This window comes from Setaria viridis, chromosome 4, assembly GCF_005286985.2.
Source record: "Setaria viridis chromosome 4, Setaria_viridis_v4.0, whole genome shotgun sequence".
Taxonomy (NCBI): domain Eukaryota; kingdom Viridiplantae; phylum Streptophyta; class Magnoliopsida; order Poales; family Poaceae; genus Setaria; species Setaria viridis.
This window is the reverse complement of record NC_048266.2, coordinates 7176800-7248416: the sequence shown is the minus strand read 5'-3', so window position 1 is coordinate 7248416 and position 71617 is coordinate 7176800. Positions and strand designations below refer to the sequence as shown.

General features: G+C 46.6%; 3 protein-coding genes across 4 annotated transcripts; 2 read left to right on the top strand and 1 right to left on the bottom strand.

Moving 5' to 3' along the window:
* The first annotated feature begins 21386 nt into the window (after positions 1–21386).
* Positions 21387–24617, top strand: LOC140222548 (disease resistance protein Pik-2-like). The gene has a single exon (XM_072293398.1). It carries the CDS (start codon positions 21387–21389, stop codon positions 24615–24617), a length of 3231 nt encoding a protein of 1076 aa, XP_072149499.1.
* Positions 24618–28059: 3442 nt separating this feature from the next.
* On the bottom strand, positions 28060–30695 carry LOC117854147 (serine/threonine-protein kinase RIPK). Its single transcript, XM_034736446.2, has 4 exons — positions 30100–30695; positions 29851–29986; positions 29619–29755; positions 28060–28980 (listed from the first exon to the last, which is right to left on the bottom strand). Exons 1-4 carry the CDS (start codon positions 30499–30501, stop codon positions 28309–28311), a joined length of 1347 nt encoding a protein of 448 aa, XP_034592337.1. The 5' UTR covers positions 30502–30695; the 3' UTR covers positions 28060–28308.
* A 29562-nt stretch (positions 30696–60257) lies between these two features.
* LOC117852824 (fatty-acid-binding protein 2) lies at positions 60258–66360 on the top strand. Of its 2 annotated transcripts, none has more exons than XM_034735102.2 (11): positions 60258–60653; positions 61313–61922; positions 62073–62283; positions 62706–62781; positions 62888–62990; positions 63649–63717; positions 63808–63844; positions 63939–64013; positions 64400–64451; positions 64537–64581; positions 65913–66360. In XM_034735102.2, exons 2-11 carry the CDS (start codon positions 61402–61404, stop codon positions 66008–66010), a joined length of 1287 nt encoding a protein of 428 aa, XP_034590993.1. In that variant the 5' UTR covers positions 60258–60653; positions 61313–61401; the 3' UTR covers positions 66011–66360. The 2 variants fall into 2 exon arrangements, with proteins under 2 accessions (XP_034590993.1, XP_034590992.1); XM_034735101.2 differs by having other exon boundaries at positions 60259–60648.
* Positions 66361–71617: the final 5257 nt, after the last annotated feature.

The window sequence follows — 71617 nt, the reverse complement described above, 5'->3', positions numbered from 1 at the left end:
TGCAAATAGTCTCACATGTGTTCCTTCCTGATCATAAGGCATCACAATTTTACCAAATTCATTGCTCTAATTTTTCAACTTAGAGAAAATTTTCTTGGACACAGGATCAAATCCATTCGTATGGAATTATTTAGTTTCATAACTAAATAACTAAGTCCCTATGTTCATACCAATTATGGCTTAATTGAGTCTCTTATCGAGATAACTCATTTGTATGACCATCCAAATAAAATTGAATTTATCAACATCAAGTTGGTAATATGCGGACTTACACACCGTGAGGGATACGAGTACCCACGGGTCCCCACCGACCAGGATATTGGTCGGCCTGACAAGTGAGCCCCGCCTGCCCGTGGCGTGCGGGGCAAAGCATGAAGACGCATGGAGTACAAGCTCGGAGGTCGGGCGAACGAATTCTGCCCAGATATTGCGGGATACACGTTGTAGTCCGACTCATATTGCTTTCCATGTAACAACCAACTAGGATTAGATCCTATCCGATTGTGACCCTAGGTCGTCAACCTATATAAGGCGGCCAAGGACGCCCCTGAGGGGGACCTCAACTCAACCCAATAGATGTGAACTCTTCGCACCTGCGATCAGCAATACAATCTACCAGAACACAAGACGTAGGGTATTACTCTCCGGAGGCCTGAACCTATCTAAACCTTGCGTCTCTGTGTTACCATTCGAGTTCTGGGTCTTGCGATCTCCCCCACCTACAAATCTACCACCTGGGTAACCCTCTGGTGGACTGTCGGTCACAAAATTCGACAGTTGGCACATCAGGTAGGGGTGATCGTTATATCCTACCTAACAAGCTTGATGGCATCCTGCCCCGGCGTTATCTTCCCCTAGAGCATGAAGAACTTCCTCGCCAATCCGATTCAGCTCTACTTTGGGAGCATGTCGGTGGACTCCGACTCCGCCGTCTCCATCGCCGACTCGGTGTCTGCCGCCAGCTCAGCATCTGCCAGACTTGCATCGACGGAGCAAGGTCTTCACCTGAGGATCATCACGCCGCTTGCCCAGCAGATCACTAATCTCTCTCTCTCTCTCTCTCTCTCTCTCTCTCTCTCAGAGAGGATCCCGCGCATCCTCGCGGCAACCCGTCCACCCGCACCCTTCGATCTAATCGCGGGGCTAGATTGCATCAGCAACACCATTGATGAGTGCATCAAGCTCTCCGAGGTGGCACTATGCCCCGGAAGGTTGGTGTAGGGCTCTCCCCGTGCCCCTTTTGGCATCAAAAACTCGGCTACTGTGTTTTCTAAAAAACTCATGCAGTCTTTCCAGATCCAATCTGACGACCCACCCGAACACACCCAGTTTCTGGACAGCGGCAAGTTCCAGGTCCCTCACTTCGCCCTAACCCCAAACCCTTACGGCGAGGGCGACGACGGAAGCTCTACGTCACTAGATCGGGAATTCTTTGTTGTCTGTGCCGATGAACCTTAAATGCTATGTACTCTTTTTACATTTTGCATTGAATAAATAAAACCTCAGAGGTTCTTTGCGTACCTACTACCTTCTTGCTTTCTTACCTAAGCCCTTACTCATGCTCAGGGGTTGTCCAATCTAATCGACAGACCACACCCTCGCTGTTATGCTCGGGGGCTTCCCCCATTACGTGCTGACCTCCGAGTCTCACCCCTTCTCCTACCCATCTCACGACAAATACGACTAACTCGTGTGTGGACGGCATCCTAGCAATAAAAAACCAGACAACTTGACGTCTGCCCCCTCTACAAGCTCGAGATCTCTCAGCACAGTGCTGGCCAAGTAAGGCTGGGCGCTTAGCGGCTACAGGCCTAATCTACATGATGTCCTATTGTATACACCAAAGGAGGGATGGATGCTTTCCATTTGCACAAGTTAATTTCCTAGCTTACTTGTCTCACAATACAGATTGATACACATCATAAATTTTCCATTATAGGTCCAACTCCTTGACTACCTCCTCCGTGGCATGTTGATACTAGTCGGCCAACTCCGGAAGGCTATCAGGATCGAAGCCCTTGGCAAGCCCCGGTCCGACGCGCTCCACGGCTAGGCGAGGGAAATGCGTCTTGAGAAGCGCAATGAAATTCTTTGCGCATTCCACGGCAATTTCCTTCATTAGCGCCTTCAGCCGACTAGGAGCACTTCTCAAATGGTCCAGCAGTGGCGTCGGCTTGGCAGGATTGGCCTCCAGATGTGTCCTTACTCGATTCTCTTCATCAACATCCGCTGATCACAACAACCAAGATGGTGCCATACTACAATGATGACAACGATCATTCCACCTCGGCATGAATCAAGCTAAGTCTTATTTTCAATTAAATATTTTACGGCTTCTGTATATCTCCACACGCCTTGGTTCTCCTATGTCTCTGTGACTTTCACCGACCACTCTGGTCATACCCTTACTGCTCATACAGCTTGGTCCAACCACTAAATGCGCAGTCAAGGCTGCGCCCTACAAGTGCCCCGTGCACGCTTTCGCTTTTTCACATAGTTTCGACTGCTTTGCGGATTGTTCGTCTGTCTTAACGGTTGCTAAAGTACTCGAGTAGCAAAGGCTTTAATCCGTGAAACCTTGACTCATCTTGTGATGCCCCGTCTACAAGCTCGAGATCCGCTCTCAGTAGACTGCTAGCTAAGCAAGGCTAGGTGATTAAACGTAACAAGGTAACTACGTGAGAAAATTACATAGCCCACAAGAGCAGGATGCGCAAGAATTTATTTCTACGCCGAATAAAACTCCGAGTTATTCAATTACTAAATGCTCTACATTATGCTACATAATCTTTGCATTCTCCTTTTATAGCTCCGAAACTACTCGGTGTGCCTCCCGTTGCCCGGCCGACCTCTCTGGCTCGGGATGGGAGGCGATTTGGTGTACTTCCACGACTCGGTCGGCTCCTAGGCTCAGGGGCTAGGTGACTTACTTTGGTCGGCATGCCAACTTGGCTCCACAAGTCCTCGCACTCGGGGGCTGGGCACCGCATTCAGATTGGCGTGGTTCCGCCAGTCCTTGCGCTTGGGGGCTGGGCACCTTACTTTGGTCAGCATGCCTCCTTTGTGTGGCAGAACCGTCCAAATTAACTTGGCTAAAGCACACTTAAGTTGCTTAACACGCGATCATGTACTTTAAACAAGTCAACTTGGTCGTCTGTCGGATTTCATCCGATAAACCACTTAACTCAGGATCGAGAAAGCAAGACTCGCACGAAGGCGAGTAGTTACAGAGATTACAACAGTCCATCCCAATTAAACAAGTGCATCGAATTATTACAACATCAAGTTCAAAATTCAAACAAGGTTTGCAGAGTTTTCAAATAACAGAAATAAATAAGCGGAAGCTAGACGTCGTTGCATGATATCATGAAGAAGCCGATCATGACGTCAATGATCCCTGTCCTCGCCGTCCGAGGAAGGACCCCACTCAACCGTCCAACCAGGAGGAAGTTGGGTAGGCCAAGCGCCACTTGCAGCAAGCTCAGGGGTATCAACATCACCTGAAAAGATGTGCCACAACAAGGCTAAGCGACTACGCTCAACAAGACTTAACCGACCGGTGGTACTAATCCACCAACACCTAGACATGCAAGCTTTTTGGCTCTGGGGTTTGTTTTTGCCAAAAGCGACTAGTGTAGGTCCTTACTTTCAATATTTTAGCCACAAGTTCTACTGTTGTTTTACCATTCTAAGTTAGCAACTATACTAAACCAAGCATAATTTCCAAGCCATTAATACGAGTAACAATATTAGATCATCATCATCATCTTTCATTCTTACTTAGTGTAGCATAGCGATCAAGTAGTCTCAAACTATGAGAGGTAGACGAATCAATTCGAATTTCTTAACCATGCATGGCAAACCTAATCCCACGACATATGCGCACTGCGAAGGGTTGCTTCATTTGTCAGCTGTCCGCATCAATTCCTAGACCCGTGTCAGGCCCACTTCCCTCGATACAAGGCTCCATAGACCCGGCCTCTGCTGTTCTATGACCGCACTTGTCACCACATGCGGCCGCAAGGCAACTCCGTTCCAGAGATAGTGGGGCGATCCGCTTATGTCCCGGTTCAATTAGGTACTAAGCTTCCCCATCCCATACTATGAGATTAGTACTTTCAAACACTTGATCACGAACACTATCACATCTCGACCTTAGTCCAATTTCATGTAGACAGACGGGGCAATCCACCGACCACCAAAAATAGTTAACAGAGCCCTGCCCCGTCCATCATCCTTATAGTTGTAACAAAAGGAAAGAAATCAACTCCTATAACTCGCAAGTGACAGGCAATCGCTCGACTTTTACCGAGTCCTATTAAGCATTGCAACTACTCGGCTTATCATACTAGTGTTCAAATCAAAGGGTACTAAGTCATGTATCTATGGTTTCAATCAATTCCTAGAGACGTAAATGCGCAACCAAAGTAATCAATCATATTGCATGTATTTAAAAATAGGAATTCATGCTCCAGGGCTTGCCTTCACACTGGGAGTTAGCGAACTGGTCCTCGACTTGCTTCGGTATGGGCTCGGCTCCGCTTGATGCAGATCAGCTACGGCTCCTTCTTCTGGCGTTGGGTGAAGCTCGTACGTTCCGTCAGCAAGGTTCAACTCTACACGAAATGCAAATGCATCAAGTTCAAACTTCCATGCTTTCTCATAAAGGATGCAAAACATGAATTAGCACTGAAGTGTAAATTAAGTTATGACCACATTCACCTAAACAAGGTTCTAAACCTTCTTTATCTGCATAAGGTAAGGTGTGTTGTAGTATAAAACCTGGGGTTGATTTGATGGTGATTGTGTACATATATACAACTTAACTTTTTTAAACTTTAGGTCAGAAAGTTATCCTATTTCTGAATGTTTTTTTGTACCTCTTCCGAAAAAGACCATTACCCTCACTTAAGGTTTCTTTCGTCCATTTAATTAGGTCCATCTTACAACTTTTATTTCAGTCTTCAAACAGTGAGGTATGACATTTTTAATTTAATAGTACATTAGACATAATATCATTAGGTTACTGTACAAAATTTGGGGTGCATTGGATCAGTACATAAATAATTAAAATTATTTCATCATCCCAAGGTGACAGGTACTTAATCATTTTTAACTCGAGTTATTCAGAGAGTTTGTTGCTGAAATTTTAACAGAGTGTTACAAAGAAGCAACATAGCCTTTGGTGAATTTTTCAGAATTTTTAACGAAGGGCATCTACATACCATAACTGCTTCTTAGTTATCTTCCTATAAAAAAGTAGGTGGGTTCCATAAACCTTCAGACAGGGTTTCAAATTTTTCTTGTGAACTAGGCTTCACCACTGATTTACTCAATGTGGTTTCACATTTTTCTCACCTCTGGATGAATTATTGTGCAAAGAGATAAAGAGCAACCTTAGATTTCAATTATAAAACTAAAACAGTGATTTAGACATCTAAGCTAGGCTCCAAATTATTTTTATAAGCTTCCATTCTCTAAACAAACACTTGAGAGTTGGATTCATAATTTTAGCATTTTTTGTAATTTACTATGATTTAAATAGCTTAAACATGGATTAAAACATATAACATTAATTCTAGCAGAGACATGTGCCATAAGTATTTTTATCAGAAACTATACTTCATACTGAGTCTAGCAAAATTGATTTGACATTTTTCTGATTTTTGTACAATTTATGGCGTATTTTCAAAGTTTGGATTATTTTCTGCCGAAAACAAAAGAAAAACGCGGTAAACTTGCGATCTAGCCCTTATGTCTATAGGTTAAACGCGCAGGGGTCCCTGACTTTAGCACTAAGGTCCCTGAAAGAATGAAAAATATACAAGTGTGTCCTTGGCGGCGCACACGGCGGCGGTCCAGCCAAATTCCAGCGATGCGCCAGCCAATCCAGGGCAAGAGGTTGTGGGGAAGGCGCGGGAGCTCACTGGGAGTCGATTGGTGGCGGTTGGGGGTGCGGAGGACGCTCGGTGGGGGTGGAATGGCGCAAGGGCGGGAAGCTTCGAGCGGCGGTGAAGTCCGGCGGCGTGCCGGCATCGTTGGCGCTTAGGGACCCCAACAAGCGGCTCAGGAAGCTTCGCGTGGGCACGACGGAGCTAGTGATGGTGGCGGTAAGGAGCGGGAAGCTGCAGAGGTGCGGGCTCCATGGAGAGGTGGCTCGACGGCGAGCGCGAAGCAGAGCAGGCGGAGTGCGGCGAGGTTGGGCAAGCGGGGAAGGGGGCACAGGCGGCGCAGGGCGTCCATTTATAGGGCCGGGGCGGAGTAGGCGAGCGAGGTGGGGCCGGGATTGGCAGCTGGAGACCGGAGGGGAGCCGGGGCGCTGATGCGGCCATTAACGGCGGCGGCGCCATTGGCGCAGAGGAGAGAGGGTGGCACAGCAGGAGAGAACACTGTAGGCGAGGCGGACAGGCGCGGTCGAAGCGAAGCGAGCATGCACGGCAATAACGGCTTTGCCGGGACACGTCACTGGCGAGGCGGAAAGGAGCTGTCACGGCCGGGGCGGCGGTTGGCGGAGGCGGCGGTGTCGAGCAGGGCATCCGCGGGGGCGTGCGCTCGAGCAGGGCAGCAGGCCGGGCGTGCAATCGGGCGAGGCGGAGCTGCCGGGAGTAGGGTGGGGGACCGCGATGCTTCACTGGCGGTGGGGCGCGCGAGGTGTCATCCTGCCGGGACCGAAGACCAGGCAGAGGCGCTGCGCCGGTGAGCGGGTACCACGCGGCGAGCGACGGGCGGAGCACGACACACGCACTTTGGGTGCGAGGGATCTGCGGGATCCGGCAATGGGGCTGTCTTCGAGCGCGAGTTTCTCCAGATTTTTTATCCGCATGACATTAACTCCCTTTACAAAAGTTGTAGTCCTCAGATCCAAATTTAACTTTTGTAATTGAACCGAGTTCAAAATCGCAGTAGATTTGAAGATACAAAGCTTCAAAGTTTGAGGGAATGCTGATTTCGAGACTTAGAGGAAATTCAGCAGTTTGGCTGTTTTTAAGATTTTTGGCTAACTTGAGCTCCAGTTTCGAAAACCTTCTGAGGTGAATTTGACCAGGGTCCAAAAGATGAAGTTGTTGTATGAGCTTAGCTCTCCAACTCTTATAAAGGGTTTTGTTGGCATTCTGTTCAAGTTTTGTGAGATAAGCTTATGCCAAGATGCATGGTTGAACTAATTTCCAGACAGTCTAGATTGCAGGTCGACGGCTGGGTTGACCAATCTGGCCGACTTTGACCTGGGTTTTTGAAAGCCTTCTGTGTAGATTTCGACCTTACTCCCTAGTCAAAGTTGTTAAGGGATCAAAGCTTTAAAACTTTTGTATAGATCTCAGCTTGAGCTCATATTGAAGAATTTTAGATAAAGAACTCCAAAGTTGGGACTTTATCTGTTTTTTTCAAATTGGCACAGATTCAAATTTTGATTTTTTGAAGGTATTCTACTCAGATTCAAATAAAACACCAAAAATAAAAGTTGTTAGGGAAGTTGAGTTCTACAACTCTTAGTTGGACAGATTTTTAAGTTGTTAAGCAAAAATTTGAGTTATGGTTTAAACAGTTGTTTAGCTTGTGAGGGTAAAAGTGTCTTTTTACCTATCTTCACAACTGCCAATTGTTCTTCTTTATGCTCTAATGAATTTACTTAGATTAAACATGGTTTAATTAGGCTAGGTTGTTACAGCTAGCTCCGCCAATCCTCGCGCTCGGGGCAGGGCGCTGTATTCAGGTAAACGTGCTTCCTTGGCTCCGCTAGTCCTCGCGCTCGGGGGCTGGGCATCGTGTTTAGGTCGGTGTGTCTCCTTGGCCCCACAAGCCCTCACGCTCGGGGGCTGGGCATATATTTCAGGTCAGCATACCTCCTTGGACCGATCTTAAATGCTATACCAACTATATGAATTACAAGATTCTAGACCCTTGGACCGATTACTTTAATTGCTTCAAGGCTCAGGGGCTAATCCATAGGGAGTGCGTCTTGCTACGCACTCCATGTGCTTCTCTTCGACCTGCAAGATGCCCGACATCCTGAAGCTCGGCAATTGCTTACATCACGCGCATTTGGTCAACACTTGCTCAAAATACAATTCTTTCTTCTTCTTTTTGAGCACTGTGCAGCCTCTCTGTCATCATGACAGAACTGTACCATCAGTTGGATACATTGAAGGCCTCGCTACACATCTGTCAAGTTCCTATTCGACTCCACATTGCTCGGGGGCTTGAGGGATATAGGTACCCATGGGTTCCCACCGACCAGGATACTGGTCGACCTGACAAGTAGGCCCTGCCCGCCCATGGTGTGTGGGGCAAGGTATGAAGACGCGTGGAGTACAAGCTCGGGGGCTGGGCGAACGGATTCTGCTCGGATATTGCGAGATACACGTTGTAGTCCGACTCAAATTACTTTCCATGTAACAACCGACTAGGATTAGATCCTATCTGATTGTAACCCTAGGTCGTAAGCCTATATAAGGTGGCCAGGGACGCCCCCGAGGGGGACCTCAACTCAACCCAACAGACATTAACTCTTCACACCTGCGATTAGCAATACAATCCACCAGAACACAGGACGTAGGGTATTACTCTCCGGAGGCCCGAACCTGTCTAAACCTTGTGTCTCTGTGTTACCATTTGAGTTCTTGGTCTTGCGATCTCCCCCACCTACAAATCTACCACCTGGGTAACCCCCTGGTGGACTACCGGTCACTAAATCTAACACACCGTATAATCTAAATTTATAAAACTACAATCATACGGCTCCCTCCGTTGCAGTTAGTATGTGGAAACATGGTCACAACCAAAATATTTCCCATCTGCGTGTCAGCTTTGTTTTCCACATACCAATATCAGCACCTCAAGATACATCATGGGCATTAGGGGCCCACACAAAAGGTATTATTATCTGTCATTTATATAATACCTTAGGTCTCTTATGGGGATTTATACACAGCACGTATGTTCATTATAGTTTGAGGATAATTCCAGGCATTAGGGGGAGATTAATACCACACATAGAATGCCACGAATCCAAAATGAATGTTACACATTTTCAGTCCTTACATCCACGTAAATAACAAAGAATATCTGAACAACCAGTTCAAAATATCTTATATTTGTAACACATTACAAATAGCCTACCAACTGCATTTGCTTATAAAAGTTTCATCTTATCCAATCCCTACCATTAGTGTGCTAGAAAGAGTGATGATCTAACAAAATCACTCAACTCCCAAATTAAAATAAGAGGGGCAAGTATGGTCATAAGGGATATAGCTTATTACAAGCATCCGCGGAAATAGGGGGAGACATCCTCCAAGATAGTAAATGCAAATCAACATCATTCATGTTGTTAGACACTTTATGGATATTGAAAATCCAAAGCCTATGAATGTTCAGCATTCAAAAGCTCAGTACATGTCCACATAAATTCATGCACTGGGTCTAACACCCTAACTCTATCATCATGGGAAATGAGATATGAGTTCTAAAGAGTTAATTTTTCACATGCTATCTTGGTTCCATTGAATCAATTATACACAGACTACAAATTGTCAACATATGATCCTCAAAAATTGCTATCCACCTTAAACTGGATCCAAACCAAAAGTCTTAGGCAGAGTGTATCAACACTCCAATTGGATCAAAGAAAAGGTGGCAATTATCGAGAATTTCTCTCGTTCACTGGTGAGAGGTATTTACCACAGTAATATCTTCTCACAAATGCTTTCTTTATGAAAGCAAGGTGGTGAAATACTGAGAGATTGTAGCAATGGTTTCACGTAGAGACCGAGCAATATGCCCTCATGGTATATGTGAAAATTATGTTCCCATATTTAATCACTAGCAGATCAAATAACTTGATATATTTGGATATACAAGTCGTCTTCAACTAACTTCACATTCTAAATCTAAATAGAAATCGCAACATATATTGTGTATTACTCAAGTCACTCCATGACTTGAAACAGTCAAGTTGATTGTGGTAGAACTAACTAAGTGAGTATCTTCCATAGAAGGATTATTCCAATCACAATGATTGCATATGTGTGTTCACAAATAAATTCTAAATTGGATTTTCCATCATCTCAACGCACAAACAAATAAGAAATCCTTGATGATGGAATTTGAGATGAAAATTTGGGTAAAACCAAACAATGCTCAAGTTTACAACTTATGCATATATATCAGTTTATCAATATTCAATTAATATTGTATACCAATATTTAAATAATATTGGACAAGCATATCCATCAATACTTGTGGTCATTCAATCCCTAAAGATGGATTAGTATACATTTAGACCCTGGGATGATAAACCTAGAGCTAAGTGCTAGTGTATCATACAACTTGCAACAGGCCTGATACTGCATTTGTAGATACATTGCTATAGTTCAAATTAGCACAACTCCAACAAACACCATACTGGTGGGAGTTAAACAGGATATCTACAGATATCTAAATGGTACCAAAAGGTCTTAATTTATTTCAAGACATGACAAAGTGGGATATCAAGATACTGGCTAACTTTCATGTGAGTCATCAAAACAGACTCTAATAACAACTTTTATATGTCATTCTGAAGCATCACATGTATATGTATGACTTTAGTGAATGATAAAATGTGATTCCATCTAATCACTAAACATTATCCATAAATGATTATGCAACTTGTATTGCTTGGATGAAACCATATTACATATAAGCAATATCATTAAATTGTTTCCCAAAATGTTTTATCCTCATTTTTACAAAGTGAGGGAATAAATATCTTGCAAAATATACTCACTAATGTACTTATCCACCACTACATCGTAGAATGGTGTTCATGGTAAGTGGTGAGTAACAACTTTAAATTTTGCAAGGCTCAGGGGGAGACTCTCCTTAAATTCTAATCTATCCAGACATCATATTGTACTCTTTTACCTGTATGAGTTTTTCCTCACAAAGGTCTCTCATAAAAGGTTTTAATGAGGCAATATCAATACAAGATATATGTAATATCACCTATTTTCCCCACCAGGGTTTTTCAAGGTGGTATTCAAGATATATTATATGTCATATCTTCTGTTTTCTGTCCAAGAGTTTTTAAGAAGGTATAAAAGACATACAATTCCTTCTCATATTTTCCTATTAGGTTTTGGGGAAGGTGATTTCAATATGATCCTCAGATCATAATATTATTGATCTCCAAACTTATGAGTTTTTCTTTTCTCATATGAGTTTGCAATGGGACAATAATATAAATATGCCATATCATTTTCTCCTTATATTTTCCCACTAGATTTTAAAGGAGTTTTAATGGCATATATGGAAATACAAATTGGTTTCTCCTCAATATTTTTCCCATAAGGTTTTTGGAGGAGTTTTTCCATATGATAATCAAAGATGATTGAACAAGAACTACATGAAGCTTACAAGGAGCTAATTGATCAAGGGGGGGTGTTGTGAAACACATTATTAGTGATCAATTAATATTATAGATAATTGTAGAGGACCTTTCATGAAAGGGTGTGGACCTTTCATGAAGGGGCCAACTCTCAAGGGACATGATGCCCTTTGGGCATGTCCTTTCCCCTTTTATAAATATCTAACCAGACCATTCATTCAATCAATAAAAAGAATCCTCATATTTATTCTTTCTGTCTCTCTTTCAACTCTCAACATGTAACAAGGAAGCACTTCCACAAGACGGACTCGACGAATAGGACTTTGACGATGGAATTTTTTTATTTTAACCCTTTTAAATCTAAAATTTTAAAAATAACCTCTCCCAATCTAAATTACCAAAAACTAGCCCTTTTGGTCACGACAAAAGACGTGGCGCGACTTATAACAGAGTCACGCCACATGCAATGGCGTGACTAAAATCCCATGATGGCGCGGTCACCACATGGAGCTCACGTGTAAAAATGAGCTGGAATGGTCACGCCAAGTTGCGTGGCGTGACTGACAAAGCAGTCACGCCAGCAAGTATGGCGTGACAAGCTCCATGCCTTGCTAGCCTTCTTCTAAGTGCCCAAAAATTCAATCTACTTAGCCTTATTTCCTTCTACATTTTAATTAGCTAATGAGACCATAAATTCTTCAAACTTGTCAGGTATACATGGAGTGTATATGTTCCATTTTAAGTATTGGTGCTCTAAAATATGGTGTATAAAATGAAGTATCCAATTTATAATAGGTTAAGTGATCTCGAGCTTAGCTTCAGATTTTTAGTGATATCCTGTCATGATCAAAAACAGTGATAAGTTCAAACTTTAGGCTCCAAAATAAATAATCAAATCTCCATTTAAGTCCTCCTTAACTTCCCAAATCCATTTACCCGATATTCCTACTCAATTTTCAGGTGAAATTTTCTGAAGTTGATAGATGAAATCTTTTTAAAATGTAATCCAAAGATGCATTGTTATCACTGTTTTCAGGATGGTGAGATTTCCAATCAAGGCTGAAAACGGGATAATTTGCCAGCTTGGACTTGATCTTTGAATTCTCATTGCTCTAAATCGTTGAACCATAATCCTTCCATGACAATGTGTATAATTTCTACTCCAACTTTCATGTTGTCCAAATTTTAAGTGTTTAGACAAAATCCAAAACTCCACACCCCTCAACATGGCTATTTGATAACATATCCAACATTTAAGACATTTCAGCCACTTGGAAAACAATAACACTTAAACTATTTTGAAATAGGATTTTTCATTATCTACACCATATTTGGAGTGCAAGCACTCTTAAAATGGAACATGTATACTTTATGTATTATGTCTATCAAGTTTGGAGAATTTAAGTGCTCATTAGCTAATTAAAATATAAAAGGAAATAAGGTTCACTTACAACACAAGCTAGCAACCTGCAACCAGCTCAATGTTGGTCATGCCATACATGCTAGCGTGACTGCTTTGTCAATCACGCCATGCAACTTGGCGTGACCGTTCCAGCTCATTCTTACACGTCATCTCCACGCGGTGGCTGCGCCATCGTGGCATTTTAGTCATGCCATTGCATGTGGCGTGACTCTATTATAAGTTGCGCCACGTCTTTTAGCGCGACCAAAAGGGCTAGTTTTTGGTAATTTAGATTGGGAGGGGTTATTTTTAAAATTTTAGATTTAAAAGGGTTAAAATAAAAAAATAATTCGTCATCCACCCACCATTCGCTCCCACCCCTTCCACCCCGCCCTTCCTAATCCGGTGCTCCTCGTTGTTGCCCCCGCCGCCAGCCTTCGCCTACCGAATGTAAAGATGTCAATAGGCACATAATGCCCGCGTGCCCGTGAGCATGAGACCTGATGGACGAGGATATGGGCATCATTCCTCGCGCACGGGCATAGGCGTGGGCACCATCCTAAACCCGGAGGATAGTTGTTCGCGGGCATAACCGCCAGACCCGCTCTAACATGTGGGACCTACAAGTCTATATATATACACAATTCCTAGGGTTTCCTTTCTCCTAAACCCTGATTCAATCCACACCTGGCCACATGTACTTGTAATGCACTATGGCTGTTTATGTACTTGTGAACCTGGTGAGCACACGAGCGTGCCCGCAGGCATGTAATGCCCACGGATAGAGGGTGCGAGCGTGGTTTGTTACCCATGGCGAGTGGAGGGCGCGGGCTGTTACCCGTGGCGAGTGGAGGGCGCGGGCGCAGGATTTAGTTGGCGGGCGTGGGCTTAAGAAGGTTGTATTCGCGGGCATTATGCTTGTTGCCATCTTTAACCGGATGTCCAGTCATGCCCATCTGGCAAACTGCCGCTGCCGCCGACCTACCACCGCAGCCGACCTTCTTCTATGCTCGGAGGCCATTGGAGCCCCTGAAACTCCAAAACCCTAACATAACCTCCGCCGGCCTCGATCACCACCCGCAGCCGGTGGCAACCTCGCCGCAACCTCAGGCCCTCAGTTTCTCGCCCGCGTTTGAGCTAGTGGTGGCACTCAAGACCGAGAGGAAGAAGAGGAAGAAGATGATGATCAGAAGGTTGTATGCTACTACACGAATCTCAACCATCAAACATTGCTAGTTGTATAAGAAAAAAAAATCCTGAAGCTCTATAGGATTCCCGAAAGCCAAGGCGTCACGGGCCACAAGCCCACAACTAGTGTGACACGCCACACCACTACGAGGTTACACAAACCGCAGCTGAGCCAGGCGGACACGATAGCCCAGACGCATTTGCTGGTTCATTTCGTTCCCGTCAGATGCGATAAAGTCCAAGTATCAGATGGTGCTCTGAGGGTGTGCTTGGTTGCTTGTATCATTTGATTCATGTACGAAATGGTTCAAAATAATAATGATTTTTTTTAGTTGGGTGAATTGTACCAATCCATCCATGATGAAACCATCCCACTTAATACATTACATTATTCTATTAGCAGGAGTGAACCATATGGTACAAGCAAATTGGTTGAACCCCACCATCCAGATCATCCATACAAACATCAAATGGTGCATGCGACCAAATACATCCTGTATGTCAGGAACAGTGCGTACAATATATGAATAAAATATAAATATGTGGAAATATTTATGATCGAGGTTGAGAGCAATAAAAAAATATACTAGTAGTTCAGGGTAGTAGCTTGTTAGGCTTGAGATTTGGTTTGTTAAGAATTTGCTGGATAGCTGACCTCTTGGTCAAGCTACATAAGGGATGCAATATAGTGGAATTAAAGGCAAGGAAACGTCCCTCTACGGCACCTCTCTTCTTCTCGTGTCTCCTTCCCCAAGATTCTTCATCCCCAAGGAGCAGATTGCTAGCCCTAGGTGTCTCTTAGATTTGTCGGTGGCAGAGGATTGATGTTTTCTTATTCTAGCTTTGTGTTCCTTTGTTCTTTGCTTACACTGACACGCGATCGCCTTAATCTGCTCCAAACGGCATTCCAAGATGTTCAGCTTCTTGCTGGCAAGTAGTACGTCTTAATATTATTATAATGCTCTGATGTCGTTATTTTATAGAAAAAGAGTAGGGCAACATGTTGAAAGTTGGAGGCAAAGAATGGGTAGAAGATAAAGGGGAGAGGCGTGAGAGTGATTCGTCTCCAAAGCTGGATATGGTGAGCGCATGCATACCCTTTTAAGCATGAAGGCTATGCATTAAGGGGGTAACAAAAGGTTAAAATCCATTCTATTTATACTCACATGGGGTTGTTTGAGATGCATATGGCAGAAACTAGCTAGAAATGCTACATCTGCAAAACTGCTGTACAAAAACTCTATTTTTATACTATAACATGGACAACAACAACCACCACCACGACACACTGTCATGCCTGTTGCCGTCGGCGATTGCCGGCGATGTGAGATTGACGAGATCGAATCGAGAGAGATGGGGAACGGCGAGAGGAAGCTTCCCCTTCACGTTAATGTTTGATTACTTGATAATACTTGTGTTCACCGTTACAAGACCTCTTCCCTTATAGGAAAGACACACACCCTTACATGAGTCACTAGCCACCTAGGCCCACGCACACATACACGGCACACTCTACTAGCTACTCCTCGATGGCTTCATTTGGGAACTCCGTCTTCTCTCTTGTGGTGGCGCCATCTTGCTGGGCCATCACACCTCCACCTCCTGGAGATGTTGCTTGTCCCCAAGCCACTGCAGACGGAAAGCGTTCTTTCACCACATACCAGTCTTCCCATGTTGCAAATGAAACTGGCAACCTGCACCACTTGATGAGGACCTGAGAAATAGCATTGTTACCCTTCTTCACCAATCGACGCTCGAGGACGCTTTCTAGTTCCAAGTCCGGAGCGCCCAGGTCCACCAACTTTGAGATATCAGAGTAGACAGGCTAGTGGTCTGGAGTGTACTGCTTTAGTTGAGAGATGTGGAAGACTGGATGAATCATGCTTCCAGCAGGTAGTTCAAGTTTGTAGGGTACATTGCATATTCTCTCCACCACCCGATATGGTCCAAAAAACTTGAATGATAGTTTGGGAAAAGGTCGACGAACCACAGAATGCTGAACATAAGGTTGAAGTTTCAACAAACTTGATCACCTACCTGAAACTAGTGATCAGTCATGTGCAGATCAGCATATGTCTTCATCTTGTTCTGGGCAATAGCAAGTCTTTCCTTTAGCACGACCATATGGGTTTCCCTCTCTTTCACCATGTCAACAGCATCAGAAGAAGCATCTTCAGGAATTGGAATACACTTCATAGCCATACAGAGCTTTGAAAGGTGAACACCCAATGGATGTATGAAAAGATGTATTGTACCATAACTCAGCTAATGGTAACCAACTCTTCCACTTCTTTGGTGAATCATATACTGCACACCTCAAATACATCTCCAAGCATTGGTTCACTCTCTCAGACTGCACATCAATTTGAGGATGATAAGAGGAGCTCTTCAACAATTTTGTGTCCAACAAAGAGAGTAGTTCCTTCTAGAAAGTGCTGATGAAAATTTTATCTTTGTCAGACACAATAGACTTGGGACAGCCATGCAACTTGACAATGTTATCCAGCACCAATCAATCCACTCCTTGAGCTGTGAATGGATGTTTGAGTGCCAGAAAATGAGCATACCTGGTATATCTATCCACTACCACCGGAACAGTGTTGTAAGTTTTAGAAGGTGGAAGGCCTTCTATAAAATCCATTGTTAGTTCCTGCCAAGCTTCCTGGGGTACTGGAAGGGGTTGCAAGAGCCCAGCTGGGTGAGTGTGCTCATGTTTGGCTTGCTGGCAAATTCTGCATTGTTGAACAAATGTTTCCATATCCTTCTTCATTCCCTTCCAGTGAAAGAGTTTCATGAGTCTCTGGTAGGTTGCTTTTGTTCCAGAATGACCTCCCACTGCACTGGAGTGCATCGCAGCAATGAGCTTAGTTTGCAAAGCTGAGTTGTTAGAGATCCGCACCCTCCCTTTATGTTTAATGAGGCCTTGATGCAAAGAGAACCCACATTCATTAGGATTTGTTATGGCCAATTTTGTCAGTAGTTCTTGAGCTTTCTTGTCTGTGGTGTATGCATTAAATACCTCCTGCAGCCACACTCGTTGTACTTCAGAAACTGCCTTAATAGCCATCATGTGAGACATTCTGGATAGTGCATAAGCAGCTACATTTTCTTTGCCTTTCTTGTAAACCACTTTGAATTGGAGACCCATCAATCTTGTCATTGCTTTTCTCTGCATTTCGGAATGAAGGTTTTGCTCACACAGGTAGGACAGACTCTTATGGTCAGTTCTAATCACAAATTCTTGTCTCTGGAGGTACTGTCTCCATCTTTCCACTGCCATAATCAAGGCCAAAAACTCCTCATATATTGATAGTTTCTGATGTGCAGGTCCTAGAGCCTTGCTCAAAAAAGCCACCGGTTGATCCTTTTGCATTAGAACGGCTCCAATTCCTACTTCACAGGCATCAGTTTCAATGATGAAAGGAGTATTGAAATCTGGGATGGCTAGGACAGGAGCACTAACCATCAATTGTTTAAGGTGCAAAAAAGTATGTTGTGCTTCTTCTATCCACACAAACATCTTCTTCTTGAGGAGGTTGGTAAGAGGCTTAGCCACAATGCCATAGTGCTTGATAAACTTTCTGTAATATCTTGTGAGACCCAAAAATCCCCTCAGCTCAGTGACAGTAGTAGGGACTGGCCAGCTCAACATTGCTGATGTTTTGCTTGAATCAGTTGCCACCCCTTTATCAGAGATAGTGGCCCAAATAACTAAGTTGAGTTTGAGCAAAAGAGCATTTACTGAGCTTCATGTATAGCTGATATGCTCTGAGTTGCTCCAACACTTGTTTGATGTGATGCAGATGTGATTCCCGAGTAGGGCTATTTATAAGAATATCATCCAGAAACACTAGTACAAACTTTCTTAGAAAAGGCTCAAGAATCTCATTCATGATGCATTGGAAAGTAGCTGGAGCATTAGTCAAACTAAAAGGCATAACCCTGAATTGGTAGTGACCCTGATGTATTTTGAAAGCTATCTTATGCTCATCCTCAGGCTTCATTCTCACTTGGTGATACCCTGATCTTATATCAAGCTTTGCAAAATATCTAGTACCAGCCAATTCATCTAAAATCTCATCAATAATAGGCATAGGATATCTATTTTTCACAGTGATGTCATTCAATTTTCTATAATCAATACAAAAACGCCAAGTGCCATCCTTCTTTTGCACTAATAGGACAGGTGAGGCAAAAGGGCTGTTACTAGGTGTAATCAAGCCAACAGTGAGAAGTTTTTTTGACTTGTCTCTCTATCTCATCTTTCTGTAAAGGAGAATATCTATATGGTTTTGAATTAATAGGTGCAATATTGGGTAATAGAGGTATATGGTGGTCATGGAGTCTTGTGGGAGGTAGGGTTTTGGGATCCTCAAACACATCAGCATACTCATCAAGTAAGGCTTGTACTTCTAGAGGAATAGTAGGAGGAGGTGGTGGTGGTATTACCTCCAAGACAGCAATTGCACCAACTTCATTTCTAGCACACCACTTCACTATTTTGTCAGAAGATATTTCACTAAGAGTTGGAGGAGATGGTACAACTCCCTGGAGCTTCACATATTTCCATTATCTTCGAAAGCCATTGTTATGTTCTCCCAGTGACAGTCCATAGGACTATAGGGTTTTAGCCAATCATAACCCAATATTGCATCAAAAGCCCCTAGATCTAAGACCTTCATATCTGTGCCAAAAGTGTACCCCTGGATCCACCACTCCATTTGAAGGACTTGTTTGTCAGTAATCAATGTATCACCATTTGCCACTTTGATCAGCTTTGGCTTCATTGGTGTAGCTCTTATGCCACATTTCTGGAGAAACGATGAACTGACAAAGCTATGAGAACTGCTGCTATCCACCAGCACTAGCATTACTTTGTTTCTGACTAGTGCTCTGAGTTTCAAGGCTTCTCGTTCATCAGTCCCTGAAATGGCATTAATAGACAATGAGCAAAACTCAGCTGCTAAGGAATCTTCTGTAGCCAACTGCTCCAACACTTCATCAATGAGATCAACATCCAGGTCATTAAGCACTAGTGCGTTCACTTGAGCTCTTGGTCTCTTGGTACATTTAGACAGATGAGAGGCATCCAAATGCTCCATGCAGTAAAAGCACAAGTTGTTTGCCTTGAAATAATCCCTCCTCTGCCTTTCTTTACTGAATTGAGATGGGGCTGGTAATTGCTTAGCTTGTTGTATACTGGCAATCACAGTAGAATATCTTTGTGCACTAGTATTTCTCTGAAATTTGGATTTCCCTCTTTCTTGTAGTTGCTGCTGAATGCTAGCCAACGTGACTGCTCTCTCCATTGTTTGAGGTACTTGAGACTGAACTATAGCACTGATGTCAGGCTTAAGACCTCTGGTGAATTGTGTGATGAAAAACATTTTGTCATACCTTGTGTTATGCATCTCTACTTGAAACTGCAAAGACTCAAAAGCAGAAACATACTCTTCCACAGAACCCTGTTGCTGCAACTCCAACAACTCACTCAAAGCATCCATATAGTCATAAGCCCCAAACTTGTGTTTTCCTTTCTCCATGAATTGTGCCCAATTGCCCAGATCCCCTTTGTTCTTTTGCACACGAACCCATCGAGCTGCATCATTGATAATGCTCATTGATGCCATAGAGACCCACAAGAACTCTGGAATGTTGAAAATACGAAAATAATCTTCACACTTGTCTATCCAGATTTTAGGATCCTTCCCATCAAAGTTAGGAAACACCATCTTAGGTAGATGATTACGATTCGGTTAGGTTCCTTCATCATAATTTTTCCTGTTAGCCTCCCCCTCCCCCCCCTCCCCGAGCGATGTGGATGTGGTCGAGGTGGAGGACGCTGCGCCATCTCATGATATGGTGCTTATTCCATCGAGCCCGTGTTTGACTCATTATCCCGCATCTTGTCCATTGTCAGCTTAGCGACCGCCTGACCAGTGGCATGTATCTGTTGTGACAGTGCAGACTGGTCGATGAGTACTTGCTCCAGTGCCTTGGTTGCGAGGTCCTGGTTCACCTACATTCGTTGTTGCACCTGGTCAATGTCATCAACCCGAGCGAACAGCAGATCTAGGCTCTCCAACATGTTGTCCCAGCGTGCCTCGTCCTTGGCAACCTTCTTTTCCATAGCTTCCCAATGCTCATCGTCCTTGGTGGCCCGCTCTGCCATTGCTTCTAGGATGAGCTGGGACTACACGGAAGGCTTCGGTGGCGCCGTGGTGAATCGCTTGCAAATCGACTCGAGGTAGCATAGAAATTACAGGAAATCAATCGTCGTCGCCGGTGCAGCACGGCAAACAACAAGATCTCACCAAATCCACCCTATTTCCGAGATCAGATTGACAGAATAGCGCAATTCAACACACCAACGCATGACCTAAGCTCCTCGCACCTGAATCCCTTTGAGGATGATGGAATCCACCGCAGTACGCCGCCAAATCGAAGTCAAAAATCACCGTCGCCACGCGCTGCCACCTCAAAACACCGCCGCCCACACCGCCATGACTGCTCCACACACCCACGCCGAGGAAGGTAAGGTCTCTGATACCACCTGTCGTGCCTATTGCCGTCGGCGATCGCCGGCGATGTGAGATTGATGAGATCGAATCGCGAGAGAGAGAGATGGGGAACCGCGAAAGGAAGCTTCCCCTTCACGTTACCATTTGATTACTTGATAATACTTGTCTTCACCATTACAAGACATCTCCCCTTGTAGGAAAGAGGCCACCTGGGCCCATGCACACATACACGCCACGCTCTACTAGCTATTCCTCGATGGCGTCATTTGGGAACTCCGTCTTCTCTCATGTGGTGGCGCCGTCTTGCTGAACCATCACAGACACGAACGAACCTTTCAATCGGTAAGTTAAAATCGGCATTCATGCATTGGGATGGTAAAGGACTCTCTAATTTAGCCTAGCAAATTTAAGGATCGGGCTTAATAAGGGCTGGATCATAATATTATATGATTTTAAATTAAAAATAGATATGGCTAAGTTGGATTGTAAAGGAGGTGTAAGGTTCATGAACGATTACCATCCCTGAATCATGCATGATGGCTGTTGTCCACGTCTGCATACAAGTGAGTACTTGTAAAACATTTTTGCAGGTGAAGAACTTCTCGTTAGACACTAGCACACGCAAAGGGCTTGCAGGTGAAGAACTTCTCGTTAGACACTAGCACACGCAAAGGGCTAGGGATAAAGTGAAAGAAGTGTGATTTTTTAAAAAAAAATCAAAGCCTGTCAGGCTGTCACTAATAACCTCATTGTGAGTCTGACCGGCCCCTTTTCTTCCGTTCCTATGCATGCATGTTGGTGCATGGTCACTCCCGTCTCATTCAGTCCTAGCTAGACAGCAAAGCTATGGTGATTGTATGAGAATGAGATAGATTGATACTTGCTGGTGAGCAAGCGTCAGCCGTCAGCAATGGCTGAGCTCGCCTTCGGCGCCGTCCGCTCCCTGCTGGGCCTCCTCCGGGAGGAGGCGCAGCAGTTGACACGCGTTGGCGACGACGTGCGCTTCATCCAGGAGGAGATGGAGAGCATGGAGAGCTTCCTCCGGCACCTCGCCGAGACCACGCCCCCCAGCGGCGAGCACGGGCCACCGGTGCGCACGTGGATGAAGCAGGTCCGGGACCTCGCCTTCGACTGCAGCAACTGCATCGACCTCTACGTGCGCAAAGGCCGTGGGCAGCTGGTGGCCCACGACGACGGCGGCGGCCGCCTCGTGGCCCTCCTGCGGTCGCTGTGGTCGACGTCGTTCCTGACCGCGTTGCTCGCCCAGCGCGACGCCGCTGCCCAGCTACGGCAGCTCAAGGTCCGGGCTCGCGATGTCAGTGAACGTCGCCAGAGGTACGGCGTCGAGCTCCCTGGGATGCCGGGAAGCGACGCCAAGCAGCTGGTGAAATCAATCAGCCAAGCCCTGAAGCAGCAGCCGGCGTTCTTCATCCAACTGCCCATGTCCGAGAAGACCGACAACAACACCGATCCCGGATCAGGAGGAACTGAGGAGGCGGTGTCAGTTGCCATGGGCAACAGCAAGGATGTCGGATCCGGAGGAACAGAGGTGGCGAGGTTGTCCACTCAAACTGCGGGCGACGATGAAGGAGGAGATCATGAATGTAGAGCAAGGCCTATCAATATCATGGCGGTGAGCCATGATTTCATGAGGTCAACTCTAGGGTTTTCCGAGCCTAACATTCTGGAGGAGAACACCAAGAAGCTGGTCGAGTTGCTCACAGGCCACCCCAAGTATGACAACCATCAAGAAGAAGCTGCAGCTGCGAAACAAAATAGGCCATGGCATCCTCTTGACAATATCATCTTCATTGCAGCTCCAGACAAGGAAGATGGAGGTGACCTTGTACGGCAAGCACTCGGTGATCCCGTCGTGAGTGCAGCGTTCAAGGTGACCTGGCTCCAGCTGGACTTTGGCCTTTTGTTTGCCTTGCTCAATTTCTATGAGCAAATCCTGAAAAAAGGAGGCCTCTGGTTCATGCTCCGTTTCTTGCTAGATGATCTGTTCCCAGACGAAGCCAGCAAGGACATGGAGGAGAAAGACAACTGGGACGAAGCTAAGATCGCCGAAGAGATCAGTAGAAGGAAGGGGCTGAAAGGCGCGGCATCACTTTTTGTCATTGAAGGCAGTGCTGCCTCCGGGCGCTTGTGGGATCTGATAAAGGAGGCTTTGGGCAAATTCGACTGCGCCCCTGGCAGTGCAGCCATAGTGATCGTCACTGACATGGCCCATGCCGACGAGCTTCGTCGAGAACGAGGCGTTGTCGCTAGTCAGCCACTTGTAATCCACTCCCTTGTTGAGTACTGGTCTACCAAAGCACTGGCCGTGCTGGATAGAAGCAGACTGAAAACGGACTACCTCCGGAGAAACATGAGGAGCATCTTACGCCAGATCCAGGAATGCTGCAAGCCGCAAGCCTTCTGCATCAAGATGTTTGTCCACTACCTGTGTGCCAACCCAAACAGGACCAAAGAAGAGCTGGACGAGCTGCTAGTCAGGACGCTGGTTTCCACGGGGAGTTTACCACCGGACGACAGTGATGCCACCGAGATTAGGGAAGCCAATGGCAAGATGCTGCTCAAGTTTTGCTACAACGACCTTCCAAGAGCCAACCAAAACTGCTTGCTGTACCTGGCAATCTTCCCTCCCGGCAGAACAATCTGGCGGTCGAGGCTCGTCATGCGGTGGATTGTTGAAGGTCTCATCGCCGGAAGAGACATGAGGCGAGCGGTGCTCCGAGCTGAGCGCTGCTTTGACACTCTCGTCAGCCGTTGGTTTGTTTGCCCTGCTGACATTACTGATGCAAGGGAGGTGAGGACCTGCACTATACAGCACAAGCTAATTCAGGGGCTCATCAATGACGGTGCCAAAGAAGAGCAGTTCCTGGACCCGCGCCTGTCGCGCCACTTGGCCCAGCACTTCTCTGTCCACAGCGACCTGCGACTCCGTCGATCGGACACCATCCAAGATTTCATGCTAAACCTTGTAAAGAAGGGCCGCAGATCAATGTTTTCTCCAGCGCAGCTCAACCTGATCAAAGTCATCGATCTAGAAGATTGCACATACTTAAAGAACCCTGTTCCAAGAAAAGACTCCAAGAACATGCGCCTGTACCTCAAGAACATCTGCAGTAACATGCTTCTGCTCAAGTATCTCAGCATACGGAACACGGATGTTGACAAGTTGCCCAAGAATATCAACAACCTTCTGCATCTAGAAATATTGGACATCCAGCAAACCAGGGTGCCCTATGATGCCACAAAAGATATCATGCTCCCGAAGCTCAAGTGTCTGTTGGCTGGTCACACACAGACTACAAGCACCAGGATGGCTGACAAACACGTTCCCTCTGTCCAGATTCCTAGAAAGATCAGTGCAATGCCAAACATGGAGGTTCTGTCCCATGTCAATGCTTCACATGATGCTGACGTGTTGAAACACATTGGCCATCTATGGCAGCTAAGGAAACTTGGTGCAGTTATTAATGGCAATCTGAAGGATTGGCTCAAAGCGATCGGTGATCTGAATGAATGCCTCCAGTCTTTGTCAATCCACATCGAAAAACAAAGCTCCGGAGATGTGGCCCAAGCTGCGGAAGAACAGCATATAAACCCAGATACTTCATTCCATCTTGAGCTTCTTGAGAGACTAAGCATCAGCGGCAGCACAAGCAGGGAGCTTCTTCCATTGTTTTTCAAAGATGACCATCACAAACTCATTGCCAAGGTAACTCTGCGTGATACCTTGCTCGACCACAGCACTCTGGAGGAACACCTCAAAAAACTGTCAGGTCTGCAACGCATCAAGCTTCGGTTCAAGTCATATACCCAGAGAGAGCTCACCTTCAACTCACATGTGCTCCCAAAGCTTAAATTTCTTATCGTCGAGTGTAGCACGATCACCAGCATCAAATTCCATTCCGATGCAGCTCCTAAGCTCGAGAAAATTGTATGGTCCTTCACCAAGATGGAGTCTCTCTCTGGAATCAAGAATCTCCCTGTTCTGAAGGAGCTTGTGCTCAAGGGTGATGGAAACATCATCCAGGATCAGGTGAGTAAAGACATTGCGGATCAGTTGAGTAAAGACATTGCAGAACACCCAAACTTTCCTGTACTTATACGCAATCCACCACAGAATTGAACTACGCAGAAGGAGGAAGGACTCTCATTCCTTCCATTCATCACCAAATACAATGCATACATATGCATGTATGCATGAGTGTGGCTGCTTGTGCTTGCATTGTGTGTTTGCTTATCCTGCATGTGTGCACGGGCTCCTCTGCTACTTGTGCAAGTGTGTCTGATAGTGTGTTCGCGTGGATACTTAGTCTTGCCATCTCGCGTGTGTTTCTTCAAAGTGTGTTTGATCTACCATATATGTGGTTGTGGTGCCTATGTATAGGTCAGGAATTTGGATCTACAAGGCTTTTCTGTGAACATGTATGTAATAAGTGCGATGCTTGTGCACGCATTTCACATGTTAACTAATATTGTAATGTGCTAGTGTGCTGCATATATGCTTTGATCGAGTTATATCCACAGTGCAACTCATCTAAGAATTATAAGAAAAAAACTTCAAGAATTACTCTGCTTAAACTGCCCCTGCTCTGGAGGTTCTGATAATTGATACAGCAAACATATTTGCTAAGACAAAGTATATGATTTGCAAACAAGATTTGGCTTGGTATAATGTCAGTCTTGCCAGAAAACAACTTGATGAGCCAATTTAACCAAGTACCAAAACTATGTATAATGTAAGACCATTTACTCTGGTCCAAGGAAGAATGCCGGTCAAACTTGTAATAGCATGTGGTTAAACGGAAGTTGTGTGGACTTATGTACTATGTCTCTTGTATTTGTAACCTCTTAAGCTCAGTGCCTCTTTCTTTACTAGCCAATGTGCAGAGCATCGCCACGGATCTTAAATTATATCACACAAGCAGTCTTACATTGCTTTTCTTTGGAGTCCAGAACTTAAAGTTACCTTTGCGTTAGACCTTAGTCGTTCTTGCATATAAGAGGGTAACATGTAAAACACAAAGACTGGAATAGCTGAGGGGTGTAAACTCAGTTCTGGTGATGTGTGGAGTAAAACGTACCGGTTACAATGCAAAAGGAAGAATGAACTTCAGTAATTTAACTGAGCTTCACAAGTCAAATATACAGGTGACTCCCCAGTTGACTTGTTTGAAATCCTTCAACTCTTGTAACTGAAAGAACCAAGCAAGTATATGTGACAGTATGTTTGTTTTATATCATGTAGTCATGGGTTAAAATAGAACGATCAATAAATGTGACACCAAGTGTCATTACTGAGACACTGGTTGTAGTATCAGAATTTTATGAACTCGACCCAAAGTCAGATTCTCATGAACTGTGTAGGAACCATTTTAAGCAAAGCAGAGGGAAACTCAATTCTTAAAATTGAGTACAGAGGTTGCAACCGGATTTGTCACTTAATGCAAAGTAACAGACTGATCTAATTAGTGCAAAACAGACCGGTCACTGAATGCAAACTAAGTGCAAAACCAAATAGAAACTGGGAGCAATTACCAACTGTCAATGGTTGCGGAATTATACCAACAGCACTTGACTGTAACTTTTTTAGATGATGGATAAAACATCCGCCTTTATATCCACATTTGGATATATATATATATATATATATATATATATATATATAGCCGAAAATTACAAGAGTTCTTAGACTGTAACTAATAAAGGATCTCGTCCAACAAGCTGGGAGCAATTCTTACCAATGCATGGGGTTACCACATATCATGAACCGTTATGCATTTTGAGGAGGATTTTGTGCGAAACAACTTATAGAGGAATCCATTCATCCAATGTTGCAGAGCAATACGAACAAATATAAAGGGAGGGGGCGGTGTTACCTCGGGCAGTATCTCCACTGGTGACGCGGGCATGTTCGCTTGAGCTACTTTGCAGCGGCAGCGGCTGCAGGTCCAAGCAGCTGTAGCTGCAGCCCAGCGTTTGGCTGTCTAAGCAACGTACAGAAAAGTTATTTTTCCATTAACAGCTGCAGCTCTCGTTACCATTAGCTATTCCCATTAACTTATTTTTTTAGTGGCTGCAGCAATTGAACACGCTTGTGTGGCTGCAGTAGCGGTTGTTGGCCGGCTGTAGCTGCCCCACAGCCGCAGCCTCGCAGCGCTGCAGAAAAGCATAAGCGACATTTGGTCGAACACCTTGTTTGCTATTGAGGACCGCAGCGGCATTTGGTCGAACACCTTGTTTGCACGACAGCCACTAAAGACCATGAGCTTCTACCAAACAAGAACTTGAGCCGACCTGAGGTTCTTGTTCCAGAATCCATGAATTTGGGTTCGCAGCAGTACAAATCAACATGCACAAAGCCGACATCTCACATCTCGCTGCTGCAACACATACGAACTGACCCCTTTCTGCAGCTAAATGATATAGGCTTCTATAAGGACGACGTCGTCCAAGCTCGCCTGTTCTTCCATCAAAGCTCTGCCGTCCGCTGCGTCTCCATGACTCCATCGTCTCAGTGCCTCAATCCCTCGGCTGCCGGCTTCCTCCTCCCTGTCACCCTCCAGCGCCCCAATCAAGCGAGAAGGCGATGAGGAGCCGTCGTCCGCGTCAGCCTCCTAGCTTAAGCTGCGGGCCCGCGCTCCTGCAACCGCCGGCGCTGGCCCCGGGCAACCTCGTCCGGCGTGGCTGGATCTGGAGATATTTGAGCCGCCAATGAAGAATAAGCCGTCGACAGCAACCGCACCACCGCTGCGCATCGAGGCTGCGGACCCACGCGGGGGAAGAGGGCGGGGCGAGAGGCGACGAGGGAGGCGGTGGCATCGGGGCACCACACCGGAGGGAGCAGTTGTGAATTGCAAGCAGCCAAGCAGTAGTATGCAGGCCACCCTACTATCCAAAAAAATCTTTCACGGCACGGGCCAATTTAAATTTTTCCTTGAGCCCAATAAGATTTTAGCCCATAATAATTTGGATGTGTTCCAGCCCACAGTTCGACTGTTGTATTTTGCTAGTGTGTTTTCCTGGTAGATAGGGAATTTCAGTCCACTTTACTGAAAGTTTTATCCGCAATGTAATATCGAGGGAAAAATTCATTGCTGGAACCAAAGTATACAACATAATAATAATTTTTCACAACTGGAGCAACCAAATACAAAATAATATGATAATAAAACTTTATCAACAAACAATATATACTGTGGGACAATGAGTTTTCACTAGTAGAACATCATAAAATAGGCTACGAATTGCAACCAAGTGCCCTAGGAGGCAACAAGGAGGAGGAACCATGGTGTTTCAGTCTTAGAAGTTTCGTCTGGGTGTAGACGGAATCAATCTTTGTTGCATGTCTCTGGTGGTGGTAGTTCGCTTGCTCTGTTACGTCGTTGAAAATTTGAAATGGTGTTCAAACTTTTCGCTCTCAGTGCTCCCGTGCTCTTTCACATGTTTTCTTGTACCACTGCATTTCTAGGTCAAAGGGGAAGTCTTTGTTGTTTCCTTACCTACCTTCTTCCTCCAATCATTAGCTCAACGCATTCGTAGACGGAAAATTCAGAGGAGACTATATGTTCAAATTGAACAGCTTTTGCAATACGTGTTGCCTCAAACTTCCAGTATACAAATACACCAATTTGAGGTATTCTCGGCAGTATACTAACAATACAATGAAAAAAGGAAACAAAATCTCTCCCCTTCAAATTCTTGGGAGGAAGAATAACATCACCAAGAAACCCAAAAACAAAAGAATTCATGGACACATTGTCAGCTATGTACACTTGTGAATCTTGTGATCCCTTCGCCGCTTTGCTCCGTTTTACTCATGCTCTGCTCAGCGTCGGCGGGCTCTCCGGCCTCTTCACCGCGCTGGCGTACCGCAGCGGGCTCTCCGCGTGCACGGCCGACATGACGTGCCTCTTGCCCTGCCGGCTGCCGGCCTCCGCCTCCTCGTCGTTCGCGGCGGCCTCGTCATCGGCCCGCGCCGGCGCCGGCGCGGCCTCCGCCGCTTCGGCCCCGCCGCCGCCGACCGTGTACACGAAGGGCCCCATAGGCACGTCGTCGTCGAGCGCGAGCAGCGGCTCCAGCGCGCCCACGACGTCGCGCATGGAGGGCCGCGCCTTGGGCACGCTCTGCAGGCACTGGTGCGCCACCTTGGCCGCCTTCTCGGCCGCGCGCGCCGAGTACTGCATCTCCAGGCTCGGGTCCATGACCCGGTGCAGCCGGTCGGCGCGGCGGAGGTAGGGCCGGGCCCAGTCGACGAGGTTCTGCTCGCGCCCGCGGCGGCGCTTGTCGACGGAGCGGCGGCCCGTGAGGAGCTCCAGGAGCACGACGCCGAAGCTGTACACGTCGCTCTTCGCCGTGAGGTGGCCCGTCAGGATGTACTCCGGCGCCGCGTACCCGTGGGTGCCCATCACGCGCGTCGTCACGTGTGTCGCGTCCCCCTGCGGGCCCTCCTTCGCCAGCCCGAAATCGGACAGCTTCGCGGTGTAGTCCTGAGGAGTGAAGGTCATCATGACAAAAACTTGCTGTCAGAATTCAGCAACATCTGCGTTCATCTCATCTATAATGTCAAGATCAGCAACAGTTTTATAAGGAGAACTACTGTGCTTTTGTACACTTGACTCCGTCAATGATGTGCAACGCAACAGTGGTTGGGGATGCACACGTCAAGGATGGTTACACTTTGCAACTGCTACAGACTACAGAGCATTAGGTTTCCAAACTAACCAAATTATTGTACTCAAATTAGATTATCCCTAACAGCCGGCACCTAGAATAAAAAGCCGAGGCGTTTTGCTGCGAATTTGTCGGTAGTTGCAGAACAAATCAGATTTGAGCACGAGTGTCACAAATTCTTAACGAAGCGAAGCTTCGACACGGATCGTTGACAACGTGCGCGAGCAATTAGCATGGTTGGCGTGTAGGTAAGAAACATTAACAAAAGGGATCCGGTTCCAACGGTAATAAACAATCTGCAACTTGACAGCGACTAGGCACAGGCACCTAATCATGCAGTTCTTTATCGTCCTAAATGGCTCGTCAGTAAAAAACTAAAGAGGTCAGCTCATTGATTTTTGCGGCGAATGTGCTGTGCGCTAGCTGTTGATGCTAAGAAGAAAGAGAAACTTACCGAGTCGAGGAGAATATTCGATGCCTTGAAGTCGCGGTAGATCACCGGCGTCTCCGCCTCGTGCAGGAACGCCAGCCCCTTGGCCGCGCCGACAGCGATCTTGAGCCGCGTCGACCATGGCAGCGATGCGAGGAGATCTGCAATCACATGCATGAACGCAAGATGTTAGTGTCGGCCAATCGATCAGATCAGAGAATCCCACAAATTTTTTGATGATTGATGAAGCACTTACTCTTGAAGAGGTGGTTCTCGAGGCTGCCCCTGGGCATGTACTCGTAGACCAGCATCCTCTGATCGTCCTCGTTGCAGAATCCCACCAGCTTGACCAGATGCGGATGGCTCAGCATCCCGAGGTACACCACCTCCGCCTGCTCAGATCGGATTAGATCCAGAGAGACAAGATTCATCAGCACGCAATTAATTAACGTGATTGAAAGGACGACGAGAGGCTGGTAGTGTTTGGATGGTAGCGACGTCGTACCAGCCACTCGCGGTGTCCCTGGACGCCGCCGCTCTCGAGGTCGAGGTACTTGACGGCGACGTGCTGCGGGTCGAGGCCCGGGCGGAGGCGGGCGTCGACGAATCCCTTGTAGACGGGGCCGAAGCCGCCCTCGCCGAGGAAGTTGGCGGTGGAGAAGTTCTTGGTGGCCGCCTTGAGCTCGTCCAGCGTGAAGGCGTGCAGCTTGGTGGTCTCCAGCTTCCGCGACAGGTCCTGCAGCGACAGCGACCGCAGGTTCGCCGTGCTCAGCCGCCGCAGCGTCGGCTTCGTCCCCGCCCGCCTCCCGCCCGCCGGCCGGGCCGCCGCCTCCTCCTTCTGCTCCTGATCCGCCCCCTCCTCGCCGCCGTACCCGAAGCACCGCAGCAGGCGCTTCCTCAGCCCCATGATCAATCAATTCACGTCGTCGCTGCTCTGCACCCTCACCGCTGGCGCTCGCGGCTCTGGGGACTGGCTAGTGGTGGTGTTCAAGAACCGGGTGTCGCTGGTGGGTAGCGGAATGCCGGAATGGCGAGTTGGAGGACACGGGGGGACGGCGCGCGGGTATATAAAGGCAGCAGCTTTGCGGCCTTGTGGGTGCGGCCGGGTGGCTTCGAGGTGGGTGAGGTTGGAGAAGCGTCGCCTTTTTGACCTGGGCTAGGTTTAATCCCTAGCTAATTCGGCAGGTGATCGAATTAGGAGCTAGCGAGTGCTTTGGATCATTGGTGATGCTGCCGGGCCCGGGGGTTCGTTCGTTAGTTAGTGCCGGGCGAAAGCTCGGTGAAGCGTGGTGGTGGTCGCTGATGTGCGCGGCGGCGATCGGACGGCTCGACGCAGCCTCGCGGGAGCGGAGATGGTGACACGCCAACCACTGGGGTCTGGCCGGACGAAAAATGTGGCTCGTTCTTATCGGCAGGGAGTGGTAGGGCAGTTAGCTAGGGTGTTATCTGTTATGTGATGTTTTTCCCTCGATTTTTATATGGTTTTTTGGTAAGAGGTTTTTTATATAGTTGGGTGATGATGGGATCGTACGTGCTGGGCGATCTTGGAGTTGCGTTCCAACTCCCAACACGACCAGCCTGTCGTATCTGCCTGTGTGTGCGTACTTGCAAGACCTGGCCTCGACCGTTTCCTCAATGATTCGTGTCGTTATTGTCGATGATTTTCTTTTCTTTGGTTGGTTTTTGGTTGTGATGTCATTTTATATTGTTGGATGCCCCGGTTAGTTGAATGATTCGTCTCGAAGGAGCAAGGTGAGCGGTTTCAAATTTAGAAGTATTTCACGTGCTAAGAAATAATATTAGCTCGAAATTAAGTTGTGGAAGTGAACCATCCACCCTCCTTGTTTTTTTTTTAGAATGCTTTCCGCATATATGTGTTATGAAGAAGTGCAAAGATGCACAAAAGTTTTAAAAATCACACAATCATCATAAGGACATTTTTTCTGTTCACAAATTATGAAAAAAGAAAAATGGACGTGGAGTCCTCCCCTTTTGACTAATGTATTTGATTGAATTTTCAAATCTTTTTTCTACCACAACCGTGTGCAGTGTGACCTCACCGCTAGCGTGCCCATACGAACTCTACATTATAGAACACTATCTCATTTTCAACACAAAATCATTTTTATGAACTCATCCATGACCTGTTAATCACGGATCTATATTGCTCAAAATGTACAATCGCGTGGAAGGTTCACAAGCTACTATATATGCGCCGTCTGGGCCTACTACTACGTATACACGCCGTCTGACCAAAACACGAGTTGTTTTTGCATGTCTTTTTTAGAATAGGTTTCTCTTTCCCACTGTTTTTGTTTAATTAGCAAGTGGCGGCCGGCAAGAGCTTTCCCAAAGGTTAGAAAATAAAGTTGGTCGTGACTAGCTACTTCATAATCCTGTGGATGGGTACAGCAAAGTAGCTAGTGGTTGCAGTTGGTAACCTCTCTCTCTTAATAAGGGGAAAAAAGAGAGGGATAGGAGAAGCCCTAGCTGTTGGAGATTAATTGGAAAAGGAACTTGGTACCCAGAACTTTCATTCATTAGTACTATATGGGGTGTTTGGAGGGGGTCCCGTTTTAACCAAATTTTAACCTCTTGCTCCCAGGAGGGCTAAAAGAGGGGTGCTAAACTTTAGCCCTCCCAAATCTTTTAGCCCCTCTAAGGGGTGCTAAAATGGACTAAAAGAGCTAAAAGTGGTCCCAGATACCATTATTTCCCCCTTGCCCCCCTCCCCGCACTCCTCTCTTTCCTCCCTCGTGACACCCCCGCGACCCTCTGCCCGGCCCCACCGCCTCCAGCCGGCTCCGCGGCCTTCGCCCGACCCCACCGCATCCGCCCGGCACTGCCGCCTCCGGCTAGTCCTGCGGCCTCCGGCAGCACCGCCGCATCAGCCCGACCCCGCCGCCCATGCCGCCACCGCGGCCTCTACCGGCACTGCCGCATCTGCCCGACCCTACGGCCTCCGCCGAGCCCCGCCACCTCCACTCGGCACTTCGCTGCCACCGCCGCCGCCGCGTGGATCTGCCTCACTGCGGTCCTCGCTGCTGCCGCGGCTGCGGGGCTCTGGCGCCCACAGCTGTCGCCACCGCCACCACGAAGCCTCTAGAGCTAGATCCGGCCCCCACGGATGAGGCACCGACTGTGCCGTCCTGCGCATCGGAGCCGCCCTAAGTGCGCCGTCGCCCAAGGAGCGGGAGGATGAAGCGGAGGAGCACGACGGCGACGACGCATGCACGTATTGGACTCGATCGAAGATGATAAGGGGCCCTTGCGGATGGAGAGTTTGCACTGAGTCAAAGGAAAGAGGGGAGAAGGGGTAAAGGATAGGAGAGAAAGTAGGGGTAAATAAGTCTTTTGTCAACACAGGTGCTAAAGTTTAGTCCTCCACCCAAACACCCCAAAGGACTAAAGTTTAGCACTCCATTTGAGTGAGCTAAACTTTAGCCTAGGGCTAAACTTTAGCCCCTTTCTCCCAAACAAGGTCGATATCCACGCCAGCAACAAAGTGGTAAAGAAAGGTCGTTTATTTCACCTTCCAAACAAGAAAAGAGACGAGATTTTCGTGTTGCAAATCGTCCAGTTTAAAAACAACGGTTCCATTTCAGCATGGTGCTTTGTGAATCGTATCCCGTTGTAGAAAGCGCGACGCAAAATCTCCCACCACTATGGGTGTGCCATGGCTTATAAGTTAACATGATCTTATTACGACAACTTTTGCGAAGATCAAAACTTTTCATTTTTAATAGTGGAATGCTTACCAATGAGCGGGGAACGAATAAAGTGGAGCCACGCAGCAGGGTTAATGGACCCCCACACATGGCTTGTGACATTCCTTCACACATACTATATCATATATTCATATATATATGTTGCTATTTACCACAAATCTAATGAAGTAACCTCTCTGCCGAAATGTCTCTCTCCTGGGGCTACTCGATCTTTAAGATGCTTTTAATTCACAGCAAAGCCCCCACATATCAAAGCTTCAGGGTCCACCAGGAGACATAGAATATCATGACATGACCACTGTCTGTGCACAACAACAACGACGCCATCGGCACTCACCTGGTTGAGTGGAAACCCTTTTTCTTTTGTGTGTGTGTGTGTTTGCATCCACATTTCGTGCAGAAGAAAAGCACCTGACTCCCGATCGAGCACACACTGATCGTCCGATGGACGTTAGCGTTTCGATAAGAAAAAAGGACTCGCACTCGCACGTGCTGTCACCAGTGTTTTCAAATCACTCGATTAATCACCCCAATTTATCAATGATTAATCAAGAAATCGGTCCCTAGACACAAGGGGATTCGATTTGATTATATTACCTAGTCGATCGATCAAGCGAGTTTAGTCAAACGACTAGCCCTTGAGTGTATAATTTGGGATTCAGCTAAGTAGTAAGCCTAGCTGGTAAGCTCAAATTTAATCAGTCTTTACCTAGCCCGATTTGCCCCGATTTGCATATACCACCATTCGCTCAGCACGAGTGGGAGAGGGAAAATTTCCAGTTTATCCACGGGGTGACGGGAGGGCCAGGCCCCCCCGTTCCGAAGCTTCGGTGGCACGGGAGGCCGGCCGGAGCCGGATCGATCGATCCAGCCCGCGCGCTGGCTCCTCGCGTCCGCCGCGTGCGCAGGCGCGGCACGGAGCGGCGGGGCGCGGCACCTGAGCGCTGTTACGTCACGAGCGCGTGCTGGGGGTCCGGTCCGGGTCGCGTGTCTCGTGTGGGTCTGGGTCGCTGCTGCTGCTGCTGCGCGCGCGCGTCCGCATGTGCTCTTTGAGTCGCTTCTGTGGTCCTCGCCGTTGATCGCACTGGATCGCGTGCGGTTACTGTGACAGCCAATGTTTTCAAATAGTTAAATCGAGCCTCGTCGCTAGGGCAGCGATTAGATGATTAATCGTGGCTAGACACTGATTAATCGCGGTTAGTTTTGGGCTAGTCGTCCGAGTCGACAACTCGGTCTAGAGCAATCTAGGTTGCCATTTTGAGCCAGAGTACATGCATCTGCAAGTTAAAAATTGGGACATGCAATGTCAGTTGCCACTTTAAGGCACAGTACCTATATCCGCAAATGAAAATTTGCGGATAGCGCTAGCACCCCTGCGCTCCACTGTTTAGCAAGGGTGCGAGTCCAAAAGATTCCGCACCCTCCCGAAAACGTACGATGGAGCTGCCCTGACGGGCTCGCGAGATCTGGCGGTTTCCCATCCCGGTCCGGCTCGCGGCGCCACGCACTCGAACGCGATCGATCGATTCTTCTCTGGAGTCAAACGAGGCGCTCGCGGGATCCGGGATTCCGGGTCAAGGGGCGCCTCCTGACTCCTGAGCTGCGTCATCGGGAATTCGGGATCGGCTTGTGCTGTGGGGAGCAGGTGTGCCTGTCCTGTTGGGTCTTCTGACCGACTAGCCGTTCCAGCTGCCCATCGGTCTGGTGGTCCGGGTGGTAAGAAGACGGGCACAAAGACTAGCGGGGCGTTGACTGTGCATTTGCGGCACGTTTTTTATGCTCACTAGCTACTTGCTGATGTTTATACTAGTATACGCTTGTGGTTTGTTGCGCGGTCAACATGCCGTGCAGGGTGAATGGTTGCGCTCGTTCGCTGAGAGGTCCCTCGGCTACTACATTTGGGGGGCCAGTTAGTGTAGGGACAGGATGAAGAGCAAGTGTGCATATCAAAGTGCAAGTGTGCTTAGTATACAGGATATAGTGGCTTGACCTTCACAAATGGCATGAAGCTGGGGCCTAAAGATGCTAATGATAGGTCTAATGAGTAAAGAACTAACTTTTTTTTTTTTAGAAAAAATGTCTCTTTCCTGGCGCTAAGAAGCCTAGCCAGACAGAGAGCAAAGAATTGCTTGGCCAACTTTTCACCGTTTTCCCATTACACATTCAATCCCTTTCATTCCTGCTGCATTTCAAAGCTATTGTGGTTCGGAAACATTCCGAAAGCTGGTAAGGTGAGATTTAGAAACTAGTTTTTATAATATGTCATCACTTGCTACATAATTAATTTATATTAAAAGATATTTGAAATGTGAATTATTATTGATACAGCTTTATAGACTAAGCATGCATATAATTGGACCAATTATTCGTTAAAGTCAATGAAATTCTTCTTTTACTCCTAATACGTCTCATATTTTGAAACATCTTATATTTTGAAATGAAGAGAGTATGATCTTTTATAACAACGTGGCAAAGAAGAAGAGGAGCAGCCGAGCTGTTGTGCTTGCTTTCTGACCGACTGCGGGTAGTAAAGACACAGTGGGCCATTGATTGTACATTCGCGACACGTTTTTTTATGCGCACTTGTTGCCCCATATCAACGTATTGTGCAAATTGAATGGGTGTAGGAGTTATCAAGAGGGCACGTTTGGGTAGGACCACTGCCAGCCCAGTTGAGTGACACACTAGGGGCGCGTGTGGTTCGTTGCTGAGGCTAGCCTGGCTCGTACCTGGAGCCAGGCTCCCGCTAGCCAGGCTCAACGAATGCAACATGAGTTTATTTGGTTGCACGCATTAATCTGGTCAGGTCGTGAATAGAAGTTGTTTGGTTGCTCGCACGAGAATATATTGCATGAGATAAAATACTACAACCAAGTATCATTATGCTATTTATATTGTGTAAAATATTTTAATAGTTCTTACTTTAACTCATTAAATCTTAATCACTCTTAAAAAACACTAATCTCACTTAATATATGCTAATCACCTATTAAATATCATGATTAGCTAGCAGCTGCCTGCATCCAGCGAGCCTGGCCGGCGAGAAACGGATTTCATTTTCGTTTCCCGGGAGTCAGACTCACCAGTGCCTTTTGCATGCGCCGAGCCCGGCTCTGGCCAACATGCAGGCAACCAATCAACAACAACATGAATTGCTGGAGCCTGGACGAGCCTCGTGCGACCAACCAAATGCGCCCTAGAAAACCATGGCGCGGCATTGCCGCGCCTATGCCGAGTTTTTGCTGATTATACCAACAGTTATGGTCTTTGTTATATCCATCTTGAATTTTTTAGCCGAGGTAAGAAGAAAAATGGTCGTTCAGTGTTTCTACACTTCTAAAACGACATGTTTTTTCATTGCTTCGTATACTGTGTCAAATTTCTCTTTGTTAGGGGCAGGATTATTATTATCAGGTACCTTAATAGGAAGCTAATACCTAAATAAGAAGCCAACATAAATTTTAAATGAGAAAGGTATTTTGTTGGCTTCCTGCTTCTTCAGTCAAGACTCAAGAGGGCTTGCAAGTAGGTTAGCTACCTTGAGCCGGTCACTACGGAAATGCAATTCAAAATTGCCTTTTTTTTTTGAAATGTGAAGATTGCATTTCGATACAAATTTGTTTAATGGAAAAGGAATTGACCTCTGATAAGTTCTAAGTAGACACTATTGTAAGCTACTGCTAATTTTATATTTCAAACAAAAACAGGCAAATTAATATTTCCAAGAATCTGAATAATTTAACCAATCATTGCTCCCATTTGTCTATTGAGCGACCTAATAAGAATCAGGTTCGTAACTCAAAGATTGACAGCGCCACAGCGGAATTGAACTCAGAGCTCAATTACGGATCAAGTTGACAGAACAGTACTTGTCTATCTCGTGGGCACGCAGGCCTGAGACCCGTATGTTTGCCGTACGGCCCTCGGAAGCCGCCACCGCGGAGGAGGACCCAGCTATGGACGGCACAGGGTCGTGCTACACTGCTACCCGGCAGTGGGCGGTCGCGGCGGCGTAGCGCAGCTCGTCGCGGTCTGGCCGCCGTATCTCGTCTCCAGTCACGAGGAAGCCCTCCTCGGGTGGGCAACGACGCGTCGGATCTCCGTGTGCGTGGTCATTTGCGCCTGAGACCTTGCAAGGCGCGTCAGCGACGGGCTGATGGCCCGGCCTGCCCGTCCCGCGCGCCAGGCGCCGAGGCCGTTCCCTTGCTTGCCGGATCTGCAGCCGGCGACGCCGCTCCGCTCGCCCGCCCTACGCGGCACGCACTGACCCACGTCGTCCTTAACCTCCTCGCGACGGGGGTGGCTGCCGGCCGGATGCATCGAGGGAGCTCTTGATGGTTCTGGAATTTGGCCGGAGGAAGAAGACACAGCCGATGGTCAATGTAAGCCGGGGGCTTGAATCTGATCGTTGGTATGGGAATGGACCACCGAGAAAATTTAGGTGACGTGGCTGGACGAGTGCTCGAGAAACACCCTAGAGCCTGACCAAGATTCGTCTTTTAAAGATACGATGAATGGCTTTAATCAACCAATCGCTGTTGATGGTTAGAGGCGTTCATATTGAAGCGCAACTCGGCTAGAGAATCCGTGTAATTCAGACTTCAGTGGGACTAGCGTTCACAAGCTCACAACTGATCAGAGCGTTTTAAAGACATCGATTGGTATACAAAGAATCAAACAACAGACACGCCTAGCCATCAGTTTGCGGAAACAACTGGTTGTTCGATTCCATTATTTCCCCGGCCGGTCACTGCTACAGAAAATGTTTGAGGGGGCGGGAATGGTATCTGCAGGTGCCGCCTCACGTCTCTTTTCGCAGCAAAAAAATGGCTGGTTGCCGGGGCGGGCGTCGACCGACCCTGCAAATAGCGGGCGATAACATCACCCGCCCTGGAAACCGATTTTAAAAAAAGCAAAACAAAAAAGAATGCCGGCCAGACGCGCCGCCGTCGGAGCCGCCTGCACCCCCACGCACGGCACCACCGCGGGCCCTGCCTCCCCGCGACTGCTCGGCCTCCCCGCATTGGCGGGCCGCTGCTGCAGGCTCCCTGGGCGCCGCGCCTGCACGCCGCGCCGCCGCACCACCGGGCCCGCAGGCACTGGCCGCCCCCGCCGGCCGCCGGCCGCCGCCAGGTTGCACGCCACGGGGAGCCGCGCGCGGACCCCGGACGCCGGGCCGCACAGGGACCGCCGCGCGGGATGGGGAGGAAGAGGAGGTGGCGGGGTGCTCGGCTGCGCCGGCCACCGGGGCGCCGCCGCGCCCGGCCGGCCTCATGGCCACCGCGCCTACGGCCTCGGCGTCCGACCTCCACGCCGGCCGGCCGCGTGCCCCTCTGGCCCGCCGCGCCAACAGCCTCTGCGTCCGCTGCCTCGGCGCCCGGCTAGCCGCGCCCACGGCCTTCGGCCAGACTCGCGTCCGGCTAGCCTCGGCCACCGCGCCCGCGGCCGCTCGACGCCTGCCGCGCCTCCTGTACTGAGGGAGAAGGAGAGACGGATGAGAAGGATGAGTGAAGCTGAAGAGATAAGGGAGAGAGAGAGAGAGTGAGAAGATAGAAAGGTAAAGGAGAGAGAGAGAGGCTCACGCGGGCTGCTGTTCCAGTTGCTTTTGATCCCGCGCCTGCTGTTTCAATTTTGGGAAATTTGTCCACGACACACTACCAAAGTGTGGTTTTGCACAGAGCACACTATCAAAGTTGATTTTGGCCCCATTTTCTTACACTGACTTATTTTTAGCACCCGTCACATCGAATGTTTAGATACTAATTAGGAGTATTAAATGTAGACTATTTACAAAACCCATTACATAAGATGAATCTAAACGGCGAGACGAATCTATTAAGCCTAATTAGTCCATGATTTGACAATGTGTTGCTACAGTAAACATTTGCTAATGATGGATTAATTAGGCTTAATAGATTCATCTCGCCGTTTAGATTCGTCTTATGTAATGGGTTTTGTAAATAGTCTACGTTTAATACTCCTAATTAGTATCTAAACATTCGATGTGACACGTGCTAAAAATAAGTCACCGGAAGAAAACGCCCCCTTTTGTATGTATCACACCGTGAAAACACATATTGTCTGCAACACACTCCATCAGGGGGCGTTTGGTTACCTTTGCTTATTTTTAGCCACCCGTCACATCGAATATTTAGATACTAATTAGGAGTATTAAACGTAGACTATTTACAAAACCCATTACATAAGTGAAGGCTAAACGACGAGACGAATCTATTAAGACTAATTAAACCATCATTAGCAAATGTTTACTGTAGCAACACATTATCAAATCATGGACTAATTAGGCTTAATAGATTCGTCTCGCCGTTTAGCCTCCACTTATGTAATGGGTTTTGTAAATAGTCTACGTTTAATACTCCTAATTAGTATCTAAACATTCGATGTGACGGGTGCTAAAAATAAGCAAATGTAACCAAACGGGGCCAAAGTAAGCCCCTGTTTGGTCCCTACCCTATTTGTTCATGGAAGTTCCTGCCCTGTTTGGATTCATGGACAAAAGTCCATTAATGAAGATGAACAAAGATGATATACACCTGTTTTGAAGATGGAAACTCCCTACTCAGATTCATGAAGGTGAAGGCCTAAAGGGTACAGGGGCTGCCGCTGCAGTGCTCCACTGTTGGCAATTGTAGCGCGGCAAAAAGGGGCGGTAGGAGGGAGGCCAGAGGTGGGGGCCGGGTGGGAGGGCAGCGGGAGGGAGGTCAGCGGAGGGGGCTGGGCGGGAGGGAGGCAATAAATAAGAGGTAGGGGTGTCTTCCAGGACTTTTAGTCCACTTTAGTCCACCTCCTTGGACCAGAGGATTAAAGGGTTTAGTCCACATTTTAGTCCACATATTTGGCACTTTAGGAACTAAAATGGCAAAATAGATGGACTAAAGTTTAGTCCAGGGTAACCAAACAGGGCCTAACCATTTTTAGCTGAACTAATAGAGAAAAGGACCATTTTACCCTTCATTGGAGGTTAAACATCTTCTCCTTACCTCTCTTCTTTCTTCTTGTTTTGCCAGCCCCTCTCCTTTTCTCATGTTGTTGATCTACTGCTCCGCTCCCTATCGTTGATCTGCTGCTCCGCTCCTGCCGGAGCTCCTTCACGCATTCTCGATGCTCGCATTACACGCTGCTACGAGCCGTGCCGCCCGAGCTCCACATGGCCGCCGACCGCCATGAGCGGCGCAGCCCAAGCTCCCCACCCCACTGACCACCGCGGGCAACGCTGCTCGAGCTTCAGACCGCCGCCTAATGCGAGCCGTGATGCCCGATCTCCACAGCCCTGCGGCCCCACCGGCTGCCACCAGCAACGCCGCTCGAGCTCCCCACCCCCGCCGTCCGCTGCGGGCGGTGCTGCTCGAGCTCCAAACCATCGTTGGTTGCCGCGAGCCGTGTTGCTCGAGCTCCACAGTCCCGCAGCCCCACCGGCCTCCACCAACAGCGCCACCCGAGCTCTACACTCCCATCGGCCGCCACCAGCCGCGCCGCTCAAGCTCCTCGCCATGGACCGCCATGTGATGTGCGCCTGCACCGTTGGAGCTTCCTGTTGGCGCATGCCCCATGCGAGCTTCTTGCCATTGCTCGTGGGTGAGCTCCCCACCATTGCCATTCAATTCACACTCTTGCTATTGCTCACAGGCGGCCTTCTCAAGCACGACTGCACGCGGAGTGAAGAGAGAAGGAAGAGAGAGGGGAGAGGGAGAAGATGACAGATGGGCACCACGAAGGGCAAAATGGTCCTTTTACCCATCCTCTCAGCTGGGAATGATTAGTTTATTCGGTGTGGTGTGTTGCATACCAAACCAGACTTTCGCGATGTCCCGGAGACAAAATCCATTTTGCGGATGTGTTCGGCACAAAACTGCACTTTGGTGGTGTGCTGTAGACAAATTTCCCTTCACATTTTCACTGGCATGCATGTTCTTGCAGATGCGAGTGAGCCCGTTGCCCGCTGCTGGAAATCTATTTCCAGGGACAGGTCACGGGGTGACCCGCGTATAGAGGTCATTTTCAGGAGCGGGCGATGGTGTGACCTGTGTTTGAAAATGATCATTTTTAGGGATGGGTCACTCCATCGCCCACCCCTAGAAATGGGCTCTATTTTCAGACGTGACCGTTCTTGGAAATGGATTTCTAGGAGCGGGCGAATTGCTACAGTAGCACCACTCTATTTGTACGTGCGGGTGAGTTTTGGTCTGATCTGGAGGTGCTCCTACGAATCTTTTTTTAAGTAGTGGTAACATCCAATCCGTTTGGTTTGTGATGCATTTCAAAAGCCATTGTTGTCCCATAAACCATATACTCATCATCCCTAACTTTCTTGTCAGTTTTAGTGATTGGCAGTCCACCAGGGGGTTACCCAGGTGTGGCGGAACCACCCAAATTAAACCAGCTTAAGTGTGCTAACCATCATCTTAATGGTTAATTCAGTCACACATTGAAAACGGTGTAATCCGATAGCTCGTCGGTCAAGCCCGATGCAACCACTGAATATATCAATCGAAACAACATGCAACAAGTCTCACACGAAGGTGAGCGCAGATGATACAACATGGTATTTCAGGTTACAAACATAGAGTTCTTAAGTAATTTACAAACTGAGTTCGAATTCATAAAAGATTACAAGACAGAGTTCTTGAAATAAAATACAGCGGAAGTCTAAACGATAAAGTGTGAATAAAGATACATGACGACATGAGTAGCCCGCCACATGTCATCCAACACAAGACCACCTCAAGGCAAGGCCGGAGACCACTCAACCGACCACCGTTCAGGTAAAGGACGACCATCCCAAGGTTGACCGGCAACCAACTCTATCATTTCATCACTAGTACCTGAAAGTAACAACAAAGTAAGGCTGAGTATACTAATACTCAGCAAGACTTACCCGACTATGATATATACTTAGCCGACTCCTAGTATGAAAAGCTTTTGGCTGAGGGTTTTGTTTTGCCAAAAAATAACTAAGAGTGGATCCTTACTTTCAAGTTTTAGCATCCAATTTAAGGTTGATGTAACCATTCTAAGTGAGCAACATTTTCAAACTTTTCAGTGTGGAAAAATAATTGATTAGATAACAACATCAACATCATTTCACATTTCATTTCATTTCACTTCTTACTACGATGTGACACGGTGATCAAGGTTCTCTTAACCGAGAGCGGTGGCGAATCGATTCGATTTATAACCTTGCAAGGTAGACCTGTACACACGACATATGCATGCCCCGTCGAGCCGCATATGTCAAATGATCCCCTTAAAGAACGATGGCAGTTGTGAACTCTTGCAACCCTCGAGTGCTAATCCCCACCGGTACCTCCCCGGGCCTGCTGTGAGTTACTGACTAGCACATAAATAGGAAACAGGACCAACTCAATCTGCAATCACGCCCTAAGGTACTAGGTTTTACCAGTTTCAACTACTTCTTACTTCGAGCATGTGTATAGTATAGTTCAAACTTGATCAGCAGGGCCACAACAAACGGACCTTCATCAACACAGGTGGAGCGCAACCACAATGCTAACTTCAACTTTATTTTTTTATCTCTGCCCGGTCTCAACCTTTTCTTTCATTAGTGATTCATTCTCAAGTAACTTGCCATAAATATTGAAATGTCCTATGTCTCGCGAGCGACAGGCAATCACTCGACTTCTACCATTCTTAATTAAGCATGGAACTTCTATTGACCTATACATACTAGTATTTTGAACCTGGGAGTCCTAGGGATCGTGCAACTAAGGTTTCATTCAACTCCTAGGAACATAATGCATAAAAGTAAACACGTATTTAAGATAATTGCATAGTTTTGAAATTAGGGGTTATGCTCCGGAGCTTGCCTTCCCAACTAGCCTTGGGCTCTTCTAAATTTTGGTTCATGCCTTGAGATGCTTCAACTGGAGAGGCTTCACGCTGCTCACTCTCGGGCGCGGCGATCAATTCATACGGACCGTCAACTAGCGGGTTATCTACATGAAAATGCATATGTATGAGTTCATTGAAAGGTGATGACACATGCATGAAGTCAAGTTTAGAGAGTGCAGCAACTCAATCATACATGGATTAAAATTCAAAAGAGAGCATCAAAACATGTTGCTATCTACACAGGAAACGTGCTCATGGCTAAAACCATAGCAATACACACTAGAGGCTAACAAAAGGCATATGCACATAACCATAAAGATTTTGCTAGTGAAGTTTTCAGAGATGAATATACTACTAATAAAGAGCATAAATAACAATTTGTGGGCCTACAAAACCTAGCAACAAGTATCTTTCATAACTAAACTAACTTTCAACATGAATAAATGTTCAGGTAGCATCTGAAGGTATATGAACATAAATCATTTACAGAGGTTACTAATCATGCAAGCACATTATTGTAAAAGTTTCAGCATTATTGGACTTCCACAAAGTTTATTAAAAATCAAACATTGCAAAACTATAGATATGAAGAATAATTTAGATCTAAAGTTATATAAGAATTTGGTTCTACAAACTTCCCAAAACACTTTTCATCATAGTAAAATATTACTATAAATTTATCAGGATTTTAAGAGTACTATAGCTATTTATTCCAAAATAAGGAGATTAAATAACATGTATTTTAATCAGCAACCGAAAGATAGAGTTCACATGAACAAGTATTTTTCCTAGGTAGATATGAGCATCAGAAAGCCAACAAAATTTATTTTGCATTTTTATCCTTTTCCTATGATTTTATACGGATTTCCAAAGTTTCAGCCATTACAACTAAAACTAAAATAGAAAAAAAATGCTACTTTCGCATATCAGTCCTCGGAACAAAACTATCTTAGCGGATCTGCTCTTGCTTTTGTACTAAAGCCCCTAGATCTAGCACTTAGGCCCCTTGAAGTTTTCCACCTCCACACTTAAACCCAACCCTTTAACGGAAAACCCCCTGGCCTATTCCATTCACACATGACACCCCGCCCTTCTTCAACCTTGGGCTTGCGCCTGAGCGCCCACGGTGGGCGGCGGTCGTCGACGGTGCTCCACCCCGGTGAATACCCTGAGAGCCTATCCACATCGACACGCACCCGCTTCCCTTGTTTTTGCCTCAAAACTCGAACCCTAGCTCTACCCGCGATGGCCGGCGGTGTACATAGTGGCGCCCTCAGGAACGCGCGTGGAAACTCGATGGTGGCGGCAAACTGGCAACAGCTTGAGGATTAGGAGCTCACTAGGGGTCCATTTGTGGGGTTGGTTCGGCAGGAGGAGGTCGGGAAGGTGGAGTTTGATGGTGGGGGTGGAGTCTTATGGCTGGCGGCAATGGCTTGCACGAGGACTTCAATCCCCAGCGCTAGAGTTCATGGTAGCGGGCGAGAAGAGGTGGTGAAGGTAGATGGGAAGGCTATCCAACTTGGGTGGTGGTGATTTGATTTTGGCGAAGGGCAGGGGCGGTGGATTTGGCCAGTGAAGGCGCCCTACTCCTGCTCGGCTCTGTTTCACTTTGACTTGGTCGAAGCAAGAAGAAGGAAGAAGAATGAGAGAAGGAAGAGGAGGCCGGTTGGCTTAGAGAGGAGATAAGGTTGAGGTGCGGTCGTCGGTTGGTCATCATCTGTACCTAGCTCTGGCAAGAAGGGTGAGGCAGGCACGACAGGGGTGAGTGCAGGCGAGGCGTGGCATTAGCGGCGTTGGCGTCAGCGGCATGGGCGGAGCGTGGGCGCGGTACGACGAGAGATTGGCACAGCATGGCCAAGTGGAGGAGATGGTGCGTGGAGGGGGCCCGTGACTGGCCGGCCAACTTCGACGTCCGTGGGTTGACGGCAGACGGCGGTCACGCGGCACGTCTCCGAACCAGCGAGGAGATCGATCTCATTCAGTTCGAAAATAGCTCGATGCGTAGGCCTTTGAATTGATTTTTTCTCACAGTTCCAAATTTGAACTCCGAAAACTTTTGAACTACAACTTGTAGAGGAACTATGGAGATACACTTCTGGTATTCAAACCTTTCTGATTTGATGCAAGGAAAAGTAGATCGGGGCAGTCAAAAATTGATAAAAACATGTTTTTTTGCTATACTTAAGAACTTTTACGGGTGCTTTGGAGGTTTTAGCAATATTGACAGGATTTTGAGCAATTCAACTCCAATTTCACCCATCAAGAGCATATTCATACCAAACTACATGGAGACAAATACATCTTTTGTATTCGTAAAAAGTTGAGTGTTTAGGTAAAATTAATTTTAATCACCATCCAAACAAGCTACTTTTAAAGCTTACAACACCTAAGAACATTTAAGCAGTATTCTGTAAAGTCATCATTTTGCATCAAGTATTAAAATAACAAGAACCACAGTTATATTGCAAAAATTTAAGTTACTCCATACTGTTGCTTTTGAACAATAAACAACAATAAAACGGTTTTAAGCGATTGCAATGCCACGATGCTCCTGTTTATGGAGATGATTAAGTCTAATTATAATTTAAACACCCGGGATGTTACACCAGGTGGTATATTTGTATGCGGGGGAGATCGCAAGACTAAGAGCTCGAATGGTAACGCAAGGGCGCAAGGTTTAGACAGGTTTGGACCTCCGGAGAGTACTACCCTACGTCATGTGTTCTGGTGGATTGTATTGCTGGTATAGGATGCGAAGAGTTGATATACCCTAGGGGGGCGTCCCTGGCCGCCTTATATAGGGTGACGACCTAGGGTTACAATCGGATAGGATCTAATCATAGTCGGTTGTTACATGGAATGCAATTTGAATTGGTTTACAACAAGTATCCCGTGATATCCAGGTAGAATCCGTTCACCCAGCCTCCTAGCTTGTGCTCCACGTGTTTTCATGCTTTGGCCCACATGACATGGTCAGGCAGGCCCACTTGCTAGGGCCGACCAATTTCGTGGTTGGTGGGGACCCGTGGATACCCTTATCCCTGAAGCCCCCGAGCAATGTGGAGTCAAACAGAAACCCGATGGATGCGCAACGAAGCTTGTATTGAACTAGGCTAAAGGTGCGGTGTCCTCATAGTGATGGAGAGGGTACGCAGTGCTCAAAAAAGGAAAAAAATTGAAGTTTCCCAAGGCGTATAACCAAATGCGCATGGCTATGCGACTGCCGAGCTCCGGGATGTCTGGCATCTTGTAGATTGAAGAGAAGCAAATGGAGGGCGTCGCAAGATGCACACCATATGGAGTAGCCCCCAAGCATTGAAGCGATGAAAGTACTCGGTCCAATGGTCAAGAAAATGATATATTATTTCCGTAGCAAAAAGAATCTAAATATAGCGTCCAGCCCCCGAGTGTGAGGACTGGCGGAAAGACTGGCGGAGCCCAAGAGGCACGCCGTGAGACTTAACAGAAAACCCACGGATTCCGTCTATCGCGTGCGCCGTAATGGGGGACCCGCTGATTCCGTTGCTAGGTTTATGCCGGCAACTTCTTCAAAAGCCAAAGGGGCGCAGTTCCATTTTTATTTCCACTCCACTTGCACTCAAATGCCACCACTGCCAACACCATCACCGCCGCGCCTGAGAGCCTAGGTCACACCGCCACGTCCGCAAATTGACTCGCTTGCCTCCTCCGCCACAACCAAGATCCGCCGTTGTCTTACTGTCGTATGTGAACGAAGAGGTCCGCCTTCATAAAATCTAAGTCCCAGGGGATAGAAACCGAAGAGATGGCGGTGGAGCAAGCACCGAATCCATCCACATACTGGGTGAAGTCCGTGATGACAGAGGATAAGATCAAAGCATCGTTGACCAAGGCATGCTCGGTCCCAAGTCCCTCATATTGCTTGAAGGGGATTCTGTGAGTTTCCAGATTAATCAACTCGGTTGGATCACGGTTTCCCATGGGGCCAAGACTGATAAGGCCAGGCACATCAGATATGGGAATGGTGATTCTTTGTCTAAGCTCCTGAGAAGATATGAAGAAAAACTAAGAACAGATCTAAGATTCGTAAAACGGTGAAAAGTGAAAAGAGGAGAGTTTCGGGGTATTTACCTCCGGGATGAAAGCCATGGTGGGTAATGGAATCGCCATTGGAGTTTGAGGGACTGGTGCGATTGATCAAAGGATGAGAGGGGGTCACCGAAGGAATGCAACCGGAAGCGGAATGGGCACCGGAGTGCGTCGGGACACGGATCGCCGGGAAAGATAACTTTTTTTTTTAGTTTGAGGAAGAAGAAGTGGTGGAAGAGGCGAGTGTTTAAAGGACGGTTCGAGATAAGGGTAAAGGCAGGATTTTTACCACGCCGTCTGCACAAAATTCGAGAAGAGCGGTTGCCTGCGGGCGCTTTGTTCAAAAAAAAAAGATCGCAATCATCAAAGAGAAGACTCCGGAGCGAAGAGGAGTTTTGCCGCGTTTCTTTGGGGGGGAAGAGCCAGAGTTGAGAAAGTTTCGGAGCAAAAGTTGCATTTCACTCCGAAACTGGGGGGCATGTGTTGATGCCGGATTTTGACACGTGTTAAGATTGGCGTCAAAGGAGAGGAAGGCGGCCGATGCGGCAAGCAAGAAGCTACAGTTGGGAATCGTCCAATGAGAGCTACAATGTTTCAGCTGATTGGCTGAGTGAGTCAATGAAGACTGGCCGATTGGAAGTCAAAACGGCTTGGCCGATGTGGACCTAAAGTGGGCTAGTGTAATGATTAGCCGAAGATGAAGATTGGCCCGTGGGAAAATAATAACCAACTCCGATGCGGGTTGTGTTCATATGTAAATATTTGTTATCTTTAAATTAGAGATAGATCCTAGTCGGTTAGGAAATCAGTTGTGGCAGGATATAAATAGGTGCCTCGTAAACCTTGTAAACAACACATCAATCAACAATACAAATCTATTTTTTCCTCATACTTTACTTTCGAGTCGGCAACTTCGCCAAACCCTTTTTTCTTTTCACAAGTTCGAACGAGTTGGCAGGGCTGCATCAACACGACCTCCGGCCAATTTGTAAGTTCTGCTTCTCGAGTAATATTGTGGCGGAACCACCTCGGATTAACTTAATTAAAGCACGGTTAAGCCGCTTGACACGCGACACTCATGCCTTAGTCAAGTTAACTCGAAGTGTCGTCGGATTTCATCCGATTTAACCACTTAACAGGACCGAGTTAGCATAACCCACACGAAGGTGAGTGGTTCCCAAGAAGACAACAGATCAACCAAGTTAAACAAGTTCGACGATTTACTTCAACATTGGTTCGAAAATTAAGAGTTTTACAAGATTCAAAAGCAGCAGAAAGATAAAATAGCGGAAGCTAGCGTCGGAGTCGGATGTCCCTGATGAGGCCGATCAGGACATCAGTGATCCCTTTCCTCGCCGTCCGAGAAGGGATCCCACTCGACCGTCCACCCAGGAGGAAGCTGGGGCGGCCAAGTGCCAACAACAGCAAACTCAGAGGCTGCAACTTCACCTGAAAAGAGAGCCACAAACAAGGCTGAGCTTCTAAGCTCAACAAGACTTAACCGACCGGTGGGTAGAACTACTCCACCACTTCTAGACATGCAAGGCTCTTTGGCTGAGGGGTTTGTTTTGCCAAAAGCGACCACAGTGAGTCCTTACTTTCAATATTTTAGCTCAGATTCTTTGTTCATTAACCAGTCTATGTTGGCAACTTATGCTAAAAAACTATAGTTTCCAACAACAATGTATAGAACAAGCATCGAGTTCATATCATCATCATGTTCCATCTTTACTCAGTGTAGCATAGCAATCAAGCAGTCTCAAACTGTGAGAGGAAGACGAATCGATTCGAGTTTCTTAACCATGCATGGTGAACCTAATCACACAACATCCGCGCACCACAAAGGGTCGCTTCTTGTGTCGGCCGTCCCCATCAATTCCCAGGCACGTGTCAGGTCCAAACTTCCCTTAGCATGCAATGCTCCACAGTCCCGGCCTCTACCGTACTGTGACCGCACTTGCACCCACATGATGCACCATGGGAACCTCGTTCCAGGGACAGCAGGGGTATAAGCCACGCCCTAGTTCAATCAGGTACTAGGCTTCCCCATCCCATACTAGGTATGAGATTAGTAGTTTCAAACACTTGATCACGAACACCAACACTTTCCGATCTTAAGCAATTTCATATAGACAGACAGGACGATCCACCAACCACCAAAAGAGTTCACCAGGCCCTGCCCCGTCCATCGTCCTTATAGTTGTAACCAGAAGGAGAACAACCAACTCCTATAGCTCGCAAGTGACAGGAAATCACCCGACTTTTACCGAGTCCTATTAAGCAATGCAACTACTCGGACTCATCAGGCTAGTGTTCAGATCAAGAGAACTAAGTCATGCATCTATGGTTTCAAACAACTCCTGTAACGTAAATGCACATACAATGAAGGAAGACATGTGTAAGTTTAGAAAGTTGGGTTCATGCTCCGGGGCTTGCCTTCAAGCGGAGGGGAGGGAAACTGGTCTTTAGCTGGGGCGGCTTCGGCTTCTGGAACTAGCAGCTCAGCTACAGCTCCATCTTCGGGCGCCGGGTGTAGCTCGTAGACACCATCAGCGAGATGCAACTCTACACGAATGCAAAAGCAGGAGTTAAAGTTTAGACGATTATTTCAACAACAACACTTGCAAGTTTTAGCCCAGAAACTTGTAGCAAAGCTACGGAAAAAGTGTGGAGGTTCAAGCTTCAGTGGATAGAGAACAAGACCAAGAGTCGGATTGGAAGAAACTTATGATCTGACCCTTAAACTTTAAGGGATAACTGTGTTTGGGATCCTCAGACTTAACGCAGAGAAAACCCCGATATTTTACACAGATACCTTTGGGTCAAAGAAAAAGATACAGCTAAGCCCTCGGGCGAGGCGGATAAGGGTCGGCGAAACAGATAGGGTCAGGCGAGACGGAAAAAGGGGTCGGGCGAAACAGATAGGGTCGGGCGAGACGGAAAAAGGGGTCAGGCGAAACAGACAGGGTCGGGCGAGACGGAAAAAAGGGTCGGGCGAACCGGTAAGGGGTCGGCAGCTTACCTCCAGGTCTACTGGCGAAGCTTTGGGGTCGGGAAGGAGCGGAGGGTCTTAACCACTAAGGCTCGGGCGGAGGCGATGTCCGGCGGTGCTCCTGCGGCGGCGGAGCTTGTTGTGGGCAACAAGGAAGCTCTAGCACAATGCGGAGGAGCAGACGACTGGGTGGACTGGGGAGAAGCGGACTGGAGCGGAGAGGGGAACTTCTCAAGAGTTTCAGTGGGATTGCTCAAGTGTGCTCAGAGTAGGGGCGGTGAAACAGCGATGGCGAAGGAACTCCGGTGGAACTCTGGCATTCCCTTTTATAGCTGCGCGGAAGAGAGAGAGTTGGAGTAGCATGAAGATCGGGAAGGAAAAGATGGAGTGCGCTGCCATGGCGGCGATTGAGCGGCGACGGGCGGCGGAACAGGGCTTCGGAGATAGCGTCTTCAGCCATTGGGCACTGGATACAAGGCGGCGCAGGTGCGGTTTTGCCTGAATTTAGATTTGGCGGAGGCGGGCGTTGTCGAGCGGCGGATTTGATTGGTGTGACTGGGAGAAAGGCTCTACAAGTGAGGTTGCAACAGGTGAGAAGACAGGGCGAGCGGTGGCATGGGCAAGCATGAAACGGTGGCATTGCCGGAGCACATCACTGGTGGGGCGAGAAAAGGAGCTGTCGCTGCCGGAGTCGGGGTTGGCGAGGGGGGAATCGTCGCGTAGCGAGTTCGTGGGCGGCGCGACTGTGGAGAGGTGGAAAAGCCGGAGGTCATCGGGGCTTGCAGCTGGGGATCCTGCGAGACGATGATGGGCGCGCGTTGCGAGGCGGTCTGACGTAGCAGCGGAAAAACTCTGCCACAGCGGCGATGGGGGCACTTATGCGCGGCCGGCGAGGGCGCGAGTGAGACTAGGTGATGCAGAAAGGTTTGCAGAGGGGCTTCCGCGACGATTGGGGAGGAGGGCGCGCGGACTCATCCTGTCGCGGCCGGCGACTGGGCGAAGCGGCGGGCGTCGGAGGGATTAAGCCACACGGCGGAGAAGCTCTGAAGCGGGCACATGCTGCTCGGGCGCGTCTGCCGAGGGAGATCCGGAAAAAAGATTGCGGGTCCACCCGTCAGTCTCGGTTTCTCCTCTGCTCAAGATGGAAAGGAACACTGCTGTTGAGACTTAGAAGGAACTGGTGGTTCTGGTTGGGTTTTCAGGGGTCGCGACCGGGAACTGGAGGTTGAGCGCTTAAGCTAAGGGGAGCTGAGTCAGCGGGATTACAGACTCGGATTAGGATTAACTCGGCTGATTTAACCAGGGTTGTTACAAATATCTAAGCTTTAACTTTGAGCGCATCGCTGTTGTTTCGTTTAGATTTATTCACCAGCTATTGATATTTGCTAGAATTATAGGTTTTACCTTTTACTTTAGTTTTTATCACCAGCTATCCAGCTTGAGACATGAATTGTCGGCTTTTATTAATATTATTTGCTTATCATCATATGGCCGATTAAATCTGTTCCAAGTGTTGCTTCTGTAGAATTGTTTAGGTTACTCTAGCAATTTCTTTTACAATTGCTACGTGATCATCGGCTCCTGTATAGTCGGTCATCTCTACAGTAATTCGGCTGATTCGCTGATACACACTTCGAAATAGATCGGAACTCTAGCCTATTGAAACATTAGAATTTAACGTTTTTTTCTTGTCAATCAACAGGTCAGATTGACTGGCACGCCGCGCGAACCGCACCAGGGCGATAACCAGAACAGGAGCTAAGCAGATTCTCCCAGGTCGTGCATTCGACGCCGAGAGTCATCGTCCGATTTTCAGCGTCAACACCATCGTACTTCTCGTGGATGGCTGGCTTGAAGGTGGGTGGCCACTGGACAGCCCTGAGGCAGGGGGTGAACGCGATGAACCTGTCGATGTCCATGTCGTCATCTTCCATGAGGCGGTATTGTACCGATGGGGCCTTGGGGCGTGCGCTGTTGTCATGCTGCGGTAGATTGTGGGCATCGCCAGCGGCGCCATAGCGACGGTCGTAATCGTCGCGGCGACGTAGCTCCTCCTCCCGGCAGTTGCGGGCCTCGTGCTCCACGTTGCGATTTGGCTAGTTGCCGAACCTCGAGGCGCCGAAGTCGCAGTCGTACGGGGCGCGCCGTTGGAGCTCTGCCTCGTCCTGTTCCCGATGACGGTTGTTGATCTCACCACGGAGGTCATGGTAGTCGTGGAGGTTGTCGTGGAGGTCGTGATTAGGTTGCCAACCAGGCCAGCTGCGGCGTTCGCCGTCTCCTCTTCTGTCAAGGTGGCGGTTGTCGTGGTGGTGGTTATCTGGTCGGCGGTCGGTGTCATCAGGATGGTGGTCATCGCCTTGGGACTGGTCCACCTCCTCCTCTTGAATGGGCTCCAACCGACCTTCCTTTTGGCAGATGTGATCGGCTTGGCTACGATCGGATCTACCTTAAGTAGATTGGCATTGGGAGTGCCGGGTCGATGTAGATCTGGAGTACGATGATTAGCTCCTTGAGCGTGCTGGGGCCTAGGCCTTTTCCTCGATCTAGGCGTTAGCGACACGAAGTCACACCCAGATCCGCTAAAGTTGCTCTAAATCCGAAAGGTTCTCCAGATCGGCAAAAACAGACTCCAGGTTGGCCTGGGGTGTGGCGAAGACGTCATGACCGGCTTGTTCGAGGTCGGCCTGTAGATTGCGGGCACGTAAGGGATGCCTGCGTCGACCTCCAGCGCCCCCTTGGTTGTCGTTGTTGCCTCCATTAGGTGCCGGCGGGATGAGCGGTGCACCGGTCGCTGCGGGGGTGGCATGCGGCTAACAGACTGGCTCGGCTCGTTCCTGTTGGCGGCGACTGCCGCGGTCTTGATTCCTCTCGTTGCGCCCTTCCTCCTAGGAGGAACTTTCGCCATCATGAGGAGGTTCGTCGGGGAGCCTGCCACGGTCATGTGGAGCTTTTGTCATCGCCCTCGCCGTAAGGGTTTGGGGTTAGGACGAAGTGAGGGACCTGGAACTCGCCGCAGTCCGGAGACTGGGTGGGTCATTGGACTGAATCTCGAAAGACTACCCAAGTTTTTTGAAAAACACGGCAGCCAAGTTCTTGATGCCAAAAGGGGCGTGGGGAACCCCTGCGCCAACCTTCCAGGGCTTAGTGCTGCCTCTGAGAGGTTGATGCACTCAGCAATGTCGTTGTTGATGCGATCTAGCTCCGTGATTAGATCGGAGGACGTGGGTGGGCGGGTTGCTGCGAGGATGTGTGGGACCCTCTCAGAGAGAGAGAGAGAGAGAGAGAGAGAGAGAGAGAGAGAGATTGCCAACCTGGTGGGCAAGCGGCGTAATGATCCTCGGGTAAAGACCTTGCTGCGTTGGTGCAGATCCGACGGATGTCGAGTCGGCGAAGGAGACGGTGGAGTCGAAGTCCACCGGCATGCTCCCGAAGCGGAGCTGGATCGGTTTGGCGAGGAAGTCCTTCATGCTCTCGGGGAAGATGATGCCGGGCTGGGATGCCATTGAGTTCGCTGGGGAGGATCTCATGATCACCCCTACCTAACGCATCAATTGTCAGATTTAGTGACCGGTAGTTCATCACGGGTTACCCAGGTGGTAGATTTGTAGGCAGGGGAGATCGCAAGACTAAGAGCTCGAATGGTAACGCAAGGGCGCAAGGTTTAGATAGGTTCGAGCCTCCGAAGAATAATACCAATGTACACAATAGCGGGCTATGAGATTTAGCGTAGAGTTGTGCTCAACCGCTATAGCTCTGCTATAGCCCGCTATAGCGCCGCTATAGCCCGCTAATTAGTACAACACTGTTGTAGCGGCAGTTAGCATCAAACGCTATAGCGCCGCTATAGCCTCGCTATAGCCCGCTATTTCGTACATTGAATAATACCCTACGTCTTGTGTTCTGGTAGATTATATTGCTCATATGGGATGCGAAGAGTTGATGTACCCTTGTGGGGCGTTCCTGGCCGCTTTATATAGGCTGGTGACCTAACGTTACAATCGGATAGGATCTAGTCGGTTGTTACATGGAAAGCAATCGAATCAGTTCACAACAAGTATCCCATGATATCCGAGCAGAATTCGTTCGTCTAGCCTCCTTGCTTATACTCCACAAGTTTTCATGCCTTGACCCGCACGGTATGATCGGACGAACCCACTTACTAGGGCTGACCATTATCTTGGTCGGTAGGGACCCGTGAGTACCCTTATCTCTTATCTCTTATTGTGTTGCATCTTCCAGGCAGGCCCGACCCTGGGGGGCAGGGGGGCGGCTGCCCTGGGCCCCCAAATCTTAGGGGCCCCACCCCAGGTGTCAGGTAACAACAGGACATCAGGATTCAATGTTCCCAGGAATAGCCAATCGGTGGCCCTGGCAGCCTGGCCCCCTGGGAGGAACCGGAGTTCTAGTCTTCCACGCGTGTTGCACGCCGTATGGCCCTGGCCTAAAGGCCAACGTGTCACGACTTGCTAGGCCCTAGGGAAAAATGCGATTAGATCTGATCGCTAGAAAAACGCAGCGCACTAACCGCTACCGCAACGCCGCCGCCGCACACGCGCTGCGCGCACTCGAGTACCGCACGCCACGCAGGGGCCGCCGCCGTGACGCGAGCTGCGCCTTCACTCCCGTCGCTGCCGTGACACGTGCTGTTCCTGTTCAACTGCACCAACATCTGGTATGTTGCTCCATTGCCAATTCCCCAATTCTCCATACCATTAATTATTAATTCACTATCACAAGTTATTTAATCTCAACGGATTTATAACTATCGTGTATTTATAATATTTCAGCACCATGGGATATCATGTCGTCTAGAAAATATGAATCAGGTTGCGAGAGGAGGAAAAGGAAAAGACGTGTGGATGAGTTGATAGAATCACAGAGAGGAGCTATGGATAAATTTTGCAAGAGTTATCAGGGCTCTGAGAGTAATACGGGCGCTTCGATGAACCCAGATGAGTTGGCAATAGTTGTTGCAGTTGAACCAACTAATGGGAATCAAGAAGAAAATGTTTACATCAACGTCGATGATACCAATGTAAGTGACTCTGAGAACACAGTAAATGTATCAGGTGCACATGCATAGTCTGTTAGTGTTCATGAGGAACTAGTTTACACTTAAAATATTTATGATCCAAGAAATTGGGATAATCTTGATAATAAAGCAAGAGACATATTAATCGAGAAAGGGCCTATAAGAGAAGAAAATATCAAATTTCCTCTAGATGGTGCCTCAAGACATTTTTCATATGTTCATTATTCTAGAAAATTAAGCAATGGAGAGGTACATGATAGAAAATGATTAGTTTATTCCAAGTATGTTGACAAAGTATTTTGTTTCTGCTGTAAGATCTTCAAGTTTAGCACTAGAAAGAGTCCTAGTTCCTTAACAGGTGATGGGTTAAGAAATTGGAAGCATATCAATGAGAAGCTTAGAGAACATGAAAATAGTGTCGAGCATATTAGTAACATGAATAGTTGGAATGAATTGAGAGCTAGACTGCAAAAAAAAGAAGCAATTGACAAAGAATTACAGCAGCAAATCACAAAGGAGAAAGAACGGTTGAGGCAAGTTTTGTTAAGAATAATAGCCATTGTGAAATTTCTTGGTAAAAGCAATTTGGCTTGGAAGCAGTGAGCAGCTTTATAATGATAGTAATGGTAATTTCTTAGCTTGTGTTGAGATGATTGCAGAATTTGATTTGGTAATGCAAGACCACCTTAGACGTATTCAGAACAAAGAAATTCATTATCATTATCTCAGTCATAAAATTCAGAATGAGTTGATCTCTCTTTTAGCTTCTAATATCACAAGTTCTATCATAAAGGTTGTTAAAGAGGCCAAGTATTTCTCCGTTATCCTAGATTGTACCCCTGATGTCACTCATCAAGAGCAAATGACTTTATTAGTACGATGTGTTAATTTTTCTGATGGCAAGATAAAAATTGAGGAGTACTTTTTGGGGTTCTTGAAGGTGGATGACACATCTGGTTTGGGGCTTTTTAATGTATTTCTTGATTCTATGCAGTCCTTTGGCCTAAATATTAATGGCATAAGGGGTCAAGGCTATGACAATGGTTCTAATATGAAAGGAAAATACAAAGGGGTAAAAACACGGTTACTTGATATCAATCCAAGAGCATTGTATATTCCATGTGCATGCCATAGTCTAAATCTTACTCTTTGTGATATGGCAAAATCTAGTGGGAAAGCTGTCTTATTTTTTGGAATTGTTCAACACATATATGTATTATTTGCTAGTTCAAAAAAAGGTGGAATGTTTTGCTTAAACATGTTCCTAGCCTAACTGTGAAATCATTATCCAATACTCGTTGGGAGAGTCGAATCAAAAGTGTTACAACAATAAAATATCAAGCTACTGAGTTAAGATCTGCTTTGTCTAAGTTATATCATGCTTCTGACATTGAACCTAATGATAGAAGTGATGCAAAAAATTTATTTGATGCATGATATTTTATTTGCTGCAAATAAAGTGAGCAAGAAGTTGCAATCGCCAACCATGTGCATTGACTCTACTTTGAAGCAAATACAAGGTATAACACAATACTTTGAGAATTACAAAAATGAGGGGTTTTCTTCTAGTCTGATCATCGCCAAAGGTACTGCAACAGACATGGGTGTGGAGGCATCATTTCCAGAAAAATGTCATGCTACGAGGAAGAAACAATTTGATGAAAGTAATTGTCAAGAAGAAATTCTTGAAGCTGAGAAGGCTTTTGAAGTTGAATATTTTTTTTTGTTTTGGTTGATATGACGATCGCTTCTTTGAAGAACAGATTTGAAGAACTCATGGTGTTTAAAGATATATTCGGATTTTTTATGAGCTCAAACACTTTGAAGTCATTAAATGATAATGAACTTGAAGAAACACTTTGAAGTCATTAAATGATAATGAACTTGAAGAATGTTGCGCTAAATTTGCAGAAACTTTTTTGTTTTGATGGTTCATCTGATGTTGAGGTATATAATCTTATTTCTGAATTAAAGATTATGAAATTCACTTTGTCAGATGGTGTAATGTCTGCTATGAAGATTTTTAAGCATGTTCGAGATGTGGATTTCTATCCTAATGTCTCCATTGCGTACCGACTCTTATTTACTGTGCCTGTGACTGTCGCATCGGCTGAAAGAAACTTTTCAAAGTTGAAGTTATTGAGGAACTATTTGAGGTCAACAATGACTCAGGAGAGGTTAAATGGTTTGGCAACATGATGCATCGAGAAGAAATTGTTGGATGAGCTTGACATCAACCCTATCATAAGTGACTTTACATCGAGAAATGTTACAAGAAACTTTTAAGATAATATGTATAAATAATTTGATATGAATATTGCTTGTAGATACATTTCAATATTTGTTGGTAATATTTTATATATATATATATTTTATAATATTTATATAACAGGATTCCGAGTTTTACTTTCGTCCCGACCTCCCCTCCCCTGGGCCCTGCTTTCAGGATGGGGTTGCTCCGAAAGTTCAAGGCGTCCATACGGAACCTAGGATGACAGAGACAGTAGTAGCTGCCTGATCGTAACGGAATGCTTGCCAGCCCGGCAGCCAGGTACTGGTCGGACGAAGAATCAGCGGCGACGACGTGGAGACGGGAGACGTCAAGAACATCCGTGGAAAAGCGTGACCTCGTTTCCCCGGTTTCTGCTGTCGACCACGGATGAGATCGATCAGTATCAGACCTGTATTGACTCCATGGAGCTCCCCGCCCCTTTTGGACCCACTCTACGCTCCACGTCGTCGATCGCTCGCCGGAAAAAGTTGCGGCTCGCCGCATGTCACGCGCGCGCCCTCCACCAATCATCGGAGGCTGCAAGCCTGCCTGCAAACTGGGTTGGCACTGGCAGCAGGTGGATTCCAGCCGAACGGGATGGGTACCGGCCGGCCGGCCAATGAATTCGCGCGCCGTGCGGCCGTCGTGTACACCTGGCTGCATGCGCCGAGTTTGCCCTCGTCCGGCGCTGTCGCGCACGCGGCAGGCGGCACGCCGGCGTGGACTCGTGGTCGTGGAACTGCTTCGCGGCCGTGCGGGTGGCGAGGCCGGGGAACGCGAGGAGAAACACGACAGGCGGACGCGAGACTTGCCGGCTCGTCAACTATGTGGCAAGCGTGGCCGTTGTGGGCCTTCAATTTGCTTTATCTCGGCTGGACCTTTTTTTCTTGAACCGATCTGGTGGGCTTGGAGGACTTTTGTGGCCCGATACTCCGGAAGGCCGGCCTTGTAATAGTGGGCTAATGGCCCGTGAGGAGTTATATATGAGCAAACTTTGTGGACACAGCCGTAACAACTGCTTTTTTTCCTGGGAACATAAAATTTTTTTGCCCCTTAAAAAAACCATAACAATTTTTTAAAACGAAGGGGGACATGACAATTGCTTGATCCACTAAAAAAGATTGTTCTTGTTCCTATGGGAAAAAATTATCCCTAACCATGCTAAATTCAGTTTGACTCTGAGAGTGGAATCGTTACATCACATTCTTCTATCAAGGATAGGTTCAACTCTTGAACATAGAAGACTCCTCTTCTTCCTCCCTCCTTTTTCTTCTTCTTCCTCTCCATCCATATCTAAAAATTGTAGGGGTACTTCATAAGCTACATGGGGTAGGGGGCTCCAGCCCCCTCCTCCACCCCTCGCGTTGAAGCCCCCCTCCCCCAACCCCATGTTGAATCCACCCATCTCCAATAGAATAAATAGATTGAGGGTGGGGATCTTCACCCCAAGCTGGCTCAAGACCAAGAGAGGATGGAGCGAAAATGCAAGTGGAGGTAAAGGCATGACAACTATTGAGGTGTTTAGATACGAGGTGCTAAACTTTAGGAGTGTCACATTGGATGTTCGGATGCTAATTAGAAGGACTAAACATGAGCTAATTATAAAACTAATTGCAGAACCCCTATACTAATTCGCGAGACGAATCTATTGAGCCTAATTAATCCATGATTAGCACATGTTTACTGTAGCAGCACATTGTCAAATCATGGACTAATTAGGCTTAATAGATTCGTCTCGCAAATTAGACTCCATTTGTGCAATGGGTTTTGTAAATAGTCTATGTTTAACACTCCTGATTAGTATCCAAACATCCGATGTGACGGGTACTAAATTTTAGGAGGTATATCCAAACACCCCTATGTTGGTTGAGGTGGTGGAATGGTGGTGATGCATGCTGAGTGTGGTCGTGGGTTTCTAGCAGCGCGAGGTGAAGTAAACTCGTGTGGTGTCTCCCTAATGGGCTAGGCTACTATCAAGCAAAAAAAAAACAAGTATAAAAGAGTGAAAATTGATACATTAAAGAAAAAAAAGAGCCTAATTAACCCTGAACTATCATTTCCAACGATCAATGAAATCTATTTGACCTCTAACCATTTGATGGGTCAATGGTTTTAAAAGTTGAGGAGATCATGGAAATATGTTTTTCTTCAATTTATGAATGGCAGTGCACTCTTTAGGCGGGGAAAAGGAAAAGCACTTAGGAATGGCAGTGCACTCTTTAGGGGGGGGGGGGGGGGAAGCACGGCTTCTCAGTCGGGCTCACCGCTCGCAACTGATCGTTGCTATTACCGATCAAAAGTCAAAGCAGGACCCAGATCAAATTACCGGTGAAATCTGTGAACACGCCGACGTGGTCACTCGAAGAAAAGGTCCGTTTTAAACGTGCTTCGGCCGACGTCCGCGTTTCTCTCCTCCTCTCCGCGGTCGGCGCGCGAGAACCCCCGGGAAACGTCACATCAACGGCCAGTCGGCCACCGCCGGCCAACCTACTCGCTCGATCGATCCCTGGTGGCCGTCCGATCATCCCGCGGAATATCCCCGTGGTTCCCCGACCAGGACCCGCACCTTTCCCGGAACCATCGGGAGTTCTCACCGTAGACCCCCTATACTTTTACCTTTTCCGATCTAGATCTGGACTTGAACGGAAAGGAGGACTTGGATAGAAAGCGACGAACTTTATGTGACCACAGTGTGAAAAAAATAGAGGAGGGAAGCTAGCGAGCCCTATTCCACTTCCACCTTCAATTAGGCAAGGGGAAGAGGGGAGGAGGAGGAAAGGCAAACGTCGGAGCACGAGCACGCGTTCTTCGCCTCTCACCCTGCGGGAGGCGAGGGCGCGGCGAGCCGGCGAGAGCAAATCGGATTTGGGGAGGCAAAGGAAAATCCCCGGAGCAATTCCTTTTCGCCTCCCCATTTCCTCCCGATTCGGATTTTGGGCCGTATTGGTTAATCCCGCGCCCGAATCCGCGACAATCCATCCGCCGGGGGATCGCGCAAGGGAAGCGCGGATCGTAGGCGGTCTTCCCTGCACCCTCTCGCCCTTCGCCTGCTTTTGCCGCGGTCTCCTCTCCGGGCGATTTGGAGCCCACAGGTTCGGTAATTGTTCGAGCTTTCTTTCGTGTTCTTGGATTTGTGATGGGGGAGATGTGAATGCGGGTTTGTCTTCGTAGCGGCTTGTTGATCCGCCTCGAGAAAATAGCCTATTTTTAGACCCGATTGATGGTCGTCGGAGTTGTTTGTCGGTCGTTGGAATCGTGAGGTGGCAGGGTGGTTGGTGTTAGCTTAGACGGATTTTGGTCGTAGAGAAAAAAATTGCTTGGCTGGCATAATGGTCGGGTCCAAGTAGAATTTTGATTTAGTTTTGATTCTTGGAGGCATTGTGTTCAGGTGATGGTTTTGTGTGATTAGTTTGGTCAACAAAAGGACTTTTTTAAAAAAAAAAGAAGTTCTAGTTTTACTGAAATATTTGTTGTTAAAATTTGTTTAGCTAGCGAGATTATGTTCCCGGTCACCTATGCAGAGTTAAAGTTGGAGTCCTTCAACTTTTTTTTTATCATATTAGCCTATTAAACGTTGACTGGTCTTGAAAGTTGCAAGAGCAAGGTCAAGATTGAATAGTAATTGTCTTTCTGGGTTTATTTCCAGCAAATTATGTGGAATATTTTATTTGACATCAATGCATATCCTTGCTAGATGCCTATGCTTTCTTACTGTAAAAGACCTTTTTATCTGATTCATCTTTTACTTTATTCCAGTTGACAGATTACTAAATTTTCCTCGTCACATATTCCCAACCTTCGACTTCCTACATTCAGAAGCCCGTGTTTTGGAAGGACATTTCACAATGAAGCCCAATCAGTTAATTCTATCCAACCTTGATATTGACAGGGGATACGTATACAAGTTCCCATCAGAGCTTCCAATGTCTCATGATCTTGGTTTGAGTTTGTTTTCGCATGCTGGTACTGTGATGGGGACTTCTTTAAGACATCATCGGAAGATTTGTTCTTCTGGAAATGTAATGGTCCATGGAGCTTTCAATCGCCTCAACAAGCTTTCCAGAGCTATCTTTTGCTGGCTTTCCAGACCATCTGATCCTAAGGTTTTCCACTGGCTGTCAGCTATAGCAGCGTCTGGTTCTAGATCCTGTCAGTTGCGTATGAAGCAAGTGAGCTCGCACATGCAAAATTTGACTAGATTGCAGTTCGGCTTTCTAGTAAGAGAAGAGCAAGCAATGCAGCTACTTTTAGCTAGGCTTGCAAATGCAACAATTGTGCGACTGTGCAATGATTTTGAGAAGCAAGGCGCCTGCAATCTGCTCACCCTAGCTGGCGCTGCTGCTATTGTACCACCACTCGAAACTATGTAAGGCTAATGCTCCCATACATTTTGTTTGTACTTGTGATGCACTTTCTTTTCTGTTTTGTTCTTTTTTCTTAGCTTCATCATTTGTTCTTGTTTCTTCTGTATATCCATCTCTAGTTGACTGATCATTTCCTTGTTTGAATGGACAAGATCACCAATAATGCTTGCAGAGGCAATCGCATTAAGAAATACTGATGGTTATATCAGCAGACCGGTGGGTCAGCCTTATGTAGAAGGAAAGTGCGTAAGTTGTGCCTCTCCTCCTGTGCCAAGTACTATCTTTAAAGAAGATGCAATTGAACCAAAAACTGGAATCAAGTTCCCACCATTTCTGGAAGATGACTCCAGTTCATCAGCAACGGTATTTTCCTTTTTCTTAGAATCCTAGATTCCCTTGTTTCATAGAAATTGATTCCGTTTCTCATTTTTAGAAATTATTGTAATAACTCCCTACAATGGATGTACCACTCCTATAGTTAGACAAGCTAGTGGTGTAATAACCAATATATCAATATTACCAGTTGGATATGTCAGACTTGTGTGCTTGGTGTTATCGTGATTTTTCTTTGACGAATGACGATGTCGAATTAGAAGTTTACATGACTGTACATTGCGTACATTGATCAATTACTCATACTGTATCTGCATACTCCTTTTGTTGATTGTGAACGACTTGCAGTATTCAGTTTTGATATATCACTTTCCAGTTTTTATACCATTCTGTCAAAATTCTTGGTTTTGATGCCTCGTTGTGACAGTTTCCGTTGATGATTAAATTTGCAGGTCCTTGTTGGGGTAGGTTTGAAAGGCATGAGAGTAATGAGGGTCAAAAATCTGAACCTGTACGCTTTTGGTTTATGTGAGTTACAGAATTTTTAAATTGTTTCTGTTGTTTGTATCAGTTTGCCAGTGAATACTGTTTATTTGAGAAGCGTCTTCTTGTTCCTGATGAAATTTTCTCATAGATGTGCAACCCAATTCTATTCATGAGAAGCTGGGTCCTAAGTATGCATCTGTTCCAACTGACAAACTGATGGAGAACCCTGATTTCTATAGAGATCTTCTCAGGTATATTGATATATCATTATATCACCATTTCTATATTGTTTTCAGATTTTGTTTTGTGATTATTCCCAAAGTTTGTTACTTACCCTAAGGGCCTGTTTGGAAAGGAGGTTTTGGAATCCGATTTCTTAGGTTCTTGGTACAACTTTTACACTAAATCCTAAAATTTCATAGAGCAATCCTCTTATTGTAAACAGGCCCTAGATGAGTTTGCATTCATGTATTTTTAGGAAGTGCATAGGCCTCTCACCTCCTAATGTGACTGCAAAAAAACCCCCTACATTGTAAGTAATGTAGGAGTTTTGGAGTATCAGTTGAGCTGGATATGTTATTGAGCTATGTGGTTTCTGGGAGCACTGCATACTCCCTAATTCCTATCAGTTGATATCTTATCATCAGGTTCCTGCTTGTATCTGCATGTGTATATTTGTGTCATTCATGTCAGCATGTTCGTGACACTTACACATAACAGATAGGTGCTAATGCAAAGCTCACAGCCTCACTTGATCACTTAATCCTCAGAGTAGGCATATATTCAGGGGGCAAGTAGACCCTAGGCTTCTGAAAGCTGACACTGAATTTGTATGGTACAAAACTCAGCAGCTCGGCTTATGCATTCTATTATCCTCTAATTGAACTCATATATACTATTATTGTCCAGGGAAAACCTTCATATGAGGGTTAGGTTGGTAGTTAACTACAATGGCCTTAGCGTTGGTGCAGTGCGCGAGTAAGCGATAAGAAAACTTTCGTGTTCCTTTTCTAACACAAAAAATAGTCTTTCTGTTACGAGGCTCATAATTATTTCATCCTTTTGCAGTGTGTTTGAGAAGTCCCTTGGTCTGCGTCTTCAGAAGGTACTTTGTAGCTCAGTTGCTACAGCACTTCTTTACTAGTTTGTAGAGTGTAGAACATTATACTAACAGGCCTTTTACTTTTTCATTCCACCAGATGAATCCTAACACAGACTATCACTGCTTGAAGACCTTTGGTTCACACTTCACGGAAGATATCCCCATACCCGCGGTAAGGTCCAATCCGTCAGTGCTCTGTAACTATGGTCACTTGACTATTTTGCTACACCCTCTGTTCCTTGTGGTAGCGGTGACGGTGAACATGAACTTACACCAAGATTTTGTTCAGTTCTTACAGTTTAGTATGATTTTTTCTGTATGAATAATATTGTAGCCAACTAGCTATAGCTAAATAATATTAGCATTCATGACTATAACTGCAGTCGTTTTGTTTTAGTATGCCTTTGAAATGTATAGTAGATTTATGATCCAGGAAAATTTCCCTTGATGCATTTTATAAATTGATTTTTAGATCTGAATATAGTGACTCTGCATCCGTCCTTTGTGCTCCACATTATTACATTGATTATTGATAATATATCTGTCAAATAACTGCAGGGTACAAAGATCGACTTCTGTCAAACATCAGATGGGAAGCTAATAACAGAAAGTAAGGCCAGCTAACATGTTTTGAGCTGTTCTTCACTGTATTATTGGATCGATCTTGATAAGAACATTTCTAATTTTCTGTGCAGTTGATGGGAGACAAATTGGTGCTGTTCAGAGCAAAGATCTTTGCAGTAAGTAAAATCTTGCTAAGTAAATATTTACATAAGATGCTATACTTCGTGCACTTTGCTTTCCTTGTACTCTTGAGTCCCTGAACGGGAGTGCTGAAAGAAACAGTCTACAGATAAGCTTATATAGAGGAAGTAACCTGTGCTTCTATCACATTTGACTAAATAATGAGTACTTCCTCAATTGGCCTAGAGCAGCTTTACGTTACAGTATAGTTCCTTAGTCTATAAGGTAGTGATTGGTTCCCTGCACAGACCCCTGGACAGGCTTCGGTAATGCAGCATGCACGTGATTGGATGCCTGCACAGCTCCTAAGCCTGGCTCGGGTAGTGCAAAAGAGGGGGCGTTGCGTGGCTTTCTGGGAACGCAGCGAGCATGCGTTTCCACTAATGCAGGCTCATACAAGCCCCGGTGGTCCAAGTTGACAGAGTCGCCTCACCCTCCCGTCTCCCTTGCTGGAATACACCGCGTACCTCGCCTACCCAGCGGACCCGAGCGAGCACCTGTGCCCCGCCATCGGCCGCGACGGCGGTGGCCCCCGGAGCTCCTCGGTGCATCAAAGCTTCTGCACGTGTCGCAGGGTGGTGCCGCTGGCCAGGAGGGAGGTACCGTGGGCGGAGCGGGTGGGGCATGTGCTGCTCGGTTGGCTCGCGGCGGTGGTGGAGGCCACTGACTTTGGGTTCGGTAGGATGATGCTGGCGGGGGCGCGACGACGAGGCGCGGCTCGCGGCGGAGGGCGCGTAGCCGGCGGCCTGGCGGGCTGATAGCCTCAACCGGAGGGAGCAGGCGAGCGGCGATGTGGGCCTGCGGGCGGCGCTAGAGCTCGATTCGACCGCTTGAGGTTGATTCAACTGTGGCGAAGCTCAATGCGGACATGAATCGGTCCATCACCCAACTTTAGGATGCTTGATAGCTACTCCGCCGGGAGCAGGCCCCGAGGGAAGCCCCGAGGTGGAACTCGTCATACGCGGTGGTGGTGGTGGTGGTGGCGGTGGAAGGGAGGAGTCCAGGTGGGCGAGTGGCAGTAGGAGCGACACCGCGAGGACGGCGGTGATGCGGCAGCGCACCATCGGGGTTGGGGATTGGGAGGAGTAGTAGATGCAGGGGAGGGAGGAGAGGACCGGAGAGGACGGGACGCTTCACCTCTAGCAAATACAGAGTCATCTTATCACCTTGTGCAGACAACCAAACATGAGTATAGCAAACCAGGATATCTTTAGCCACCTAACCAAACACGAGCACTTTGCATTGGTTTAGCCTGGTCAAAATTGGTCCGGGAGGAACTAGTGCAGCCTACCAATCACTACCTAACTGATTATTGTTTGATGAGCAGAGGCTTTCTTCGACATGTATATCGGTGATTCACCGATTTCACTGGAGGCCAAAAGAAACATTGCCCAGAACGTGGCTGGACTCATTGCAAGACGCTGACGAAAGCACAAATTAAGAGGGCAGCAAGTAGGATGATTATTTCATTCTTCTGTACAGTTAGAAAGGACACTTATGAACGGGAAAATAGGCGAGAATCATTGTAAGTATATAGAGTGATCTGCGCCTTTTCAAGGAAGCAGGCAAAAGTTCCAATGTACATGTGGAAGGTGCAGCATCTTCAGTTGTTCAAGGGCCCCCATTCTTTTTATTTTTTCTGTTTGGATGGGCCTTTTGTCTCTCGTAGCTGCTGTATCATGTATGCTCCCATTGAGCCAGGAGTTGTAAAACATGAAGAATTGAAGATGCTTCTTCCATAAAATGAAAATGCAAGCCTTCAAATCTTTGATTCATACTGGGTTGTGCGAGGTTTTGGCGTCTCGATGCCTGGTACTCTGGCTGCTCGGCTCGAGCCGTTTTTATTCAGAACTGCTCGGCAATTACTTGAACTCGATACAGAGAGACAAAAGAAATTACAATATTGTACCATGTCATTGGCACTTTGGCAGGTACGTAAGATTTTAGGGTTAGTGCGAGAAAAAGTTCGTTCTCTGTGAACGATTCCTCCCTAAATAAAAACCATGGTCACGATACGGTGCACAGTTCTTTTTCAGTATGGCCTTTTTCTAGGTATATGGCTCGTAAAACTTTTGTACACATTCTTGTTGTATCCTCCATTCTTACCTGTTATTATATAAATGATGTTTAGGATAAGCTAATTAATTAGCTTGTCCGAAATATTATTCATTAAGAATGGAGAAAGTATAATATAAAAAAATTAGTAGGGCCTTCCATGCTGGTTTATAAAAAAAATGATACAGTGCATAGATATTGTGTATTTTTAGGACAGATGTGGTTTCCTTCTCGGAGTTGGTGGAAGATCCAAAGAGTCAACACTCTAAACATTATAAAATATCTAAGTTGTCTATAAGATTATGTTAAAATTAATATATTGTGAGCGCCTTATGCCCTTATTCATTTAGGCCAAAATGGTTCTCTTATCTTCACAAAATACAGTTTGGTGCTTTTAACTTGCTTTGAAGTACCACGTAACGTTTAACAACCTATACCTCAGTAACCACTAAGAAGCTATTGACAGGCCACACTAAATAATATCATTTCTTGTTTAAATCCACCAGCTAAATTTTAGCTGCTATGGATCAAACAGGACCTAGCTAAAGTTTACCTGGCTAAAGATTCCTTTAGCTAGTTGAATCTAGCTAAACTCAGTTAAAATGGTAAAAGATAAGATTGCCCCTCCACGTTTGGGAGGGAGGGGTATGATAGATAAATATCTCTTCAACTACCATTTAGTTAGCGGATCCAAACACCCCTAGTTAAACACTCCTAGCTAAATTTTAGTTGGGTGGATCCATACACAACCCTTATCTTTTTTATCTTGTATCAGCTCTTTCATAATTTTCATTTAGAAAAACATTATCTCATAACTTTGACCATGACTAGCTACAGGCATTTAATAGTTTTAGAGTAAAAGGTATCGGAGGTTCATGTCCATTAACTTTTAAGAGGGTGTCACTCAGATCCATGAATTCTGAAAGTGCATTTCTAGATCCACAAACTTTTTAAGTTGTGTCATCTAGGTTCATAGTCATCTACGTATGCACCTAGTGCTGATGTGGCATGCTTACTAGGCATGTCTTCCATCTTCCATCTCATTTTCCTCTCCTATTGCTCTTTGGCTGGGGCATAACATCGAGCAGGTCATGAGATGAGCCATTCACACGCTCTCCTTCCCGCCGGCTGTAGCATCTTCCCCCTCAGCTTTTTACCCTCCTGCCCGCTGCCAAGTACGCTGTTGTCCTCTGCTCCCTTCTCGTCATACAAACAATCCACAGCGACCTCTGTGCCATAGCAGCGGGTGGAGAGCCTCCGCCGGGATTCACACATTGGCGAGGTCGCGATGCGGTGGAAATCGGCAAAATCCATCACACATGACAAGGTAAACACGGCCGGGAAGCTACGCACGACAGTTGGGAAAAGAAAAGAGAAAAGCAAAAGGACCGAACCAATGGGCAATGGCCGTCTTGATTGCTTTCTTGTGGTATGAAATTTCTGTTTGCCGTTTGGGCTGCCTCGAATTGCAGCAATATCCATATATTGACATGTTGTGTTAGAATATTTGGGCTAGGCTCATTTATTTTATTTAATCTCAAGGCCCATGATTAATACCAGGTGGTTAATTCTAAATGGGTAGTTAATGAGTATCTTAACGAACTTAAATAGGTGGACTATCTGTGCACTAATTGAGAAGTTGAGGAAGAGAGAAAGGGTGCCGCGCGTGCTCGCCGTGCCAACACTTGCACGAGTAGGCAGGCGATCAAGTTTTTGAGGAGCGCATCTTCTGCGCGACTACTCGCCGCGAACGACTACATCCTACTACTTACTGCTTCAGGCACATTGTCTGATACTTCCAGTTCTGGGAACGGCGTACCCATTGCCTCTGGCAATGGTCCCGTCCCTAGGTACACACTGAACCTTCTCTGATTCTTCTTTTTTGTTCTGTTTATGTTCGAATGTGTTACAAACATAAACACTTGCACATGCTATGTGTCATTCACAATAATCATGATTTATTTAATTATATTCAGAATTAAAATATATCGTAAATTGCCTAAATTTCTAACAATCGAAAAACTTGATATTTGTGTTAGGCTTGTGGTCACTAGTTTTGCTGCTGCGCTTAAACCAAATGTTTTTTATGGTTCAAATTACAAATGGTGGCATGATAGAATGATCCTTTGGTTAACTGCTATGAACATTATTCATGTCGCAAAGGGGAAGCCAGAACAGTTTACTCCAGAGGAGGAGCAAGCTTTTTTGGCGGCCGATAACCTTTTCGAGGCACCGTGATAAGTGTTCTTGCGGAAAATCTAGTGGATGTTTATCTCACGTTGCCGTCTGCAAAGGAATTGTGGGATGCACTTGAGACAAAGTTTGGGGTTTCTAACGCTGGGAGTGAGCGGTATATCATGGAACAGTTCTATGACTTCAGGATGGTTGATGACCGTTCTGTAGTGGAACAGGCCCATGAGATTCAGGCACTGGCAAAAGAACTCAAACATTTCCCGTGTGTATTGCCTGACAAGTTTAAGGTAGGGGGCATTATTGCTAAACTGCCACCTTCTTGGAGAGACTTTGCCACTTCTCTGAAACATAAGAGACAACAGTTCAGCGTTGCTGATCTTATTGGATCTTTGGATATTGAAGAGAAGGCGAGGGCGAAAGACACTCGCGGGAAAGGGGTTGTTGGATCTTCTAGTGCTAATCTGGTGCAGAAGAACAATCCCAATGGCTTCCACAGTAAGAAGAAGAAGAAGAACAAGTAAGATAACAATGCAAAGACTAAACAGAAAACCACTTTTAAGAAGAAGAAGAACAAGGGTAATTGCTATGTTTGCGGTGAACCTGGTCATTTTGCTAGTGAGTGTGAGAAACGCAAGTGGAAAGGCAACAAAAAGTCAGCAAACATGGTTATTGGTGAAACTGCAGGAACATCGGGGTATGGTAATTCATTACCTACAGATCTTTCAGTTTGTCATTGACCAGAGTGGTGGATTGATACTGGGGCTAATATTCATGTGTGTGCTGACGTTTCCTTATTTTCATCTTATCAGGTCGGGGGGACTTGCTCCTTGTTGATGGGGAACAGATCACATGCGCGTGTTCTTGGTGTTGGTACGGTCGATCTGAAACTTACTTCGGGAAAGATCATGCGATTGAAGAACGTACAACATATCCCCACCATCAAGAAGAATCTTGTCAGCGGCTCTCTACTATGTAGAGATGGTTTCAAATAAGTTTTTGAATCTAATAAATGTGTGCTGTCTAAGTATGGAACATTTGTTGGTAAAGGTTATGAATGCAAGAGGCTTGTTCCGCTTATTTTTGTCAGATGAATATAATAGAGTTGTAAACAATATGGTTAATGTTGATGAGTCTAATGTTTGGCATTGATGACTCTATCATATTAATTTTGGTTGTGTGGCACGGCTAGCAAATTTGAATATAATTCCGAAATTCACCTTAGTCAAAGGTTCTAAGTGTTATGTATGTGTGGAATCAAAACAACCTCACAAGCCTCATAAGGCTGCAGAGGCGAGGGATTTGGCACCACTTGAACTAATTCATTCTGATTTATGTGAGATGAATGACGAGTTGACAAAAGGTGGTAAAAAGTATTTCATGACCTTAATAGATGATTCCACTAGATATTGCTATATTTATCTGTTGAAGTCAAAAGATGAAGCTTTACAATATTTTAAGATCTATAAAGCTGAAGTAGAAAACCAACTTGAAAGAAAAATCAAACGTGTAAGGTCAGATCGTGGTGGAGAATATTTTTCAATATGTTCACCTTGTTCTGCGAGGAACATGGCATAATTCATGAGAGGACGCCCCCCCTATTCACCTCAATCAAATGGGATTGCCGATAGAAAGAACCGCACTCTAACTAATTTGGTTAACGCCATGTTAGATATAGCGGGACTTTCCAAGGAATGGTGAAGAGAGGCTATATTAATAGCGTGTCATGTCCTGAATCGTGTTCCTATAAAGAATAAAGAGATCACTCCATTCGAGGAATGGGAAAAGAAAAGATTAAATCTTTCTTATTTGCATATCTAGGGGTGTTTGGCCAAAGTGAATTTGCCAATCACTAAGAAACGCAAGCTCGGACCTAAAACAGTTGATTGTGTATTTCTTGGTTATGCTATTCACAGTTGTTGGCGCTAGAAATCGGTCAACCGAATCCCCAGCGTCTGACACACGACCCGGGAGAATCTGCTTAACTCCTGTTCGGGTGATTGCCCTGGTGCGGTTCGCGCGGCGTGCCAGCCAATCTGACCTGTTGATTGGCAAGGAAGAATACGTGTCAGGTCCAGAAATCACGATCGGCTAAGTTTCCAATCTCGAGAGAGCTTATCAGCGAATCGGCCGATTTGCCGTAATAAAGAAATCGGCTATAAAGCAGCCGATCACTGTAGCCTTGTAGATAGAAAACTACTGGAGTAATCGACACAATGCTATGGTAACAACACTAGGAATAGATCTAATCGGCAATATGTAAAATAAGCAAATTTAATAGCAAAATGTAAAGAAAGCCGAAACCACCGATTCCTAGTTGGATAACTGGTGATAAAACTAGAAAGACAGGTAAAACCTATGATTCTAGTAACTATCGATAACTAGTGAATAAATCTAAACGAAACAACAGCGATGCGCCCGAAGTTAAAGCTTAGAATCTACTCGGTAAACGGAACTTACAAGATCGGCCGGAGATCAAGTTGATGCAGCCCTGCCAACCCGTACGAACTCGTGAAGAAAAGAAAGTATTTGGCGAAGTCGCCTGCTCGAAAGTAAGTACGAGGAAAAAGTAGTTGGTTGTATTGATTTGTTGATGATTACAAATTTACAAAGGTAGCTATTTATAGCCCCGTACAGATGACTCCTTAACTGACTAGAATTCTATCCCTAATTCAAATAGAAAACGAATATTTACAAGCACGATTCGTGCTAGGTTGGTTATTATATGCTTCATGGGCTGATCTCCCCCTTATCCTTCTATTCTTTTCCAAGCCCATACCGGCCCAA

What these genes read in the sequence shown, in the direction of transcription:
- LOC140222548 (XM_072293398.1), top strand. Translation starts at nt 21,387, where the DNA reads ATGGCTGAGCTCGCCTTCGGCGCCGTCCGCTCCCTGCTGGGCCTCCTC.
- LOC117854147 (XM_034736446.2), bottom strand. Translation starts at nt 30,501, where the DNA reads ATGGGGCTGAGGAAGCGCCTGCTGCGGTGCTTCGGGTACGGCGGCGAG. An exon ending in AGGGACACCGCGAGTGGCTG is followed by an intron (nt 29,987 to 30,099) that starts GTACGACGTCGC and finishes CGATCTGAGCAG; the next exon opens with GCGGAGGTGGTGTACCTCGG. An exon ending in CGAGAACCACCTCTTCAAGA is followed by an intron (nt 29,756 to 29,850) that starts GTAAGTGCTTCA and finishes ATGTGATTGCAG; the next exon opens with ATCTCCTCGCATCGCTGCCA.
- LOC117852824 (XM_034735102.2), top strand. Translation starts at nt 61,402, where the DNA reads ATGAAGCCCAATCAGTTAATTCTATCCAACCTTGATATTGACAGGGGA. An exon ending in AGCGTTGGTGCAGTGCGCGA is followed by an intron (nt 63,718 to 63,807) that starts GTAAGCGATAAG and finishes ATCCTTTTGCAG; the next exon opens with TGTGTTTGAGAAGTCCCTTG. An exon ending in TTGGTCTGCGTCTTCAGAAG is followed by an intron (nt 63,845 to 63,938) that starts GTACTTTGTAGC and finishes TCATTCCACCAG; the next exon opens with ATGAATCCTAACACAGACTA.